The sequence below is a fragment of the Lepus europaeus genome, chromosome 22 (genome assembly GCF_033115175.1).
Source record: "Lepus europaeus isolate LE1 chromosome 22, mLepTim1.pri, whole genome shotgun sequence".
Taxonomy (NCBI): Eukaryota; Metazoa; Chordata; class Mammalia; order Lagomorpha; family Leporidae; genus Lepus; species Lepus europaeus.
This window is the reverse complement of record NC_084848.1, coordinates 38,538,289-38,610,054: the sequence shown is the minus strand read 5'-3', so window position 1 is coordinate 38,610,054 and position 71,766 is coordinate 38,538,289. Positions and strand designations below refer to the sequence as shown.

The window sequence follows — 71,766 nt, the reverse complement described above, 5'->3', positions numbered from 1 at the left end:
AAATGGCTGCAATGGCTGGAGCTGGGCTGATCTGAAGCCAAGAACTAGGAGCTTCTTTTGGGTTTCCCACGTGGGGGCAGGGGCCCAAACACTTGGGCCATCTTCTACTGCTATCCCAGGCCATCGCAGAGAGCTGGATCAGAAGTGGAGTAGCCAGGTCTCAAGCCAGCATCCATTTGGGATGCTGGCACTGCAGATGGCAGCTTTACCTGCTATGCCACAGCGCCAGCCCCAATAAAGTAAATTTTTAAAAAATATTCAAAACCATAATGAAAGAATAAGATACTACAGGAAAGGAATGTATTTTTAAAATAACTCAATAAAAAATTTATAAATGAAAACAATTACCAATGGAATGAAAACCAGTATACTTACGGGTTAACTGGGAGAATGGATCTGATGTAAAAGAACTACTGAAATGGAAGACAACCGTGAAGAAATTACAGGAAAGAAGGCAAAGAGAAGGGGAGAAGGAAGAGGGAGAAAGAACAGAAGACTGTTGAAATAAATCAGAGAGGCTAAGAGATTTGTAACTCGAGAAGAGAAGCGTCAGAGTGTATCAGTCTAGAGGAGTCTAAGAAGGAAAGAGAGGCTGAGAGAGAGAGAATACTTAAAGGAGTACGAGTAGGAATGTCCCAAAACTGAAGAGAGAACTGAGACTGAAAATGTCTAAACAAGAACACACCCACACTTACGCACATCATGGCCACATTGAAGATAAAAGGAAAAGAGGAACTCTTAAAATCAGGCAGAGAGGAAAGTCAGTTTACCTAAAAATTTCTCATTGGTGATAGATGACAAAGGGTAACATGGATTCAACATAGAAAGTGTTAACTTATTCAAAGTGTTAACCAGAGCAATTAAGTAAGAGAAAGAATTAAAAGAAAGGAAGAAATCAAAGTATCTGTTTCCAGATTACATCAATTTACATATGAGCATATAGAAAAACCTAAAGGCTGCATTAAAGAAACCTGTTAGAGCTGATAAAAGAAATTCAGGAAAGTTGGAAGATACAAAGTTAACATACAAAAATGAGTAGCATTTTTATACACCAATTACAAACGTGCTAAAACAAAGAAATGAAAAAAAAATCCCATTCACATAGATACAAAATAAATGAAGTTAAATAAATATCAAGGAATAAATTTAACCAAGGAAATTAATAATTTCTACAATGAAAACTACAAAATTCTGCTTGAAGAAAACACACAAAAAGTGGAAAGATATTCTGTATTCATATTACCCAAAGTGATTTACAGATTCTATGGAATACCCATCAAAATACCAGTGGTATTATTCACAAAAATAGATTAAAAACACTCCTCGAATTCATATGGAACCAAAAAGACCTCAAACAACCAAAGGAATCTTTAGCAATGCAATAAGAAAGAAACTGGAAACATCAAAATACCAGACCTCAAAACACACTACAAAGCTACAGTAACCAAAACAGCTTGGTGCTAGCAAAAAAAATAAAAGGAAAAAAAGGCACAGCATAGCAGGATAGAGAACCCAGAAATAAATTCATACATCTACTGCCACCTGATCTTGGACAAAAGTACCAGAAACACATCAGAGAAAGGACGGTCCTTTTAATAAATGATGGTAAGAAAACTGGGATATCAATACACAGAAGAATGAAAGTGGACACACCCCATCTCTCACCATATTAAAATATCAACTTAATGTGGATCAACATGCATCAAACGTAAGACTTGAAACTACTAGAAGAAAACATGGGGAAATACTACAACATCAGTATAAGCAGTGAGCTTTTTTTTTTTTTTATAAGACCCCAAAAGCACAGGCAACAAAGGCAAAATGAAACAAATGAGGTTATATCAAGCAAAGAACTGTCTTCCTTGCCAAGGAAACAGTCAACAGGGTGAAGAAACAACCAATCCAATGGGAGAACAAAGGCTTCATCTGACCAGAGATTCCTACTCAGATTATATATAAGGGACTCAAAACACTACACAGCCAAGCCAGCACCGTGGCTCACTTGGCTAATCCTCCGCCTGCGGCACCGGCATCCCATATGGGCACCAGTTGCTCCTCTTCCAGTCCAGCTCTCTGCTGTGGCCCGGGAGGGCAGTGGAGGATGGCCCAAGTGCTTGGGCCCTGCACCCTCATGGGAGACCAGGAGGAAGCACCTGGCTCTTGGCTTCGGATCAGCACAGCGCCAACCTTAGCGGCCATTTGGGGAGTGAACCAACAGAAGGAAGACCTTTCTGTCTCTCTCTCTCACTGTCTGTAACTCTACCTGTCAAATAAAAAAAAAAAAAACTACACAGCCAACAAAGAGATCAACAATCCAACTTTTTAATGGGCAAATGATCTGAACAGACATTTCTTAACAGAAGAAGCAAGGAAGGTGAAGGGAGAAAGTGCTGTGTGTTCCCACTCCTATGTGACGCCTAAAAACACTGACCTCATGGAAGAGGGCACAACAGTCAGTGGTCACTAGGGACTAGGAAGGCCAAAATGCAAGGGGGCAAAAGGAATAAATTCTAGTGTTCTAAGCACAGCCAGGTGACCTTTGTTCACAATGCACTGCATGTCTTATAAAGATCTAGAAGAGAGGACTTCCAAGGCTCCCAACACAGATCGATGTTTAAGGAGATGGCAATGTTAATTACCTTGTCTTCATCCATACACATTCTATACATGTATCAAATTACCATGCTCTACCTCATAAATATATGCAATTATGTATCAATTAACAATTACTAAGGGGCAGGCATTTGGTGTGACAGTCAACTCACTGCCTCTCCCATCAGAGTTCTGGGTTCAAGTGCCTTGTTTCCAGCCTAGCTTACTGTTAATGCACAGCCTAGGAGCCAGCAGGTGACAGCTCCAGTTGTTGTGGGTATGTGGGAAGTGAACCAGTAATGGAAAATCTGTATGTCTGTCTGCAATCTTAATCTCTCTCTTTCCACCTTTCAAAGAAATAATTTTAATTTAAAAAGGAAATTATAAACTTTCTTGAAACAAATTTAAAAAGGCAGAAGTCTCAGTGAAGATACAGAAAAAAATGGAAATATTTAACTGAAAATATAACAACTGAACATTTTTTAAAGTTCACTGGTGGGGCCAGTACTGTGGCATAGCCGGTAAAGCCACCACCTCCAGTGCCAATATCCCATATAGGCACCAGTTCAAGTCTCGGCTGCTCCACTTCCAATCCAGTTCTCTGCTATGGTCTGAGAAAACAGTGGAAGATGGCCCAAGCACTTGAGCCCCTGTACCCATGTGGGAGATGGGGAAGAAGCTCCTAGCTCCTGGCTTCAAATTGGCGAGGCTCCGGCTGTTGGCGGCCATCTGAGGAGTGAACCATCAGATGGAAGATCTCTCTCTCTCTGCCTCTGCCTCTCCTTCCCTCTCTGTGTAACTCTGACTTTCAAATAAATAAATCTTAAAAAAAAAAAAAAGAAAGATAAAGAAAAAGTTCACAGGTGGAGCCAGTGCTGTGGTGTAGCAGATAAAGCTGCTGCCTGCAGAACCGGCATCCCATATGGGCGCTGGTTCAAGTCCTGGCTGCTCCACTTCCAATCCAGCTCTCTGCTATGGCCTGAGATAGTAGTAGGAGATGGCCCAAGTCCTTGGGCTTCAGCACCCACGTGGGAGACCTGGAAGAGGCTCCTGGCTCCTGGCTTCGGATTGGTGCAGCTCCAGCCGTTGCAGCCAATTGGGTAGTGAACCAGTGGATGGAAGACTCTCTCTCTCTCTCTCTCTCTCTCTCTCTGCCACTGCCTCTCTGTAAATCTGCCTTTCAAATAAATAAATAAATCTTTAAAAAAAAAAAAAAAAGGTTCACTGGCCAGGTTTAGTGGCAGAATGAAGATGTCAAATGAGACATCAATGACCTCGAAAATACACTAATACAATTGTCCAGTCTAAACAACAGAGAAGATTGGGGAGGAAAATGCACAGACTCGGAACAAGGGGAAAATAATAACAAAAAAGTCTAACCTTTGTGCCATCAAATCATAGAATGATTTTATGAAAGGAGAGCGACAGAATAATAAAACCTGAGTAAATACAATAGGCTGTCTTTTCTTTTGGAGTTAACATGTTTGACCTTTTTTTGATAGGTAGAATGACAGAGGGGAGTAGGGGGAGAGAGAGAGAGAGAGAGAGAGAGATCTTCATCTGCTGGTTCACTCTCTGGATTCCCTCAATAGCCAGATCTGGGCCAGGTCGAAGCCAGGCGCCTGGAACTCCATCTGCGTCTCCCACGTGGGTGGCAGGGGCCCAAGGACTTGAGTCATCCTCTTCCACCTCCTCAGGTGCATCAGCAGGGCACTGGAAAGTGAGCAGAGCAGCCAGAACTCAACCTGGCACCCACAGGGGATGCCGGTGCCATAGGCAGTGGCTTAACCGGCTGTGCCAAAGTGTCAGCCTAAAAACATGGTTGCCTTTTAAAAGCAAAGTGTATGCATGTTAGTTTTCCAGGGCTACTAAAAAAAATACCACAGACTGGGTGGTATTTTAAAATTTATTTATTTATTTTATTACAAAGATGGGATCGGCATTGTGGTACAGTGGGTAAAGCCACCGCTTGCGACACCAGCATTCCAGTTGGAGTTCCGGCTGCTCCACTTCTGATCCAGTTCCCTGGCCTAGGAAAAGCAGCAGAAGATGGCCCAAGTGCTTGGGCCCCTGACACCCACGTGGGAGACCCTTATGAAGCTCCTGGCTCATCCTGGCCCAGCCCTGGCCATTGCAGCCCTCTGGGGAGTGAACCAGAAGAGCGTTCTCTGTCTCTCCCTCTCTCTCTGTAACTATGGCTTTCAAAATAAATAAATAAATCTTAGAAAGAGAGAGAGAGAGAGAGAGAGAGAGAGAGAGATCTCCCACTCACTGGTTCACTCCCCAAACGTCCACAAAAGCAGGGGCTGGGTCAGGCTGAAGCCAGGAGTCTGGAACTCGGTCTGGGTCTCCTACATGTCTGGCAGGGACCCCAGTACTTGGGCCATCACCGTCCGTCCCATAAAGAGTGCATTAGCAGGAAGCTAGAATGCACTAGAGTCGGGACTCAAACCCAGGCCCTGCAATATCGGGAGATGGACATCCCAAGCAGAAGCATCACCGCCATGCCAACTGCCCACTCCAGACTGAGTTGTTTAAACAGAAGAAATTTGTTTTCTCACAGTTCTGGAAGCCAAAAGTCCAGGAAAGGTGTCAGCAGAATTAGTTCCTTCTGAGGCTTCTCTCCATAGCTTACAGATACCATCTTTCCCCTGTGCTCCTACCTCTGTGCCTCTCTGTCCAAACACCCTCTTCTTATTAGACACTCGGTCATATTGGATTAGGGACACCCTAAGGACCTCATTTTAACTAATCTTTCAATAACTCTTTAACTTTTTAACAAATTTTTTTGAAGATTTATTTAGTTATTTGAGGGGCAGAGTAAGGGTATTCCACCCACTGGTCCACTTCCCAAATGGCCGTAACAGCCGGGGCTGAGCCAATCCGAAGCCAGGAGCCAGGAGCTTCTTCAGGGTCTCCCATGTGGGTACAGACTTGGGCCATCTTCTCTGCTTTTAGCAGAGAGCTGGACTGGAAGAGGAGCAACCGGGACTAGAACCATAGAATGCTGGCACTGGATGCGGAAGCTTAACCTACTACATCACAGTGCAGGCCCTTTAACTTAATCTTAAGTGATTTAATTGTTTTTAAGATTTATTTATTTATTTGAAAGGCAGAGTTACAGAGAGGCAGAGAGAGAAAGTCTTCCATCCACTGGTTCACTCCCCAAATGGCCACAATGGCCGGAGGTAGGCCAATCAAAAGCCAGGAGCCAGGAGCTTCTTCCCGGTCTCTCATGTGTGTGCAGGGGCCCAAGGACTTGGGTCATCTCCCACTGCTTTCCCAGGCCATAGCAGAGAGCCGGATCAGAAGTGGAGCAGGCCAGCGCCGTGGCTTAACAGGCTAATCCTCCGCCTTGCGGCGCCGGCACACCGGGTTCTAGTCCCAGTTGGGGCGCTGGATTCTATCCCTGTTGCCCCTCTTCCAGGCCAGCTCTCTGCTATGGCCCGGGAAGGCAGTGGAGGATGGCCCAAGTGCTTGGGCCCTGCACCCCATGGGAGACCAGGAGAAGCACCTGGCTCCTGGCTTCGGATCAGCACGATGCGCAGGCCGCAGCGGCCATTGGAGGGTGAACCAATGGCAAAAAGGAAGACCTTTCTCTCTGTCTCTCTCTCTCACTATCCACTCTGCCTGTCAAAAAAAAAAAAAAAAAAAGAAGTGGAGCAGCCAAGACTCTAACCAGAGCCCATATGGGATGCCGGCACTGCAGGCGGTGGCTTTTCCCACTACGCCACAGCGCTGGCCCCAGTGAATTAATTCTTTAAAGACCCTATCTCCTAACACAGTCACATTGTGAGGAACTGGGGGTTAGTACTTCAAGATATGTATTTTGACAACATTCCATTCCAACAATATACGAATGTGGATATATTACATAAGATAAGTTAAAAAAAAAACACGGAGGGGTGAATAAAGGATTTATATGGTGGTGAGATTTCTATATTACACTGAAGCGCTAAACTACTGATTCTAGATAGACTATGAAAAGTTAGGTATTTATATTGTAATTATGACTGCAAATGCTAAAAGACATGTAAGATATACAATAAATAAACCAAAATAGAATATTAAAAATAAACAAGTAATGTAAAATAAGGTAGAGACAAGGGGAAACAGAGTAGGCAAAAAAAAAAAAAAAAAAAAAATTCATGACCAGTAGATCTTGTACCAGCAAAGCAAGTTTGGTTAACATTAGAATATCCATCAATGACTCAGTGCCAGATTGAAACGGCTCTGAATGCGACGATTATTTGGAGATAGAGCACTGAAGGAGGTGACTGAAGTTAAATGAGATCGAAATGTCGGACTCTCAGCCAATAGGGCTGGTGGCCTATAAGAAGAGGGAGAGATGCCACAGCCTGCTCTCTGTGCCTGCTGTGACCACACGGAGTGAAGTCTGCTTCCATGAGCAGCCTCGCCAGGCACCTCCCCCACCCACACCTCAGTCCTGGACCTCCAGCCTCCAGAACGGCAAAGAAATAAATTTCTGTTTTCTCACCCACCCGGAGAGTGGTATTTTATAATGGCAGCCACTGGTAAGACGGTAAGTCAATGGGGGCTTCTGATCTCCTGAGAAACTTAAGGCAGAGAGGCTGGGGGTCTGGGAACCAGGCATCCCTCAAGACAAAGATGAGGATCTCTTCTAAAACACAGGTGTACGGAAGAACCCATACAACAGTAGGGAACACTGCCAGGCCCCTTCAGACCCCTGGACTCCCCAGAGGACAGCAGCAAGGCTTATGTGCATGGGCCCTTTCACAGAGGGGGTCAGAGAAAGGAAATTGGAGTATTCTCGTGTAAAGGAACTAGCTGGACGCAGAAAAAATAACTACAAACAGCAAGAGCTGGAGGCCCACAGCTGGACAGATTCCTGAACAATCAATCACACTGCATCACAGGGAAAGGAGTCAAGAGCCCCACCCTCACAGGCTGCTTTAGTGCCTAATTCTCACAGGTGCAGAACCACCAAGGATCACGTCTCAGTTGTCAAGAAGTTAAGGGAGGATTGGTTCCAGCCCAACCTGTAATGGAGTAAGACAGCGGTTCTAACGGCCGCAGAGAACTTTATTGTTGTCTTTTTTTTTTTTTTTTTTTTGACAGGCAGAGTTAGACAATGAGAGAGAGAGACAGAGAAAGGTCTTCCTTCCGTTGGTCCACCCCCCCCCCAAATGGCCGCTACGGCCAGCGCGCTGTGCCCACCTGAAGCCAGGAGCCAGGTGCTTCCTCCTGGTCTCCCATGCAGGTGCAGGGCCCAAGCACTTGGGCCATCCTCCACTGCACTCCCAGGCCACAGCAGAGAGCTGGACTGGAAGAGGAGCAACCGGGACTAGAACCTAGCACCCAAATGGGATGCCGGCGCCGCAGGCGGAGGATTAGCCAAGTGAGCCACGGCGCCGGCCCTATTGTTCTCTTTATCAGCGCTTACATACTAGAAATTAAGACTGGGAAATGCTCGAAGCAGACGAAGGCACAGCCCTCACTCCTCAGCCACAGAGTGACGATGCCGTTGCTGTTCATGTGCTCTCTGCAGACTTTCATGACCGCTCCAGAACAAAGGTATAAAGATGAATACGAATTTTGTTGGTATGAATGTCATTTGGACTTTGCAGGATCCCTAAATGCCTTAGGGACCATCACCATCCCAGGTTCACAGGGTCCAAAGTCTCCACTTGGAGAACTCCTAGAATAAAAGGATGAGCAGCAAAAGGGAAGCTTCCCAGTAGACTGACCTTGGCAAACATGTGAGTGATTTTTTGACAGATCTCAGCCACCATTCTTCTCCCATATAAGGACAAAATTGAGGAAATATCCCTAAAACGTGATCTTTCCTTCAAGGATAACACAGGCTATAGTAAGGCCACAAAAGAAATATATTTAAGAAATGTGAATGAAATAAGTGATGGATTCTGACTTGGAGAGCTGAGAAACACTTCAAAAAAACAGCGTGTGATCTGGACCACAGTGGAAGACAAGAACCTTTATAAAAAAAAGAAATGTCAGAGGTCGACGTTGTGGCCTGCAGTGCCAGCATCCCATATGGGCACTGGTTTGAGTCCTGGCTACTCCACTTCCAATCCAGCTCCCTATTGATACACCAGGGAGAGAAGCAGAAGATGGCCCAAGTCTTTGGGCCCCTGCACCCATGTGGGAGACCCAGAAGTTCCTGGCTCCTGGCTCAGCCTAGACCAGCCCCAGACATTGCAGCCATATGAAGAGTGAACAAGCAGATGGGAGATCTCTCCATATTTCTCTCCCTTTCTCTCTCTGCTTTTCAAATAAATAAAATAAATCAATTTAAAAAAAAGAATTTCAGATACCTCCCTTTCCATTCATCTTATATGGGCTAATTTTATCAGATAAAAATGGAAATGTTTGTTCCCGGGATCCAACTCAGTTTATAAAGACTAAAATAGTTGATCTTGATAGCAAGTAGTTGATGGCCTTGGTTCCATCTCTTTTTCTATGGACCAGCTTTTACTTAATGAGTACCAACCAAAATTAAGGTGCTCAGAGTTTCAAGAAAGGGGCAGGAAATCAAAATCAATATTTTTCATTAAGCAAACTCTTTAGGAAAGAGTTTTCTAGCATAAACTCTAAATCAATAATCTTAAAGTAAGAATTCAATGAACAGTTTATTACCACACAGAAACAACATCTCCAGTCTGTCGTGTTTCCCCCAATAAAAAAGAAAAGAAAAGAAACAACATCGTGAAACAACAAAGAACCTTCCAATTTCCAGACAGTTTTAAGTAAATAAAATCATTAAAAGTAAAATAAAATCATTAACACAAGCAAACAGACTGTGAAACTTCCAATGATACCCAATCCCCACAGGAGGCCTCACACAGCCACAAGGTATCTGTAAGTCCTTTCTCATCACTGTACCAGGTACCTGAGAGGAATGGCTTGGGAAGAAAGGACATTCATCTCAGCACACAGTTTGGGAGGCTCACAGTCCGAGACGCAGCAGCCCCGTTGGTTGGCCCTCTGATGATGGTAGTAGCTAGCAAATGACAGAATGCAGGCAGAGAAAGAATCCCCTGGTGAGCCAGGAAGCAGAGAGAGAGAGCAACCAAGCCCAACTCACACTCAACCAAGCCCCTCAGAAAACTCCCTTCTAAGGACATCCCAGTAGGCCCACATCCCAGACACTGCAACTGAGCATCCACCCCTCCCAGTAGTGCAACCCCAGGAGGAGGGCCGTCAGCAGATGGACCTCTGGGGGACACCCAAGCTAACCTCCAAACTGCAGCAGTGCCTTTCTTAGGTAGGAAGTCAGATATGAGCTTATGTGTGCGTAACAGGCCATATGGCCAGCATATGCATCTGCATCTCAAAGTCATCCTGATAATGTTTCGGGGCAGCCCTGCCCTGCCCCCTTCTATCTGATAAGGGAAAACTCAGATAGGAGCTTCCTAATATTTACATCCATAAAATCCTTTGTTTCAGGAGGAGATGTGTGAAGACAAAGACCCATCCCCTTAACCCCCCCACCCCCCCACCCCCGCCTCAACAGCACTGCGCGCTCAGCCCTCTGCCTCTCTGCTGAGCCCCCGGCCTGCCTGCCCGCCCAGGTGTAATCTCTCCACTCAACCATGTAACCTCGCTCCCCCCACACCCAAGTCCGAGCAACTGCACTGTCTCCCAGGTCCAGTCTAGAGAGGTGCCCATCCGTTCTGTGGATGTCCCCTCCCTAATAAACTTTGCTACTTTTGCTTTCCACTACTCTGTCTCACGCCTGAATTCTTTCTTGAGCGAAGACAAGAACCCTGCATTTCTCCAGTAACACCTTGATGAAATCCATTCGCCCCCAGGAGAAAAGTGTTCCTCTTTGAGATTGTTCTCAGACCCCTCTGTTTTCTCACACGTGCCCTGCATCCACATGGCAGAGCCGCATCCTGGCTTCCTATGTCTTTTAACTTTTCCAAAAAGGTGACTATTTTAATGTTTATGAATGTGTAAACATGCTGTAATCTGCTTATTCCAAGCTCCTACAACAAAGTCTGTCTCAGACAGACTCCCCAGTAGCAGCTCAGTTCACCACCCTCCTTCCTACAGGCAATAGCCCCCAGGCAGGAAAGGGAAAAACAACTTCTCCCCTGACCACAGCACTAACGCAGATGCTGGCAGACCACAGTTGATGGCCGAAGTGGTTGGGTCCCTGACACCCATTGGCTTCAGCCTGGCCCAGCTCCCAGCCGCTGAGGGCATTTGGGAGGTCTCTCTGGCTCCATCAAATAAAAATAGATAAAACAAAGACGTCACGCTATAACTGAACCATGTAGAATTCTACTCAGATAGTATGATATTACTCATTCTGGGTTGCTTTCAGAATATTTCAAAAAGATAACATCATCTGGGCCAAACAGTCCGGAATACTGCCTCCATACCCATCTTCATGTTTTTTTCTATAATTTAAATCTTGGTTTGAAAACAAGAGGAGGAGTTTGGAAAGCAACAAGCACAAGCAGATTCTCAGATCTTTCCTTCTACGTTGCTTATAATTACCCAAACGCAGTCAGCTTCTCAAACTCGAAACAAGTGCACAGCCCATCTATGCCAAACCTGCATTTCTCAGCACTGGTTGCTTTTCTACAACAATTATAAAATCTAGGGACAGTGTCTGGTGAGCAGTTGAGATACCCACGTCCCACGTGGCCTGAGTTCAAGTCTTAGCTCTACTTTTGATTCCTGCTAAAGCATACCCTGGGAGGCGGCAGGTGATGGCTCAACTAATGGGGTCCCTGTCACCCCTGCAGGAGATAAAGATTGAAGATTGAGTGTCGGAGGCCACCCGACAAACCACACGGAGACGCGCAGCACTCAGTCAATTCATCACCACGTTTATTGCGTTCCAGGTCAAGGTAGGGGGCCCGGGGATGAGGGACTGGAGGCCATCTCCCTGGGGAAACTCTTCAACCTCCAGCAGCCAGCACCAAGAAAAACAAGGATATATACCCCAGGCCCCATACAGATAACATTCATTGTGTGCAATCATGCATAGCACAGGAACAAAACAAGTTTACAAGGTAGCAAAGATCAGGGTACAAGCTCTGCTGATAGAGCAAGGAACATCATACACCTTCATCAGAAGTCACATCCTGCCTGCAGGAATGTGTCTTGTGGCTTCAGAACAATAAGCACAGGAGACAGGATTAGATAAGGGACAGCCTCAGCCTGCTGCATCTCATGTCGGGCCAGGGCCACTAGCCCCGACAATTGAGGTCTGGCTCCTGACTTCAACCTAACCCAGTCCTGGCTATTGCAGGCATTTAACTAGTCAAGCAATAGATGGAAGGTCTTTGTCTCTTTATCTCTGTGTCTCTTGCCTTGTGAATAAGTAAAAATACACACACATTAATAATACCTAAATATTATAATCTCTTATTACAGAATTGCTACTTTCCTTAAGTGTGATAACAGTATGGGGGTCACTTGGGGTGCGTACAGACTGACGTGCTGATGGCTAGTATAACCAAGTGCTTTCAAAACACCTCCCCCAGAAAACTGGGCCATGGGGTATGGAAACAGGTGGAACAAGACAGGCAAAATACCGATACTTGTCAAACCTGGGTAAGCCAGGTACACACGAATTACTATATTATGCTTTCTTTTTTGGCGTGCATATGAAATTTTCCTAATAAAATGGACTACCACCCTTGACCTTATCATTTAACTCCATTTTTCCATTAACTTTCTCAAGTTCCCTCATTTTATACCATGAAGCCAAGAATACAGATGGATATCCCAGCGTTGTCATTTTATAAGTTTTTTTTCCTTCACAAATCTAAGGAAGAATTCAAGAACAGTACGAGAACTCCCAGATACACCAAATGTCAACATTTGGCCCCATTTGCATGCTTGCTTGCTCTCTCATACAATACACATATATACATATGTTAGGTAGGTAGTCAGTTATGAGCTTATGTGTGTGTAACAGGCCTAAAGAGAAGACATCTATGTCCAGCATACGCATCTGCATCTCAAAGTCATCCCCATAATGTTTCAGGGGCAGCCTGGCCCTAGCATCCTGCCCTGCCTCCTTCTGCCTTCCACAATCTCCCAGGTGCAGCCTAGTATCTGCATCTCAAACACCCTGCTCCCTTCCTCTGGTCTGATAATATTTGCATCCATAAAGTCCTTTGTTTCAGACCTTCAAGAGAAGTTTTTCTATTTACATCCAAAAAGCCCTTTGTTCCAAGAGGAGCAGAGGTGGGGAAGCAAGACCCATCTCCTTAAAAACCCCCAGCCTCAACTGGACTGTGCACTCAGCTCTCTGCATCTTTGCTGAGCCGCCCACCTGGCCTGGTCAGGTGTAGTCTCTCCACTCAACATGTAACCTGTAACCTCCCTCCTCCCCCCCACCCCCAGTCTCTCAGGCTCTGTCTGGAGAGGTGCCCATCCGTCCTTACGGATGTTCCTTCCTAATAAACCTTGCTGTTTTACCTCCCACTACTCTGTCTCACTCCTGAATTCTTTCTTGCGCGAAGACAAGAACCCTGCAATTTCTCCGGTAACACATATAAATGCCCAATAAAGACATACGCACATTTTTCCTACAGCATTTGAGATTTCATACAGAATCATGCTCCTTCCCCCTCCCTACCTTAGTGTACCCTAAGAAGAAAGATATTCCCTTTCAAATATCAGTAAAAATATCAAATTTATGAATTTGACATGGGTACAGTTGTTATCCAATCCATATTCAAATATCACAACTTATCACAATATTCTCCTTTGTAGAATTTTTCCCCCTGACCTAGGATCTCATCTAAACTCACCCATGGAATTTAGTTCTCTCTTTAGTCTCCTTCCAGCTGGTACTGCACCTCAGCCATCTTTCCTGACACGGACTTTTTTTTTTAATTTTTATTTTAATTTTTAATTAGTTTTTAACAGATTCAATGCGATATGTAGACACAATTCTAAGAACATAATGATATTTCTGACATTTGTTTTCACAGAATGTTTGTCAATTCAGAATTTTCCAAAATTTTCTCATGATTAGAATCATGATTATGGAGGCTGGCACTGTGGCACAATGGGTTCAAGCCCCAACCCGCAGTGCTGGCATCCCAAATGGGCGCCAGTTCAAGTCTCGGCTGCTCCACTTCCCATCCAGCTCCCTGCGAATGTGCCTGAGAAAGCAGTGGAAGATGGCCCAAGTCCTTGGGCCCCTGCACCCATGTGGGAGACCCAGAAGAGGCTCCTGGCTTCGGATCGGCTCAGCTCCAGCCATTGTGGCCATTTAGGGAGTGAACCAGCAGATGGAAGACCTCTCTCTCTCTCCGTCTCTCCCTCTCTGTAACTCTTTCAACTAAATAAAATAAATATATATATAAAAAAAAGAATCCCCTTTGGAAGTGGATTAAAAAGCCTGGGACAGAGTGTGCCCAGCCTTTTTTTTCCCTCTTTGCCTTCTTGCCATTGTGGGCCCAAAGGGCCCCTGCATCTCCAGGGCACGTGGCCTTTGGGCCACCTGCCCCATGCCTCCTGGCCTGGATGCTCCTCTATGTGGCTGGCTCCTGATACTTGGTATGAATCTAGATTTCCCTCTCTCCTTTTAGACAGGGCCGTCACTCTCCTATACATCTTTCTCACTGAATAAAAAGCTTAAAACATAAATAAATAAATAAATATAACTAAAAGAATCACGATTATGTGTTATTAGCATAAGTGGCATCGTGACCTTCTCTCTCCTGTCTGTTTCATTATTGATGATGCTATCTTTATTTGGTTAAAGGAGTGTAGTCCAGGTTTATCTCCTTTTTGCAATTAGTAATGTGTAGCAAAATTCTTTAATATTATAAATATGCTGTTCCCCTTCAAATGTTCACACAAGAGCTCTGCATTCATGAATGAGTCCTGCTTGAAACAATTGCTACTATGACAGTTACAGAGAAGTAATTTCTTCTTTGTCTATATATTTAGTTGGCATCATTTATAAACTTTTTAATAATTACTATACTAGAAAGAATTTTGCTTAAGAATTACAGTCCATTTTCACTCAGAGTTGAGCAGCTTTCCTTTATGGTGTCTGCACCCTAAATCCTGAGCATCTCAAGGAACTGGTCGGCCGTGGTTCCCAACCTTTACTGCTGAGGGTCCTTCCCAGTGCCCCTTCTTCCTATTCCTCAAGTACTGAGCTCAGAGTGTGAACTGCTGACGGAGCAGAAGAAAGGAGAGAAAGAAAACTGTAGGTTGGCAACAAGGATGAAGAGAGTACTTCAAGAAGCTTATGGGAAAACAGAGTCGAAAAATAAGTTTATTTAGTTGCAAAAGAATCTTGAATCCATGCATGGTTTTCATAATACACATTTTCAATGAACACTTTGAAGATTCCCTCATATGCATGGAATTCAAATTTGTTGCACCAAAACAAACTTCTCTTTTCACTGCATTTTTCCATGAACTTTCGAAATACTGTTGTAGAGGGGAAGGAATTGGCTACTGATAGAGACAGCCCGTGAGGAAGCAGCCATCAGCTTGTGGACAGACCAGACCAAGGGGACTCGGGATCAGCTGGTAGACCAGAAGCAGCCTATCAGAGACCAAATGTCTCCCCCGTCACGCCAAAAACGCTCATCGACAACAGCCCCCAGGCCCAGTATTCACCTATGGACTGCCGAAGACTCCTGGGGCATAATACACTTAGATACCTCCACCTTGCCCAAACATGCCTGGCTGCTCCTGGGACCATTTTTCTTACAGACACACTAAAAGTGACCTCAAAAGTAAAGACCCATAAATAGAAACAGTTAGAACCCCAGAAAGGCCATCAATGGTAATACACAACGACCACCACTTTGTATAACAAACTGGGATCTCAGAATTCCTTATCATTTGGTGATAATCCACTGAAATCCAAACTAAGGCTCTGAAGTGCCCTCCTCCAGAGCCTGTCGCTAGGCAGCATGCTACCTGGGCAGAAGAAGAGTTGTCCACCCTCTTTCTTTGTGAACGTCCTAAGATTCCAAGTGAATATTTTAAGTCTCTCTGCAGTTTACATACCTAGACATACCACATTCATTTTAAAAGTTCTTTCTAGATTCCTCCCAGAAATGACAGGAGTAGAGTACTCAGATTTTGCCTAGCTTTAGAACCAATTTTTTTCCCTGATGGGGAATTTCTTCGGAGAAAAAGAAAAATGAGAAAGCAGCCAGCGACAGCCATGAGGCACTATGGTGACCTCCGTCACAATGAGGCCATGGACTCACCTCACTGTTACACTACTGTTCTGTTGGGGAAGTGACTGTCAGTCTGCTCTGACCTGCCTCTCACCTGTTAGGTGCTCACCTGCAGCCGTCAGGAGAAGGGCAGGGGACCCAGTAGCTTCAGCATCCCTTGTACTTGCTAGAAATGAAAATTCTCAGCCGGCGCCGCGGCTCAATAGGCTAATCCTCCGCCTGCAGCACCGGCACACTGGGTTCTAGTCCCGGTCAGGGTGCCAGATTCTGTCCCAGTTGCCCCTCTTCCAGGCTAGCTCTCTGCTGTGGCCCGGGAAGGCAGTGGAGGATGGCCCAAGTGCTTGGGCCCTGCACCCCATGGGAGACCAGGAGAAGCACCTGGCTCCTGGCTTCGGATCAGCATGGTGCGCCAGCCGCAGCAGCCATTGGGGGGGGGGGGGGGGGAGTGAACCAACAGAAAAGGAAGACCTTTCTCTCTGTCTCTCTCTCTCTCTCACTGTCCACTCTGACTGTCAAAAAAAAAAAGAAAGAAAGAAAGAAAGAAAAGAAATGAAAATTCTCAGACTGCATCCCAAACTTGTTGATCAGAAACTCCAGGAATAAGGCTGTTATGTGATTTAACAAGCCCTCTGGGTGACTCTTTTTTTTTTTTTTTTTCAAGATGTATTTATTTATTTGAAATTCAGAGTTACAGAGAGGGAGAGACAGAGAGAGAGGTCTTCCATCCACTGGTTCACTCCCCAAATGGCCACAATACTCAAGGCTGGGCCAGGCTGAAGCCAGGAGCTTCTTCCAGGTCTCTCATGTGGATGTCAGGGGCCCAAACACTGCACCATCACCTGCTGCTTTTCCAAGGCCATTAGCAGGGAGCTGGACCAGAAGTGGAGCAGCTGGGTCACATATGGGATTCTGGCACTGCAGGTGGCAGCTTTACCAGCCTCTTTCTGGGTGATTCTGGGGCATATTAAACTCTGAGACCACCTTAAAATAAACACTGACACCAGAGTAAGTTTTAAAAGCTCTTGGGGATACAATAATACACAACCATCGCTGGAAAATCAAGCAAAGAATCCACGGCTGGGAGGAGCTGTGATCAGAAGCATCTCTATGCTGACTATGGATGTGGGGCTGTACGATGTACACCAGGTCAAGATGTGGGACGGTTTTCAAGAAACTGGCTGAGAACACTTCCCTTCCTTGCGTTTCCATGGTAGCGACACACGGGAGCCTCTCCCATGACTTCTGAGTAAGAACAAAGGTGAACTAATTATCCTCCACGCTCCGTAAACCTTTCTGGCCCCGCTCAGAATGAACAATCACAACACTTAGACTTCAGCTCAAGAGTCAAGCTTGCCAAATATCCTGTTAACAACAAAATCAACGGCATAAAGTTTGGCTCTTCAATGGAGCTGATCAGACTATGTAAGGGATAGAAGAAACACTGAACTAAATAAGCTGAGACAGGGGTCAGTGCCATGGCTCACTTGGTTAATCCTCCACCTGCGGCACCGGGATCCCATATGGGCACCGGGTTCTAGTCCCGGTTGCTCCTCTTTCAGTCCAGCTCTCTGCTGTGGCCCGGGAGGGCAGTGGAGGATGGCCCAAGTGCTTGGGCCCTGCACCCCATGGGAGACCAGGAGAAGCACCTGGCTCCTGGCTTGGGATTGGTGCAGTGCCAGTTGTGGCGGCCATTTGGGGGGTGAACCAACAGAAGGAAGACCTTTCTCTCTGTCTCTCTCTCTCTCACTGTCTATAACTCTACCTGTCAAAAAAAATAAAAATAACCTGAGAAAAAGAATTTTCTTCTGGGATACCAGTGTCTCATCTTTACCCACTGCATTCAGGTGACGCATAAAGTCCCTGTAGACACCCTGAGCCACGTTACCAAATGCAAGCACAAGGCCAGATCTGATGGTCTGCCTTGCTGTTGAACCTTAGCGTTGTTAATAGAAGCCGAGGTAAAAAGAAAAGGAAGAACTGGACTCTGCATGAACCAGCAGAAAAGGGGAAGTCGGCCCAGAGTAGCAGATTTTACTGAAAACACCTGATCTGCATTTTATTTGCATGTTGGCACCAGTCAGAGAGAGGCAGCACCCTTGACCATGGATCAGCCGCCTGCCCATCCATCACCTTGTGAGCTATGAAAGCCTTGCTCTAACCTGCAGACAGAAAGTGTGGACAGAAAGAGTCTCATCCTACTGCTAGTGAATTCGGAGATGGGAAACGCACGTCTGATCCAGGACTCAAACCCAGGCTCTCTGCTGGCTACCGAAGTTGTGTTCTTGGCTGGCTGGGACAACAGTTGGTTTAAAAGAAATATGATAAATGATTGCAGATCTCCTGGCCTTCATCTTCCCACACGTGTCCCTTCTCGCCTCTCTAAAACGCCTTGCGAAGGCGCCACTGGAACCAGCACATTGGCTCATTAATGAAGCCCCAATACGCGGACGCTGGGTGTGGCGCAGGTGGCTCGGGCGTGTGGCTCTGAACTCCCTTTGACAACATCTGAGTTACCCAGATTCCAACAGTGCCGATTCCAACCTGCGAAAGCCGGGAGCCAGGATGCCACAGGCAGGCCCGCCAGGCCACCCCATCCCAGAACGCCCCCGGTCGGTCGGGAGTTCGCACCTGACGTCTGCTTGCGGTCGCCTTTCTGTCCACGGCGTCAGCTGCCCGCGGGGAGCACAGGCCGCCCCATCCCAGAACGCGGGGCGCAATCCCGACCCAGGACTCCAGGCGAAACCTTGAACTCTGCGCCCAACGCTCGCGGCTCCCTGGGGACCGGCGCCGGGCCTGGGGACAGTGCCCCCCTCCCCGAAACGGCTGCCATCCACCCCCACCCGTAGCACCGAGTGTCTCCTGCACCTGCGGCCCCATCCCTCCCGGGGCAGGCTCCACAGGCCACCTGTCGGGCAGCGGCGCGCGTGACAGCAGAGGGACAAGGGCCCGCGGGGCGAGGGAGACCCCGCCGCCGCTCCCGCGAGCCCCGCACAAAGGCGGGCGTCGGGGAGAGGAAGACGGTCCCCCGCGGGCCCCACCGCCTCACCCCGGGCCTCCGCGGCCCGAGCGCACTTACTGTAGCTCCGCACGGCCCGGCGCCGGCGGCAGCCGCGGAGGGGTTTCCGGCACCGAGCCCGGTCGGGCGCGCGCTCCTCGGCAGGCCTGGCGCGCTGGGGGCCGCGCCGCGCACAGCCGCTCCCGCCGCGCGCCCCGCGCCCCGGCCCCGCACCCCGCGCCCCGGCCCCGCAGCCGGCGCCGCCAGAGCCGGGCCCCGCCCGGGAAGCCCGCCGACCTGTGGCGTCCGCGACCGCACCTACCCTCCCCGCCCCCAAAGACAATGAAAGCCGCAACTTGGCCACGCCAGGGCCGCCTCTCCAAGGCCACCTGTGTTTCCTTCCACCCCCCACTACAGAACGTGAGTTCTCGTCCCCTCGCCCCTTCTCACCTCGTCCCCTGCGGGGCTGGGATCCAAGGGGCAATGCCTAAGACAAGAGTGGGGGCTGGCAGGCGGGGATCAGCGAGATGCCACCAGCCAGATGCACAGCAAGACTCCTTCAAGGCGGAAGACTCCGGAGAAACCCTCTGGACACCAGCCTCGCAGGCTGTAAGGTGCTCTCTGACCCTCTGTCCTGTCCCCACTGTGCGCAGCCGTTCTCCGTAGACACTTGTTGTGTGGGTGGATGGTCGGCTCACTGTTTGTGGCCAGGTGAGCAACTGGTGGTCAGGTGACCGTGGGCCAGCCACAGCCCTGCCAACGGGAGTGGACGCAGGAGAGGGGAGCAGCCGGGGTGAAAGACCCAGACTGAGTGGTGACTCAGGGGTCGCCAAGGCTCAGGAGGGTTCTGAATTGGCGTTGGCTCTCAAAGTCGTGTACAAGTTCTTGAAGGTCACGTTCTTTGTTATTTTTCTACTCATTTATGTATTTGAGAGAGGGAGAGAGAGAGGGAGAGAGAGAGAGAGAGAGATTCCCCATCGGTTGGTTCAGTCTTCAAATGCCCACATTTCCCAGCCGAAGCTGGGAGCCAGTGTTGAGTGGCAGGGACCCAAGTAGCTGAGCCACCCCATGTTGTTTCACAGGGTGTGTGTTAGTAGGAAGCTAGAATTAGGACCAGAGCCAGGACCGGGACGAAGGTGCTCCAATATGGGATGCAGGCTTTCAAGAAGTGTCTTAGCCCCCAGGCCAAATGCCCCCAGAGCAGTGAGGGACTCCCCAGGGGGATGAAGGAACAGTGCGAGGCAAGGACAGTGAACAGCAGAGCAAGACACAGACCAGAGATGGTGAAGCACGGTTAGCCTCATCGCTGCTGCGATCGAGGGACCAAACCTGGAGCTTGCGCTGAGACCGAGGACAGAAAGGGCGTTCGAATTGCCAGGATGTTAGTGTCCCTGGCTCGCCGTGGGAGCAAACATTAATCTTCTCTAAAGGAAAGCATCCCAAGTGAGGCTCACAGAATGTGGGCTCCAAATAAAAATCTCCAGATACAACAAAGTTATAAACCACCATGAGTGAGGCTTAGCAAAAACAACAGTTAGTAGCCTGAGTTGTTCCATTTCAGACATTTAAATTACCACATACACAGAGGTAGGATAATTAGGCTTGAAATAGCTAATTGAAAAAAAGGAAAATATTGGGGGCCAGCGCTGTGGTGTAGTGGGTTAAGCTGCCGCCTGTGGTGCCAGCATCCCATATGGCTGATACAGGCTTCCAGTATTGCAACCAGCAGCTTACTCCCTTAAGCCACACACCACCGGCCCCATGCATATATACTTTTATATTTACTTGTCCTTTGATCATTGTTTCCTTTTTTAAAAAAACGGATTTATGTATTTTTGAAAGGCAGAGTTACAGAGAGAGAAGAAGAGATAGGAAGAGAGACAGAGGTCTTCCATCCACTGGTTCACTCCCCAAATGGCCACAATGGTCAGAGGTAGGCCAGGCCAAAGATAAGAGCCAGGAGCTTCATCCAGATCTTCAATGTGGGTGCATGGGCCCAAGCACTTGGGCCATCCTCCCCTGCTCTCCCAGGTGCACTAGCAGAGAGCTGGATTGGAAGTGGAGCAGCCGGGACTTGAACCAGCATCCATAGGGGATGCTGGCACTGCAGGTGGCAGCTTTACCCGCTACGTCACAGTGCCAGCCCCAAAGCATGATTATGTTAAAAGGTTTATTTAAGATGTAGAGAGATAGAACTCCCATTCTCTTGTTCACTTCCCAAATGCCTGGAACAAACCAGGCCTGGGCCAGGCCAAAGCCAGAAATTCAGTCCAGGTGTCCCACGTGAACTCCTTTGAGCCCTCTCCTGCTGCTGCCTCCCAGGGCACACATTAACAGGAAGCTGGAACTGGCGGTAGATCTAGAACTTAAACCCAGGCAGTCCCATAGAAGATTCAGGTCTCCCAAGCTTCATCTTTTTTTTTTTTTTTTTAGAGTAACTTTTTTATTTTTTTAAATTTGACAGATAGAGTTAGACAGTGAGCGAGAGAGACAGAGAGAAAGGTCTTCCTTCCATTGGTTCACTCCCCAAATGGCTGCTACGGCCGGCACTGCGCCAGTCCAAAGCCAGGAGCCAGGTGCTGGACTGGAAGAGGAGCAACCGGGACTAGAACCCGGCGCCCATATGGGATGCTGGTGCCGCAGGCAGAGGATTAACCAAGTGAGCCATGGCACCAGCCCCCAAGCTTCATCTTAATCACTGGGCCAAATGCCCGCCCCCAAAACAAATTATAGCTTTTTATTGGTTGGGGAATTTTTAAATTATAAACAAGATAGTTTTCTGGACGTTTAGTTCCTTAAGAACGGAAAGAATATTTATTTTTAAATACAGTACAAAAGGTTCTGAGAAGATTGAGAAAATTTTATGGGCAACAAGTTGAAGTTTACAGAGAGAATACACTCATGTAGTTAACTAAGTATAATAAAGTGGTGTATAAAGTTAGCAGGAAAGTTGGCCGGCGCCGCGGCTCAATAGGCTAATCCTCCACCTGCGGCGCCGGCACACTGGGTTCTAGTCCCGGTCGGGGTGCCGGATTCTGTCCCAGTTGCCCCTCTTCCAGGCCAGCTCTCTGCTGTGGCCCAGGAGTGCAGTGGAGGATGGCCCAAGTGCTTGGGCCCTGCACCCCATGGGAGACCAGGATAAGCACCTGGCTCCTGGCTTCGGATCAGCGCGGTGCGCAGGCCACAGCACACCGGCCATAGTGGTCATTGGAGGGTGAACCAACGGTAAAAAGGAAGAGCTTTCTCTCTGTCTCTCTCCACTGTCTACTCTGCCTGTAAAAAAAAAAAAAAAAAAATTAGCAGGAGAGCAGAGGCAATAAATAGTCTTGCAAGAAACAACAAGATAAACCATTTAAAATATTGAAAAAAAGCAAAAGTGGTAACAGTTTGTGGGACTTCAGAAAACTCAACTCATTTAGAATCCCTTACATAATAACAATAAACAAACCTTGTGAGCATAGCTTTCTCTAAAAGAAGTCAACTGAAGTGTAAACCCCATACTGAATGTAAACCCCATAATTAAGAATGTTAGTGATAGGAAACTTTAACTTAGTTGTAGATAATGCAGTTATATGAAAGTTTTATTTCTCTTTGTTCTGTTACCTAGGTTCTTTTTTAAAAAAAGAAAAAGACTTTCAAATCTCATGTTAAAGTATTTGAAATAAAATTGGTGCATATAAAATATTTCCTTCATAGCATAATCTGTAATTAGCCTGATGTTCAAACTTTGTAGCTCCCAACAAAATGCAAATTAATAACATGATTCGGTTTTGTAGTACTTAGCATTTGAGGAAGATTAGCCTCCTAAAAATCAGGGAATTTCTTTTACACATTTTCAGAACTGCACCAACACTGTTCTTTCTTTTTTTAAAGATGTACTTATTTATTTATTTGAAAGACAGAGCTCCAGAGAAAGAGAGAGAGATAGAGAGAGAGAGATATCTTCCATCTGCTGGTTCACTCCCCCAATAGCTACAAAGGCAAGAGCTGCGCCAGTCTGAAGCCAGAAGCCAGGAGCTTCTTCTGGGTCTGCCACGTGGGAGGCAGGGGCCCAAGCACTGAGGCCATTTTCGCCTGCATCTTAGCAGGGAGCTGGATCGAAAGTAGAGCAGCCGGGATAGGAACCGGTGACTGTACCAACACTTTTCAAGTCATGATGCTAATATGACACTGAAGTGTGATCAAACATGGGTGTCCTAAATGATAGGTGAGTTAATACACTCTCCAAGTAGAATAAGCAGGGTCTTTGTAACCTGGGGGACACTCGAGGCACAAATCCAGTGAAGGTCAGTAATATCTAACCAATCACCTCATTCCTTTCTGAGTTAGAAACTGTAGGAGATTCAACACTCGAAGGGGAAACCCAGGGCTTGACCACTCACTTGACCCGAGTGCACTCCCATGTCCATGGTGCTGGGCAGGCAGGACTCCTGCAGGACCCTGTAGTCTCCCTCATACAACGAGTCAGAGGATGGTCTGGCTCTCAGAGAACTTAGAAATCAAGGAGAGAAATCCCTGAAAGGAGTGACCATGGAGAGGGAAATCCCAAAATCTAGACATAAAATCCCCTCGGATGTGTGTCTACAAACAAGCACTCCTGTGATTCTACGGCAAGGAATCAGCTGAAGATCTGCAAGGACTGAGCAGGTATTTCAGCAGCTGCCCGCTCGGGGTGTCCTGAGTTCAAAGGTCAGATCCTACAGGGATAGTGATACGGTGATCGCCTCGTGCTCTCCATTAATCAAGAGTCACACCTTGGAAATAGGGAACATTTATCCAGACTAAGGAATTTGCCTCAGATCCAAGGGAAAGGCCAAAAGAGAAGCACCTTACCAAAGCCCACAATCCAGTCTCTACAAATACAAGATGCACCATCAGTAATTTAACTGCTCCCTAGGACAAAACTCAACATCTTACTCAACCATGAGGTTGTAGAGGCAAGAGTTTCCAGTATTTATCACCATACAATAAACATCACTCCACAGGGAAAGAACCAGGAAAATGTAATCCACAGTCAACAGAAGTAGAAACACTGATGAGCCCAACATGGGAACTAGCAGAAGCTTCAACATGCCTCCAAAAATGTTAAACCCATATCAGGTCTGTGGTATAAATCCATAGCATCTACCCTATAGTATAAAACTGCAGAATCTACAGAAAAAGGGGTTATAATAAGTGAAGAAAGGGGGCATTTCAGTGGAAATATGAGACCAAAAAAAGAAAAGAACCAAGGGGATATCTTAAAACTAAAAAATGCTACAACTAAAATTAGTTATTAGATGGTATTAACAGCAGATGGAATATAAGAGAAGAAAGGGTTCATACATATGAAGATCCTCTGAAGCGCACAGAGAAAGCCACAGTAACCTATGGGATGGCGTTACGTAGGTTACAGACAGGCAATTGGTGTTCCCAGGAGAGAAGCAGAGGAGACTGGTGCAGAAAATCACCAGGATACACTGGGAACCTCATATCAGACTCCTAAAAGGCAAAAATAAAGAACTGAAAGGCAGTCAGTGAAAAGGGACACATTATGATATACAAGGAAACCGTAAGAATGGAAACTAAATTTTCATCAGAAACAATGCAGGCTGGAGACAACGGAACAATCTTAGACGTTCTGAAGAAAAACAACCATCCACCTGGAATTCTAAATCCAGCAAACACAGTATTCAAAAACTAAAGTGAAATAAAGACATTTTCAAACTAACAGAATCTGAAAGAACTGGCCTCTGACAGAGCTGAGCTTAAGAAATTAATATTCAAAGAACTCCAGGCGGAGGGAAAATTATTCCAAATAAAAGCCCAGATTTGCATAAGGAATGAAGAGCAATGGATAAGGCCCACCTGTGGGCAGCTGGAAGACTGTTCTCTTCTTGTTTTTTCTTTGTTTAGAGCAAGGATAGAATGCATACCAAGGATTATAGTATTGACATATATGAAATCTACGACTGTGCCACGAGGTGAGAGGACGTGTAAGCAGAATTGCACTGAGTGAAGAGCCTGTATCTGCAGGGGCAGGCGTTTGGCACCCTGGTTAAGATGTCACATGGAACACCCACAGCCCATATTGCGCAGTGTGGGTTTGAGAACTGGCTCTGCTCCCAATTCCAGCATCTTGCTGATGTGTACCCTGGAAAGCAGCAGGTGATAGTTCTGCCACCCACATGGGAGACCTGGACTAAGTTTTTGATTCTTGGCTTCAGCTTGGCCCAGACCCAGGTATTGTGGGCATTTTGAGGACTGAACCAGCATATGGAAAATTCATCTCTCTCCCTCTGCCTTTGAAATAAATAACTAAATAATTTTTTAAAAGCTCAGAATATGCATCTCTCACTTGTTACATTACTAAGTGACAGAGGAACATTTTAATTCCAGAGCAAACCAGGCCTCCTGGCCCTAGAGCTGATGTGCTTTATCATGACACAGTGCTACTGTTCGCACACTTGAGTATGTCACCGTGTTCCAATACTGACAATGATGTAGAGCATCGTCATCCCATCAACCAAATCCATGATTGAACTGAGAACGCGTGGGACTGCAAAGCCCAGCTCTGCTCACAGCCTTTTGGGGAGGCTGAGATGGATGCTTGCACAGAATTTGCTGTGCTCTGTGACATGTGATGACCCTGTGACACTGGCCACAGTTGACTGCACCGGGGATTTAAGCCCTAGTTAGGGGCAGCTGTGCTTTGGGCTGGACACAAGGGAGACCAGCAGCCAGAATGGCCTACTTGAATACTCTGCCTGATCATGAGCTGCTTTTGGATCAGACTACCAGAACCAATGAGACCCTGTTTCAGGGACAGCAGAAGTGGCCGAGGGAGGAGTGGGCAGGGAGAAGTGGGAGGGCACATGAAGATGACCATACACAGCCACTGCCCAGCAATGGACGCTCACTCTGACAGTGAGGACACAACCCAGCTTCTGAGCTGCAGGTCTGCACCACCTAACACAGTCATCCGTGCAGCTCTCCAGGCAGCTGTGCCCAGGAGGAAGCTCCGGCCTTGACTCTGATTCCTTACACTCAGCCCCCAGCGTTTACAATTATGGGGTGTGACTTTGTTCCTTCCAACCCAAGGGCACCTGTCGAAAGGTACCTTAAAAAAAAAAAATCCAGGGGGCCGGCGCTGTGGCATAGCAGGTTAAGCCACCACCAGCAATACCAGCATCCCATATGAGTGCCCATTGGAGTCCCAGTAACTCCACTTTCAATCCAGCTCCCTGCTAATGCACCTGGGAAAGCAGTGGAAGATGACCCAAGTACTTGGGCCCCTGAACCCAAATGGGAAACCTGGATGAACCCGGCTCCTAGTTTCAGCCTGACCCAGCTCTCACTGTTTCGCTATTTGTTTTTTTGTTTGTTTGTTTGTTTGTTTGTTTGACAGAGTTAGACAGTGAGAGAGAGAGACAGAGAGAAAGGTCTTCCTTCCATTGGTTCACTCCTCAAATGGCTGCTACGGCCGGAGCTACACCGATCCAAAGCCAGGAGCCAGGTACTTCCTCCTGGTCTCCCATGTGGGTGCAGGGCCCAAGCACTTAGGCCATCCTCCATCGCACTCCCAGGCCACAGCAGAGAGCTGGACTGGAAGAGCAGCAACCAGGACTAGAACCCGGTGCCCATATGGGATGCTGGCGCTGCAGGCAGAGGATTAACCAAGTGAGCCACGGCACTGGCCCCTGTTTTGCTATTTGGAGAACGAACCAGTGAATGGAAGATCATTCTCTCTGTGTCTTTCTCTGTCTCTCCCCCACCCTTTCTTGCTCTTTGTAAGTCTGCCTTTCAAATAAATAATTTTTTTTTAAATCCATGCCTGTAATATACTGTACATTAAAACAAGTCAGGTATAATAAATCCCATGTATAAAAGGATTATACCACCTGAAGTGTGGGCTTTGACATTTATTTTAATACATGGAATGAGAAAAAATATGCAAAAAAATTACTACATAGTTGCTCAAAAGATAAATGAAAATGTGAACAGCTAAGCTCCCACAGAGTTCTCTCAATGCCATTTGAAAAGGAAGCATTATTCAAACTGTAACTAATTCCACCATCCAGGACGAGCTCAGAAGGCATCAGCAGCTATGCTGAGTTTCTTGGCTCTGTTCGTCAAAACAAAAGTAATTTTCAGCTCCCACACTCTGAAGACACCTCAAAGATTTGTCATTTCTCCGTATGTGTGTGAATCTTTTTGTCAACTGAGCCATGTGAGCCTGTTCACACGTCAGTCTAAGGACCTGTGTAAACACATAAGCTTTCAACTATTGTGACTTAGAAAAATCAATTCAAAAGTCCCCACATTAATCAATAATAATCACTTTGGTTTCCCTGGCATCCAAGTACTTTCTCAAAGCCTACACTTTCCAGCTATGATTATTTTGAGTTCAATAATGTTATCTTTAAATTTTCAAAGCACTCTGTGGACCTTAAAATTGCTGGACAAGTCATTTAAAACATTTTTACTACTTGGAAAAGTTACTGATGCACTTCCCTGTTATCCCTATAAAGACAGTGTCTGCGCAAGGGCTGGTGCATCTCCTCTCCTTTGGCCTGGAATTAGTACCTCTGTGTCTGTGACCAGGAGCGGCACGCACTTTTCACTGCGGGTTAGAGTGACGGGAATGTTTCACCTCCTTGAATACTGTGCCTCTACTCATGGTTTGGGCATCTTGCAGGTTCTCAGAGACCGGGTCAGGAGGCCAGATTGGGCCTTGGAAGTGCCTACAATAGGAACCGTTAATAGCACCACGAAAGAAAACAAAGGATTTCTCAGAGAACGGCACATTCCCAGGGTAGTGTTCTGCTGAAGAAACTGTTACTATATTTTTCTTTTCTTTTCTTTTTTTAAGATTTTATTTATTTATTTGGCAGGTAGAGTTACAGACAGTGAGAGAGAGAGACAGAGAGAAAGGTCTTCCTTCCGTTGGTTCTCTCCTCAAATGGCCGTAACAGCCGGAGTTGTGTCAATATGAAGCCAGGAGCCAGGTGCCTCCTCCAGGTCTCCCATGGGGTGCAGGGGCCCAAGGACCTGGCCCATCCTCCACTGCTTTCCCAGGCCACAGCAGAGAGCTGGAAGGAAGAGGAGCAGCCGGGACCAGAACCGGCGCCCATATGGGATGCGGGCGCCGCAGGTAGAGGATTAACCTACTGCGCCATGGCGCCGGCCCCTATGATATTTTTATTTTCAAAGCAGCAAATATGACTCTAAGTAAGCATCCATATAAGCTGCATTTTATTCATGAGTTTTGGATATTCCAAGTCAACCTCGTATGTAATTTTTTTAAAAGATTTATTTATTTATTTGAAAGAGTTACAGAGAGAGAGAGAGGCAGACAGAGAGAGAGAGAGGGCTTCCATCCACTGGTTCACTCCCTAATTGGCCACAGCAGCTGGAGCCGGGCCAATCCAAAGCCAGGAGGCAGGAGCTTCTTCCAGGTCTTCCATGTGGGTGCAGGGACCCATGGACTTGGGCCATCTTCCATTGCTTTCCCAGGCCATAGCAGAGAGCTGGATCCGAAGAGGAGCAGCAGGACTCAAACCAGCACCCATATGGGATGCTGGCACTGCAAGAGGCAGCTTTACCTGCTACACCACAGCGCCGGCCCCAGTGTGTAATGTTAAAACTGTAATTCCAATTCTCAATTTTAGACAATACTTTCATATATTGGGAATTCTGAAAGTGATATGATTTTCAATATAGCTTCTGTTTAAATTCACTGCCATAACCCCTCTTCTACCACAAATCTTTATTTTAGTATTTTACCCAACTTAATATTGAAATGGTGCACTAATGACTTAGCGTAGTCATTTTATTATAATCAAGCTGGCAACACAAATGCTTAATTTAATTGGCAGCTAGTATTTGGACATCATGTTGGAATACTGGAAACCCCCTGTTAAACACAAATATGTTCTATTTGGACTCTCTTCAGTCAGCTTCCATTTCACATTTTAAATCTACCAAATGATTCATAGACCACCTTCAGAATTTACTCACAAAACATTCTCTGTAACTTGAGCACTGCTCTCTGTCAGACGTACCATAAGACAGTGCACATTGGCTTAATACAATTTTGTTAATCTTATCTATTTTTCAGATAACATTCAGATTGTAATTAATTTATAACAATGACAAGCTCTGGTTTTGTGGGCTAAGCCACTGCTTGCAACAGCCACGTCCCATTAGCAGTGATGGCTTGAGTCCCAGCTGCTCAGCTTCTGATCCAGTTCCCTGTTAATGCACCTGGGAAAATAGCAGATGATGGCCCAAGGACTTGGGTCCCTGCCACCTGTGTGGGAGACCAGAATGCAGTTCCTGGCTCCCAGCTTCTGCCTTGCCTAGCCAGGGCTATTGCAGCCATTTATGGAATGAACCAGTAGATGGAAGACAGCTCTTGCTTCCCCCCAACCCCACCACCTGCCTTTCTAGAATAAGTAAATAGTAAAAAATTTTTAAATGACAAAAATTGATAGTAGATTGTGGAGTCATTCACCAATACTGGTAGTGGAAATGTCAATTGGTACTCTTTTTGGTGCTAAATTTTACAGTCAACACAATTCTACATATATACACAAATATCCAACAGAAATCAGGCAGAATATGAACGCAAAGGTCAATGCAACGTTGTTGGAAAGAGTGACGAATGAACCCGCACACAGAAGAGGCAGCGTAGCTGACCTGAGACTATTCTCAGACAGGTTCGATTGCAGAGCTGATCCTTGCCTAGTGTGTCGGAACGCAGCTCATCACCTGTCCCCTATGCTTCATATACAAGTGTATATGAAGCCATCATAAAAAGGAGGTATCACCCAAGCCAGAGCAACACTATAGTGGGACTCGACTGGTGTTAAAATCAACTTTATTGTTTAAGCCATTGTGAAGTGGGTTTTACTGCTTGCAATCAAAAGTACTCCCCTGGATATCCTTTCCTACCGGCTTATCTAAGAAGACACTGAGAGTATGGGCTGAAGCCCTGTGTGCACACCCCAGAGGCCTCACTTACTAACTCTGAGAATGTGGGCAAGGCTCACACCACCCAGAGGTAGTTTTTATTCATCCTAGTGAAATGACACCATGTATTCTATGTGCAGTGGTATGGAAAAACAGAGCACAACTCACTGTGTTAGTCGTACAATCACCAGACAAGTTCCAGCAAATAACCTGGTATATAAATGGCAATAATGCATCTATACCTCCAATTTTCCACAAACATAAGTTCTGCCCAATGTTCACATCAGGAAAACTATCTCATTTATTACCAGAAATGCTTGAGGTCGGAGGAGTGCATTGCTTTTAGCAGTTAAGGATAGCAAGAGTACTAAGCTTTATTTGGGTCAAAGAGTATTTTAATTATAAAAGACTATTTGCAGTGATACCACACACTTAATCACAGACACTGGCTGATTTGGATTGCATCTCCAACTCAGACTGGAATCCCTGAATTATGCGAACAATGCTGGAAAGCAGCATATGGTAAGAGAGCTTGAGCCAAACATATGGAATGGAGATCTGATGGTAGCAGCAGTCGTAACATCGTGGCTCAAGCAATCACAATTTAAATGTCTGGAAGGAAAAACTAATAGAAAGATACATTTTGAAGCTTCAGGGGTTTTTTTCTGTGAATACCAATCATTCTTTTTTTAATCTTTTTTTATTTATTTGACAGATAGAGTTAGACAGTGAGAGAGAGAGACAGAGAGAAAGGTCTTCCTTCCATTGGTTCACTCCCCAAACAGCCGCTATGGCCAGAGATACGCCAATCCGAAGCCAGGAGCCAGGTGCTTCTTCCTGGTCTCCCATGTGGGTGCAGAGCCCAAGCACTTGGGCCATCCTCCACTGCCTTCCCGGGCCACAGCAGAGAGCTGGACTGGAAGAGGAGCAGCCAGGACTAGAACCCGGCGCCCATATGGGATGCCGATGCCACAGGTGGAGGATTAACCAAGTGAGCTATGGCGCCAGCCCTGAATACCAATCATTCTGTACTAAGGGTACATTCTGGAAGTTACCCTACTCCTCTTAAAGGATATATGAAAGATAACCAGTATTGAAGTATCACACTTAAGCAACTTACTGACCTTTTTTTAAAAAGATTCATTTATTTATTTTGAAAGTCAGAGTTACAGAGAAAGAGGGAAAGAGAGAGGGAGAGAAGGAGAGAGGAGGAGAGATCTTCCATTCACTTCCCAAATGGCCTCTACAGCCAGGGCTGGGCCAGGCCAAAGCCAGGAGCCAGGAGCTTCATCAGGGTCTCCCACCTGGGTTCAGGGACCCAGGCCCTTGGGCCATCTTCTGCTGCTTTTCCAGGTGTATTAGCAGGGAACTGGATTAGAATTGGAGCAGCCAGGACTTGAACTGGTGTCCATATGGGATGCCGGCACTGCAGGTGGCAGCTTAACCTGTTATGCCACAACACTGGCCCCATATTGACCATCTTGTAACATCCATGTACATGTGGACACAGACATTCATGCAGCTACACATACATATACATTTATACATACGTATATATTGGGTAAAGGGAGCTTTAAAAGAAGCACCAAAGGATAGTTAACTGCAAAAGTAGAAAATGAGTTAAGAACTCCCTAACAATTATATGTTATTGAGTTTAATACATTAAAAAGTAAAGCAACTAAGACAAATATTTCAAGAACTTAAGCAAGTGTTGTGGTGCAGCAGGTGAGGTCACTGCACTGGAGGGCTGGGTTGAGTCCCAGGTACTCAGCTTCCAGTCAGCGTTCCTGCAAATGCATCCGAGGAGTCAGCACATGATGGCTCAGATGTTTGGGTTCTTGACACCCATGCGGGGAGAGTGGGATGGAATTCCGGGCTTCTGGCATCAGCCAGGCCCAACTGTGGCTGTTGCAGGCATTTGGGGAAAGAACCAGTGGATAGATCTTTCTCTTTTTGTCGCTCTCTTTTGCTCCACCTTTCAAGTAGAAGAAAATGAATGAATAAATATTTTAGGAAGATTTTGTATACAAAAAAATAAAATATTTAAAATAACAAAATATGAAATCATAAATATGCATCATAAACAACTCGATTTCAGATTACAGTTACAAAATAGTCATTTACACATAATAAACATTAATATTTCAAGAAAAACATCTTGAGTAGCACTGAATACAATATCACCAGTTATAGGTAATAGTAATAATCCTCAAATAACATGATTAGTTCCATCACATGGTACGTACAAATGTTATCTCCATGTATAAGGAAAATATTAAAATAGATGTGAAGGTGGGGTGGGTGGTTGGGCAATGACTAGGTCATCCCTTGGGACACCCACACCCCACATCAGAGGGCCTGGTTCAAGTCCTGGTTCTTCTGCTTCCAATCCAGCTCCCTGCTAATGCACACCCAGGGAGGAACAGATGATGACTCAAGTATTTAGGTCTCTGCCACCCACGTGGAAGGCCAGGATGGAGATCCAGGCTCCTGGTGTTAGCCCGGCCCAGCCTTGGCTGCTGCAGGCACTTGAGAAGTATACCAGTAGGTGGATAATGCTCTGCTTTTCTGTATCTGTCTCAGTCTCTGTGCCTTCCAAAATGAAAAAAAAAAAATTTTTTTTTTAAAGAATTTATTTTTAGGCCGGTGCCGTGGCTTAACAGACTAAACCTCCACCTTGAGGTGCCGGCACACCGGGTTCTAGTCCCGGCTGGGGCGCCGGATTCTATCCCGGTTGCCCCTCTTCCAGGCCAGCTCTCTGCTCTGGCCCGGGAAGGCAGTGGAGGATGGCCCAAGTGCTTGGGCCCTGCACCCCATGGGAGACCAGGAGAAGCACCTGGCTCCTGGCTTCGGATCAGCGTGGTGTGTCGGCCACAGCGCGCCAGCCACAGCGGCCATTGGAGGGTGAACCAATGGCAAAGGAAGACCTTTCTCTCTGTCTCTCTCTCTCTCACTATCCACTCTGCCTGTAAAAAAAAAAAGAGAGAGAGATTTATTTTTTAATTTTTATTTGAAAGATAGAGCTACAGAAAGAAAAAGGAGAAAGAGAGAGAAATTGGGGCCGGCATTGTGGCATAGTGGGTAAGGCCGCCCCCTGCAGTGCCAGCATCCTATATGGGCGCCAGTTTGAGTCCTGGCTGCTCCACTTCCAATCCAGCTCTCTGCTGTGGCATTGGAGAGCACTAGAGGATGGCCCAAGTCCTTGGGCCCCTGCACCCACCTGGGAAGACCCAGAGGAAGCTCCTGGCTCCTAGCTTCAGATCAGCACAGCTCCGGCCATTGCAGCCAATTGGCAAGTGAACCAGCGGATGGAAGACCTCTCTCTCTCTCTCTCTCTCTCCCTCTCTCTCTCTCTCTGACTCTTTCTCTTTCTGTGTTACTCTGACTTTCAAATAAATAAATAAATCTTACAAAAAGAGAGAGAGAGAGAGAAATCATCCATTCACTGGTTCACTCCCCAAATGACCACAGTGGCCAGAGCTGGACCATACCTAAGCCAGGAGGTTCATCTGGGTCTCCCACATGGGTGGCATGGGCCAAGGGATTTGGGCCATCTTCTGGTGCTTTTCCCAGGCCATTAGGAGGAAACTAAATCAGAAGTGGAGCAGCCGGGACTCCAACTGGTGTCTATATGGGATGCTGGCACCATAGGCAGTAGCTTTACCTGCTATGCCACAGTGCCAGCTCCAAAGAAATCTTGAGCTTGACAGATATATGAGGTGCCTGCAATAAATTCATATTAAAGGTGAATTATTAAGATATCATGCACAGATTTCAAATATTTTTGCCTAAAAATAAACATCTTTTAAAAATATCTGTTTATTTATTTGAGAGACAGAAACAGCTCTCATCTGCTGGCTCATTCGACATACGCCAGAACAGCAGAATAGGCTAGGCTAAATCTAGGAGCTGGCAACTCAATCCAAGTCTTCCACGTGGGTGGTGGGAACCCAATTACAGGAGCCAATTTTTATTTAAAAAAATTTTTGTTAATTGTTTGAAAGGTAGAATGATAGAGAAACAGGTCTTCCATCCACTGGTTCATGTCCCAGATGGCTACAATGGCTGAGACTGGGCCAGGCCAAAGCCAGGAGCCACTGATGTCTCCCACGTGGGTGGTAGGGGCCCAAACACTCCAGCTGTCATCCACTGCTTTCCCAGGTGCATTGGCCGGGAGGTGGATCAGAAGCAGAGCAGCCTTACTCAAACCTGCACTCCAGTAAGGATGCCAGCATAGCAGGCAGCTTAACCCAGGACATCACAATGCCAGCCTCCTAACTTACCTTGTAGTTCTACTTTTCCAATAACGTTTTGATGTCCTCTTATATATGAATTTTTTCTCTAAAATGACTTCACAGTTGAAAACTTGCTGTCTCCACTGGGATAGTAAGATCTCAATCTTACTGACATGGCAATCTATTGAGACAGTGATCTCACGCATCCTAAATCCTGCTTACTAACTTATGATGAGGTTGTTTCACTAGGTGCACACTCCCTGGAGCTGGCATGGACCCACTGGGCCAGACCGGAAAAGCATCTAGGCCAGTGCTAAGAGACAGAAATGAGGATGTCAAGTTCATTCCAATGAAACCTGAAGATGTTGTCCAAAGCACGAGTACCACACATCTGTCTGGCTACCAGAGTAGTGCAAAGCCCAACACCCAGATAGCTGTCCCCTAGAGAGCTGCGAACCTAAAGGTCACTGATCATCAGAGAAGGAAATGCAAGTAAAAGCCATGAAATCCATGAGAAGAAATACACCCTTCCAACGAGAAACCCAGGGGAATGGCAGGAACAGGGAAAGATTTTAGAAGGAAAAGAAACAGACTCCTGGAAGAGAGTGCCAGGCAGGGACTGTCCGCGCGGAGGGAGGGACTGCTCTCTCTGAAAAGATGACGCTGCATAACCCCTCGTGGGAATCCACACCCATTCTCTCGCGGCTCTGTTCATGGGAAGTGTCCCCACTGTTGGTGCCATCCACACAGGAAGTCCCCCGGGAGCCAAGGGCACAGGATCACTGGGACCCAGGACAGCCGCCGGGCTCACACGGGGCCTCAGCCAGCCTGCTGCATGGGGCAGGCTTCCCTAAAATTCCCTCTGTACCTTGTTCACTGCAGCTTCCATTCTCCTCCTCCTCTTTAATGACAGGCATGCTCAGACGTAAAGACTTCTCCTCCTTACGTGTGCTCCGCTCATGGCCTGAAAATGATTTTAAATAGTCGGAAAATGATTTTATATGAAAACAGAATATTACCCTTTGGGCAAAATTTTACTTTAAAAATGTCATTGTTACAACAGCATAAAAATTGAAAATTTAAACTAAAACCAAATTGTAATGGTAAACAGAAATATGCATTCTAGAATACACACCCTTTAAAAATGTTATTTTTGGGCCAGCGCCCCGGCTCACTAGGCTAATCCTCCGCCTTGCAGCGCCAGCACACCAGGTTCTAGTCCTGGTCGGGGCACCGGATTCTGTCCCAGTTGCCCTTCTTCCAGGCCAGCTCTCTGCTGTGGCCAGGCAGTGGAGGATGGCCCAAGTGCTTGGGCCCTGCACCCCATGGGAGACCAGGAGAAGCACCTGGCTCCTGCCATCGGATCAGCGCGGTGCGCCAACCGCGGTGGCCATTGGAGGGTGAACCAACGGCAAAAGGAAGACCTTTCTCTCTGTCTCTCTCTCTCTCACTGTCCACTCTGCCTGTCAAAAAAAAAAAATGTTATTTTTCACAATATTCCCAAATTTTTTCAGTAACTAAGGAAAGCAAAGAAAAGGCAAAGGAACACAATTATTATTTTTTGTTGTTGTTGCAGAGTGGACAGAGAGAGGACAGAGAGAAAGGTCTTCCTTTGCCATTGGTTCACCCTCCAATGGCCGCCGCGGTTGGCGCGCTGCGGCCAGCGCACCGCGCTGATCCGATGGCAGGAGCCAGGTGCTTCTGGTCTCCCATGGAGTGCAGGGCCCAAGCACTTGGGCCATCCTCCACTGCACTCCCAGGCCATAGCAGAGAGCTGGCCTGGAAGAGGGGCAACCGGGACAGAATCCGGCGCCCCGACTGGGACTAGAACCCGGTGTGCCGGCGCCGCAAGGCGGAGGATTAGCCTATTGAGCCGCAGCGCTGGCCGGAACACAATTATTCTAATACAGACATGAGATAATGTATTCAACCTTTACCACACACAATAGGGGGTATATCTGTGATGTTAGGAAATAATCATGAGAAAAATGTGACTTCCATTATATAAAATTAATTCATCACCAATGAGATTTTAAAGTTGAACACCCTTTTTTTCCTTTATTACGGACAACACTTAGTCACCACATCTCTTGGCGATTTCTCTAGTCATAATTTGCCAGTGACTTTGCATTTCCAAAACACAAGGTTTTCTACATCCACCTCTGTTACCTGGAGAGCTTTCCTAATCAAAGTTATCAAATACCACTGACTCTTCAGGTGCCATTTAGCACACAACATCCCAAAAGCAATCTCCCTACACACTCACTCTAGTCCTCAAGCTGTGTTTCTCTTCTCCACAACCCATTATGCACCTGATGTGTGTATTAATTTGTGTCTTTCTGGTCTTCCTCTGTCTGCTAGAATCTTAAGTGCCACAAGATGGATGGTTTGTTCCTGTGTTGGATTCCAGCACCATGGCATATGAAATAACATGGCATATAGTGGGGCCTTAACAAATATTTATTAAATGACTAGATATGAATTCAACTATTTAATAACCCAATGTTTCATAGAATTATGCTAATTGTACCTGTCACACAGGGAGGCAAGAAATTTAAGTGTTTCTTAATTTAAATTTAAGCTTTCTGTCTGAACGCAGGTATGCTAGAATCTTCACGGTGTATGGATTTTTGTGGAATCAATTAAATGCTCAAAAACAGAGTTGAATACATGGTAACAGTATGCTTCCATTTCAGACTTAATAAACTAGTTTCAATTTTTTTCTCATTAATTTATTAAAACAGAATTTTGTGGGGAGTGCTGTGGCACAGCAGGTTAAATCACCATTTGGGACGCCCACATCCCTCATCAGAACGTCGGGTGTTGGGCCCCGCCTCCACTTCCATCCAGCTTCCCACTAATGTACCTGGGAGGCAGCAGGTGGTGGCTCAAGTACTTCGGTCCCTGCCACCCACAAGAGAGACAGGGACTGAGTTCCTGACTCTTTGCTTTGGCCTCGCCCAGGCCGGGCTGTTGTCAGCATCTGAAGAGTGAACCAGATGGAAGATTCTCTCTCACTCACACACTCTCTCTCTCTCACTCTCGCTCTCTTGCTCTCTCAAATAAATAAACTTTAAAATAATAAATTTTTAATTTTTAAATTTTAATTTAAATTTTTAAAAATAGGATTTTACCTTAATTACAACTTCTAAGTCTTAAGTAACATGATTTTTAAAGTGATCTTTAAGGCCAGCGCCGTGGCTTAACAGGCTAATCCTCTGCCTTGCGGCGCCAGCACACGGGTTCTAGTCCCGGTTGGAGCGCCGGATTCTATCCCAGTTGCTCCTCTTCCAGGCCGGCTCTCTGCTATGGCCCAGGAAGGCAGTGGAGGATGGTCCAAGTGCTTGGGCCCTGCACCCGCATGGGAGACCAGGAGAAGCACCTGGCTCCTGGCTTCGGATCAGCGCGATGCACCGGCCGCAGCGGCCATTGGAGGGTGAACCAGCAGCAAAAAGGAAGACCTTTCTCTTTGTCTCTCTCTCTCACTATCCACTCTGCCTGTCCAAAAAAAAAAAAAAAAAAGTGATCTTTAAGAGGATAATCTTTCGGAAATCTCTTTCTACAGCTAACCATCTATCTTTTATAGATATTGCACCTATACATTTATATCAACTTCACAAAATTATAGGTAGTATTATGTATCCCAAATTACTATAGTTTTCACAATATTTTAGCCACATCCATCTATATCAATATTAGTGGCTTTCAAAAATCCATATATACAACCTTACAGAATATATCCCACAATGGATCAGGAGGAAATCAAATTACACATAGCATATAGTGCTCTAAAAAATTAGAGAGTAAAAAATACATTTTGGGGCTGGTGCTGTGGCATAGTGGGTAAAGTCACCACACACAGTGCCAGCATCTCATATGGGCACCAGGTCAAGCGCTGGCTGCTACACTTCTGATCCAGCTCCCTGCTAGTGGCACAGGAAAGCAGTGGAAGATGGCGCAAGTGCTTGGGCCCCTGCACCTCCATGGAAGACTTGGAAGAAGCTCTTGGCTCCTGGCTTTAGATCGGCCTAGCTCTGGGCATCGCAGCATTTGGGGAGGATGGAAGACCTCTCTCTCTGTCTCTCCCTCTATCTGTCTGTAACTCTGCTTCTAAAATAAATAAATAATAAAATTTTTTAAACAATACATTATATTTTTCCATTTTCCTAATTATAAAAATGATAAAAGCACATAGCAGAAAATAAGAAAAAGATAAAGAATGCAATGTATTTAGAAAGACTTCAGCCAGAATATGAATACTTTTATATGAGCATTGAAATCATTAGCCTCAGTCATCCCCAAAACCAATGTCCACATTGTGGAGATGCAGGTGGCTGAGTGTGAGGTGCAGTGGGCACTACTTCCCCTTAAGGGGAGGACATCAGGCCCAAGAAAAGACAGACTCAAGACCATCAAGTGAGAGGGCACTGGCAGAGACATTCGTGACTGGGGACCCCAGGCTTTGTCCACTACACTGGCTGGCTGTTGGATGGCACAAGGTTTGACTGCCGTCTGGACTGTGAGGACGACCTGGGAAAAGGCTGCTTGAGTTGTCCATCACGGTCCCTGGGCCCGACTTGATAACTCTTAGTTCCACTTCCAAGATTCACCTTCTGCCCCAGCCGGTATAATTCACAAAGGCTCCGTCCATCACCGAGGAGGGGACATGGCTGCTTGACAATGCTGCAGCTCTGGTGCCCTGGCCTGCCTGTGGTAGATGATGCTCTTCACTGCCTGCACCGTCACTCACACCGTGCTCTTTAGGGAGCCTTGTGGGAACAGAACCAGGCTCTTCAGAGTCTGTGCCCATTGGAAAGAAGGCCAAAGACACACCCCACCCTGCAGGGCACATAACACCTCAGTAATGAGGAGGCCCCACACACGCAATTTTTTCTTTTCCACGGGTTTGGCATCAAAAACAAGAAAGGGGGTGGAAGTTTGGCACAATAGTTAAGACATCGCTTGGGAGGCCCACATTCGGCAGCAGAGTGCCTGGTTCAAGTCTCAGCTACTCTACTTCCAAGTCAGCTTCCTGCTGATGGCTAACTCTAGGAGGCAGCAGATGATGGCTCAAGTACTTCAGCTCCTGCCGCCCACATGGAAGACTCAGACTGAGTTCGCGGCTCCTAATTTTGGCCTGGCCCAGCCTAACTTCTGTGGTCAGTTGGGGAGTGAAGCACTCTACGGAAGATCTGTCTGTGTATTTCTCTGCCTTTCAACTAAAAAAAATCTTTAAAGTAAGAGAAGAATGAATAAAGTCATGAGCACACTTGGCACAGTAACTAAGACATCACTTGGGATCTTGTCCCACACCAGACTGTCTGGGTTCCAGTCCCAGTTCTGCTTCCAAATCCAGCTTCCTGCTAATGCACATCCGGGATCCTGGAAGGCAGCAGGTGATGGCTCAAGTGTAACCCATATGGGAAACCAGATTGAATTCCAGGCTCCTGGTCCCAATTTTGGTTGTCACTTGCATTTGGGGACTAAAACACAGGATGGGAGATCTCTCTGCTTTTGTCTCTTTCTCTCTGCCCTTTTTTTTTTTTTTTTTTTTTTTTGGACAGGCAGAGTGGATAGTGAGAGAGAGAGAGACAGAGAGAAAGGTCTTCCTTTTTCCATTGGTTCACCCCCCAAATGGCCGCTGTGGCTGGCGCGCTGTGCTGATCCGAAGCCAGGAGCCAGGCGCTTCTCCTGGTCTCCTATGCGGGTGCAGGGCCCAAGCACTTGGGCCATCCTCCACTGCCTTCCCGGGCCACAGCAGAGAGCTGGCCTGGAAGAAGAGCAACCGGGACAGAACTGGTACCCCAAGTGGGACTAGAACCCAGGGTACCGGCACCGCAGGTGAAGGATTAGCCTAGTGAGCCAAGGTGCCGGCAGGCTGATCCACTTCTGAACCAGCTCTCTACTAAGGCCTGGAAAAGCAGTATAAGATGGCCCAAGTGCTTGGGCCCCTGCAATCCATGTTGGGAGACCTGGATGAAGTTCCAAGCTCCTGACTTTGGCCTGGCCTAGCCCAGCCCTGGTCATTATAGCTATCTGGGGAGTCAAACAGTGGATGGAAGACCTCTCCCTGTAACCTTTCAAATTAATTAATTAATTAAAAAATCATCTTTGATCAAAAATAAAGCTTTACAGGAAAGACCCAGAGTAATTTTTTAAAATGTTATTTATTTGAAAGATAGAATGACAGAGAGATCTTCCATCTGCTACTTCACTCCCCAAATATCCCCAACAGCCAGGTTAGGACCAGGATGAAGCAGGAGCCAGTAACACCATGCTGGTCTCCCACAGGGGTGAAGGGACCCAAGGACTTGAGCCATCTTCTACTGCCTTCCCAGGCACATGAGCAGTGGCCCGGATGAGACGCTGAGTTCTCCAACAGATGATGCTGCAAGGAGCAGCTTAACCTGCTGCACCACAAGGCTCACACCCAGAGTGCTTTTAAAACTCAATTTGCCTCCTGAATTACAAACACCATAGGTAAAACCCGACCAGTTTAACCCTCTGCACATGAGGGTATCTAAAGAAACAGTTGAGCCATTTGAAAATCTGACCCCTCTTTCAATGCTGACATAGGAAGAGATTAATTAGGCATAGGGGAAAACAAATAATACTTACAAAGAGTCTACTGCGTGCCATATACCACACTCAGCACTATTTACATTCATCCCAGTTCAATTCTCACACCAACTAGAAGCAATAATAATAATCCTAATAGTAGCGAAATGGAAACTAAGACTGAAAGAGATTGAAAAACATAACCAAGAGGGGTTCGGCACCATGGCTCACTTGGCTAATCCTCTGCCTGCGGTGCCAGCATCCCATATGGGTGCCGGGTTCTAGTCCTGGCTGCTCCTCTTCCAGTCCAGCTCTCTGCTGTGGCCCGGGAAGGCAGTGGAGGATGGCCCAGGTCCTTGGGCCCTGTACCCGCATGGGAGACCAGGAGGAAGCACCTGGCTCCTGGCTTCCGATAGGCGTGCGCTGGTGGCCATTTGGGGAGTGAACCAATGGAAGGAAGACCTTTCTCTCTGTCTCTCTCTCACTGTCTAACTCTGTCAAAATAAAAAAAAGAAAGAAAAACATAACCAAGAGACCTCATTCCCCCTCAATATATTCTCTCTTCAAATACAGCCGTGCAGACAAAGACTATGATCTTGTACTAGGGTTCCGTTTGTACCTTGGAACAATGTTTCGCCACTCACCTAAATCTTAGCACTGCTCATCTGTGCAAAACAGATTTCTCCCAATAGTGAACAAATGTAAATTCGAAACTGTTTTCAGGGGCTGGCATTGTGGCACAGCAGGTTAGGCAGCCATATCAGCACACTGGTTCAAATCCCAGCTGTTCCACTTCCCACCTAGCTCCCTGCTAATGTGCATAGGAAGGCAGTAAAATATGGCTCAAGGACTTGGGACCCTGCCACCCACGTGGGATACCCAGAAGTTGTTCCAGGCTCCTGATTTGGGGAGTCATTTGGGGAGTGAACCATAGGATGGAAGATCACTCTTCCAAATAAATATTAAAATTAACCAAAAAACTGTATTAAAACCATTAGTCTTGCTGATAACGTGGGGGCTTCATGAACAGAGCTGAGACACCGAGGCCAGGAAGCAGTCTTTTATTATGTCCGCACAAGGCTCAGTTGGGATTTTTACCCCAGAACGTGATCACAAAGAGGGGTATTTTCTTTTACGTGTTTTTAGCTAGTCTCCCTCTATGCATACATCTGATTGGATATTCTAACGCTACATGACGGCTAGAGGAATTGGTACGATAGCACACAATTTACATAAACTGGGAGGTGGGTAAATAAAAAATCCCTCAAGGGCTGACGGCACTGCAGAAGGGTAAACTTTTCCCAAGATATTAATCGGCTCGTTTTTAAAAAAAAAAAGACTTCGGCTGCGCGCCGTGGGCGGAGGGCGGGTGCAGAGAGTGAGGAGGAAGAGGCGGCGGTGCGGTCCCACAACACCAGGCGGGAGGGCGGGTAGGCGGTGTGTATCCGGGCTGTGAGGTGCTGCGAGCCTCGGCGGACCTTGCTGCCCCTGTCTCTTTCACGCGCGAGGAAGCGATGCGGAGGGGTGGAAAATGGCAGAGCTGCAGATGTTACTAGAGGAGGAGATCCCGTCTGGCAAGAGGGCGCTGATAGAGAGTTACCAGAACCTGACCCGGGTGGCGGACTACTGTGAAAACAACTACATACAGGCTACAGACAAGAGAAAAGCTTTAGAAGAGACCAAAGCCTACACAACCCAATCTCTAGCTAGTGTTGCTTACCAGATAAATGCACTGGCCAACAATGTACTCCAATTGCTGGACATCCAGCTTCGGAGAATGGAGTCTTCCATCAATCATATCTCACAGACTGTGGATATTCATAAAGAGAAAGTGGCTCGAAGAGAGATTGGTATTTTGACAACCAATAAGAATACATCAAGAACTCACAAAATAATAGCACCTGCAAATATGGAGCGCCCTGTAAGGTATATTCGGAAACCTATTGACTACACAGTTTTGGATGATGTGGGCCATGGTGTCAAGCATGGAAATAACCAGCCTGCAAGAACTGGCACATTGTCGAGAACAAATCCTCCTACTCAGAAACCACCAAGTCCTCCCATGTCAGGCCGGGGAACGTTGGGATGGAATACTCCGTATAAAACCCTGGAACCTGTTAAACCCCCAACAGTTCCTAATGACTACATGACAAGTCCTGCTAGGCTTGGAAGTCAACATAGTCCAGGCCGGACAGCTTCTTTAAATCAGAGACCAAGAACACACAGTGGAAGTAGTGGAGGAAGCGGAAGTCGAGAAAACAGTGGAAGTAGTAGTATTGGCATTCCCATTGCTGTGCCTACACCACCAACAGTTGGACCAGCAGCCCTGGGCTCAGCTCCTGGTTCCCAGTATGGCACAATGACCAGGCAGATCTCTCGACACAACTCTACCACCTCTTCGACATCTTCTGGTGGATACAGACAAACTCCCTCTGTGACCGCTCAATTTTCTGCTCAGCCTCATGTTAATGGAGGTCCACTTTATTCTCAAAATTCAATTGCTGATAGTCCAACGCCCCTGCCACCACCTCCACCGGATGACGTTCCCATGTTTGATGACTCTCCGCCTCCACCACCACCACCTCTAGTGGACCATGAAGACGAGGAGGCTGCAGTAGTCCAGTACAACGATCCATATGCAGATGGGGATCCTGCCTGGGTCCCCAAGAATTATATTGAGAAAGTTGTTGCAATATATGATTATACAAAAGACAAGGATGATGAGCTGTCCTTCATGGAGGGTGCAATCATTTATGTTATAAAGAAGAATGATGATGGCTGGTATGAAGGAGTCTGCAATCGAGTGACTGGTCTCTTCCCTGGGAACTATGTTGAATCAATCATGCACTATACTGATTAGATTTTTGCTTTTAAAGTAGGATCTTATTACTCAGTCATACTGTGGGACTATTACGATTAACAGAATTGTCTTAATATGTTTTAAAATGTGCCCATATTTTCAGGACATGCTGTTTTATTGGTATAATTGAATGTCTACCTATAAGCATAAATCATTGAGGCAGTTTGTGTATTGCTAAAGAGCAACTTATACAAGAGGCTGTCCCTATTTTTGCTTATGTACTTACTTACACAATGTTAACTCTATGACCAGCCTAAATATTCTGGGGAAGCGGGGTGTAATATTTAATGAATTATATGATTCAGATTGTATCATTACATGTTTCAGTGAGCATGGTTACTAATGCTATGTCAAACTAATATTAAAATCAGAAAACTTAAATGCTGGTGCTGGTCATACTTTTTTGTTTAGATTCTCTCATTTAAAAAAAAATACTGTTTAAAGCATGCATAAAAATTTATGTGTTGAAATATACTGAAAAATTCCAAGATGCTTCTAATTTGTGTGCTATTTCCCTGGAGTATTCACACTTAGGTCTCCTGAAATGAATTGAGTCTCTAAGTTCTCCATGCAAAACAAACAAAAGGCTAATCTGTAATGTTAGAATTTGTACCTAAGTTTTTTAATGAATGAAATTTGAATTATAAATTTTTTCCATTCATAAATATATAAGTGAACCAAAGGTTTTTGTCCTTTCCTTCACTGGTTTGCTTTAAAACAAAAAAAGAGAGAGAGAGAGAGGGAGAGAGAGAGAGAAATACTGATTTATTATAGAATTATGGTTCTATTTTCTCAATATATTAACTTGGAAAAAATTTTTAGCCTTAATCTGTCCCAACAGCAATGTGATGGATTTTTTGCTGATTTAAAATCTGAGATGGTTATTTACAAGTCAATTTACTGAATTCCTTTTTGAAAGTAACTAACTTTTGAAGCTACAAAAATGTGTCAAAGTGTACACATTCATCCTTTAAGTAAAATTTTTAAGGATTGCCATACCTGTCCTTTACTTTTACAGTGGACTATTGTACACTGGTTTGATGAAAGGAAATTATAAGTATCTTTTACATATTGTAAAAGTAAGTGCGATTGATTTGTGAATAGGCACTATTTAATCCATTACCTGGCACTAGCAACATAAGATTTTAAAATACAATAATTTGGAAAGAAGGTGAGTCATGTATTATTCAGCGAACAGAGATCTACATAACCAACAGATTTGTATTGTCTTTTGACATAATTGAAATGCAACACATGCACTTTGTGTGTCTCCTCTTAATTTAAGGGAGGGTTGGAGGGATGTCTTCTCTTCTTGTGTATAATTCTGTATTGCTTAGGATATTGAAGTAGAGCACTCAAGTGTGGGTTTCTGTGTATTGAGGATTTGTTTGAGTTTCAAATTACAGTTATGTATTGGGCGTTACAGACTTCTAACAGCATAGTGAACGGTAAGACTAGTACAAAACATTTATTTCTGACAATTAAAGACCATTATTGCTACCAAATCAATGTGACTGTTTCATATACATTTTGCCTTTGTTAATATCAAACCAAGTGTCATTAGTGATCAGCTAGCTACCTTCTATGCCTTTTTTAAGTGGAATGTTCTCTTAATTTGTATATAACCTGTTGTCTAAATTTTATGTACAGTCTTTTATAATAAACCATTCTCCTATGAGTTTTTGGATACTGTTAAAATACAAATAATGTGGATCTAAGTGCACACTTCACAATTTTCTGATCTTTACTCCTATGGTGAAATAATAGAAACCATTTGAACTTTAAAAAAAAAAAAGAATTCAACCGGAAACACCGCCATAGGCGCTCACGCAGGCGCAGAAGCACCATGCGCTCTCCGGCACTAGCCCGGATGAAGGCGGGGCGAAAGGAGTCGACCAATACGCTCGGGAGCGCCGTCGCGTCACGCCGCAGGGGGCGGGGCTTCCGGCGTCGGTTTCCCGGACGACTGCTTGGCGCGGGTTGGCGAGTGTCGCAGCTTCCTTGGCGCCGTGGCCATGGGGACGCCTCCGGGCCTGCAGACGGACTGCGAGGTGCTGCTCGGCCGCTTCCAGGAGACGAACAGCGTGGGCTTCGAGGGCTTCGCGGAGCTCTGGAGGAACATGAAGTTTGCGACCATCTTCTCGTAGGTGTTCGTGGCCCGCGGGCGGTGTGGAAAGGGGCTCCCTGGGCCTCCGTCTCCCAGTTCCGAGCGCGGCTTGAGAGCGCCCCCAGCCCCGTGGCACCCCGAGCCCGTAGGGTCCTGTGGTCGCGAGGGACGCGGAGGCCAGGGTCGGAGCTGAGGCCGGGATCCGAGCTGAGGCCGGGGGTCCGAGCTGAGGCCGGGGTCCGAGCTGAGGTCAGGGCCCGAGCTGAGGGCAGGGTCCGAGCTGAGGCCGGGGTCCGAGCTGAGGCCGGGGTCCGAGCTGAGGCCGGGGGTCCGAGCTGTGGGCAGGGTCCGAGCTGAGGCCGGGGGTCCGAGCTGAGGCCGGGGGTCCGAGCTGAGGCCGGGGTCCGAGCTGAGGTCGGGGCCCGAGCTGAGGGCAGGGTCCGAGCTGAGGCCGGGGTCCGAGCTGAGGCCGGGGGTCCGAGCTGAGGCCGGGGTCAGAGCTGAGGCCGGGGTCGAGGCCGGGGTTCCGAGCTGAGGCCGGGGTCCGAGCTGAGGCCGGGGGTCCGAGCTGAGGCCGGGGTCAGAGCTGAGGCCGGGGTCCGAGCTGAGGCCGGGGGTCCGAGCTGAGGCCGGGGTCAGAGCTGAGGCCGGGGGTCCGAGCTGAGGCCGGGGGTCCGAGCTGAGGGCAGGGTCCGAGCTGAGGCCGGGGTCCGAGCTGAGGCCGGGGGTCGGAGCTGAGGCCGGGGTCCGAGCTGAGGCCAGGGTCCCTGGTGCGGGTCAGGGAGGCCTCTCCCCAGGTGCTGCAGGTGCGCCCTCGCCTTGCGTCGTGGTTACTTCCCAGTCTTCCAGGCGCTTCCAGGCTGCTGTTCCCTTTAGCGTAGCGTGTACTATGCTAAAGGGTCTGAGTGAACGGCAGACTTCGTGATTAAAATCGTTCTGCTGCGTAAGATACAAAAATTCTCTTTTTTCTTTCCTCGAAATAAATCAAAATAGGGCACGTGTATTGTACAAACTGGGCAACAAGTTGTTTGGTTTTTAATGAGTAATGTCATGCATTTATAGCTTAATTTATTCAATCCATAGCACACCTCTTAAAAGGAGGTGTGTGTATCCTCGTTTTATAGATGAGAAAATTGAGGTGTAGGTAGTTTACAGCAATTTCTCCAAGGTTGCACATCTGGTAGGTGGTGGAGCAGGGAGTGGAAGCTACCAGCCCGAGCCTTGATCTTTCTCTGAGCCCCCTCTACGGAAAAGAGGTGTGTCAGGAAATTTTTCCTAGGGCTGCCCCGATTTTTAGCTAATAGGGAAAACCTGACTCTATATTTGTGTAATGCATGAGTAAGAATCAGTTTTATCTGTTAAATAATACACTTGGAGAAATCTTAGCCGGGCTGGTGCCGCGGCTCCCTTGGCTAATCCTCCGCCTGTGGCGCCGGCACACCAGGTTCTAGTCCCAGTTGGGGTGCCGGTTCTGTTCTGGTTGCTCCTCTTCCAGTCCAGCTCTCTGCGGTGCCCCGGGAGGGCAGTGGAGGATGGCCCAAGTGCTTGGGCCCTGTACCTGCATGGGAGACCAGGAAAAGCACCTGGCTCCTGGCTTCAGGCCAGCGCACCATTTGGGGGGTGAACCAATGGAAAAAGAAAGACCCTTCTCTCTGATTCTCTCTCACTAACTCTGCCTGTCAAAAAAAAGACATCTTAGCCAAGGTTAAAACGTAGATTTTTTTTTAATGCACTAATTTCAAGTCTTGCATAGAAACTGCCTAAAGCATGCAAAAAAAATGCACCTTCCCTTTTTTTAGCATTCAACAATAATTATTATTTCAGTTATCCACAAAACAGTATTATAATACTTTATAAAAATATTAAGTTTTAAGCTACCGTTATCCATTTTAAAAAGTGTGCTAGATAGAAGGCTGTTTTGCCAACTTTTCTGGGGCCTTCACTTTTTAAAAATGCAGTTTTAAGAAGGATTATTTTGAGTTCTTTATGTTCTTGCTGATCTTCAAAGTTTTTGGTTAACTTGACACAGCAACAGTTTTAGATTATTGTGTCCACGGAAAATACATTTCCTGGTTATGACATTGGTTGCTTGATTGCCAAGAGAGCCTACTGCTCTGTTGGATGCTTTGAGAAAGCTTTGGAGAGTGTGATGGCACCTGCTCCTCCTCCTTGGGGAGAGGAGCTTTGCAGCAGATTACATTGTAATGTTTCTCAGACTTTTTGCTCAGGCTCCGGGGACAGGGAGGATTTGGTTCAAATCCCAGAGAGTGCAGGGGAAGCTTTCATGACATAGTGAATTCATAGTTCTTGCTGCTGTAACATAACCGTGGTTCTTTTGTTAGGTATTTTCAATACCCACCTAACCAGCCATTCATATTTTGAAACCCTTTCCTCTTTACTCTCCATTCTGGCTAGTAAAGCTCATGTTTCTGGAAGCCACATGATATTTACCTGGTGGTCATACGTGTCTCAGGGCTTGAATCATGAATGGATCAGGTGTGGAATCCTCATCCAGTTATTGGACACTGTTGTTTAAATAAATCTCAGGGGGCTTCAGGGACTGTATGTATGGATGGATTTCAAAGTCGATTTTGCATCCAAATATATTTATAATCCATTTTTCCATGGAATTTTGAAAATACCCTCAGAAATACCCGTTCTGGCTTTTGTTCATCTCTTTCTTAGTGAGTCATATTTTCTTTTTGTTTTCTAGTGGCAAAATGAGAAACTTAGAAAAGAACACATTTACGAAAGAAGCGTTAGCTTTGGCGTGGCGATACTTTTTACCTCCCTACACCTTCCACATCAGGGTTGGTGGTTTATATCTGCTGTATGGATTCTATAATACCCAACTGTGTCAACCAAAACAAAAGGTAATGTTTGGTGAATTGTTTTCCCACAGATACCGTATTTTCAGTTTAAATTGCTCAAAATAAAAATGCTAACTTTTATAGTACATTTGTGAAAAAGATTGACATTTCTTATCATGTTTATTTTTTAACCTCTTACTGGTTGCAGATCAGAGTTGCCCTAAGGGATTGGGATGAAGTTTTAAAATTTCAGCAAGATTTGATAAATGCACAACATTTTGATGCAGCTTACATTTTTCGGAAGCTACGTCAAGAGAAAGCATTTCACTTTACAGCAATGCCCAAATTGGTATGTTGCCTAAAATTGTTTTTTCAAAATGAACAGTTTGGTTTCATTTTCAGTTAAACAGGTCAGTCTCCAGAAAACAGAAAGAATATTACAGTGTTCACAACTTAACAGTCTTAAAATAGAAGGGGAAATGTTTTATGATTATATTTTTCACTGCAAACAAAATTCAGCATCTGCCTTCAAAACAGTGTGTATTGGGATGTCATAAACTAAGCATATAGCTATGAGAGGAAATTACGTTTGGTATCATCTGTGTTTGCTCCTGCTTTTATGCAAACGTCAGAGGGATCACTGAGATAGGATCAATGAGTTTCAATATGATAGTGAAAAGTTGAAACTATTAATAAAACTGTTATTAAAACTATAAATAAAATCTGTTATTTCTTCAATCTTGTGACGGTTGAGACGCTGGTTAGTACTAGTTATGGTTTTGCCATTGGCTGGCTAATCCTGTAACTAATCTGAATCTCAACTGAATTTATAAGTATGTGGCGTGGCATCTAAAGGGGTAGCTTAGAAGTCTCATAGTCTTTGGAAAACCCATAGAGTTGCTTGTATTTTATCTATATTTACTGACTGGCAATTTTTTGCTAGCTTATATTTAATACTTAAAAAAATCCCTTAAAGACATCCATTTTAAAAGACAATTGTTATCTTATAGCTGTCATATAGAATGAAGAAAAAAATTCAGCGAACTGAAGTTACAGAAGAATTTAAGGACACATCTGATCGTGTTATGAAACTTATCACTTCTGATGTATTAGAGGTCAGTTTGCTTTTGTGCTCTTGAAATTTTTACAGAATTATTGCCAACTGTATGTTGAGCTTATCTATATGCTGACAATTTTTCTAGTAATTTTAACCAATTGTAGAATGCTCTTTCTCTGAAGTATTAGAACATTTAACTGTATCAAGATTTGTAAGGCTTGAAACAGGGTGAGAAAGAGACAGTTGTTATAAAACTGGGTTTGGACTCAGAATGGGTTCATTCAGACGCTGAAGCTGATATTTGTGATTGATGTGATAGGTCATAGAATAAGTGTTTCAGTTTTTTATATAATGTGCATGTATTTCCTAAGTTTCTTTTTATAACACTTATTTAAATTTTACTCAGTATTAAAAAATAGGCTATTTTTGTAAAGTAAACTTTTAACATCATAAGAGTTACGGTCTTAAAGTGGTTTTATGTGTAATATGTTTTGGTCCTTACTTGAGTTTTGTTTACTTCTGAGAAGAATCTTTCTTGTACTGGTAAGCGTTGGTAAGACACATACGTGAGTGGAAAAGCCTTGTCCTGAGGTACAGACAGAGCCCCGCTGTAGGGGTGCAGCCTATAACCCTGCCCAGTGACATCGGGAAGGTAGATGAGGGGGTACCCAGGTTGTGGTTTTTTTTTCTCTTTGAGGCTCATTAATATGAGGATTATAATTTTTATCCTGTTCGACGAATTGAAAGAGGTGATGTGTAAATCATGAGTGTGACCTATGGCACACAGTTAGCCCTTACAAATGTTATTTCTCTTTTTTCCCACCAACCTTGTGCAGTTTTTTCTATGTCATCCGTGAATGAGGAATCAGATTTTTGATATTTGTTTACAGTCCTTTAGATGCCTCCTATGTTTGGGCATCAGCAGGTCAAGTTGTATCTATGATGCTTGTAATTCAAGTAGCAAATTGATCTTTTTTTTTTTTTTTTTGGACAGGCAGAGTGGACAGTGAGAGAGACAGAAAGGTCTTCCTTTTGCCGTTGGTTCACCCTCCAGTGGCCTCCGCGGCTGGCGCACCACACTGATCTGAAGCCAGGAGCCAGGTGCTTCTCCTGGTCTCCCATGAGGTGCAGGGCCCAAACACTTGGGCCATCCTCCACTGCACTCCCGGGCCATAGCAGAGAGCTGGCCTGGAAGAGGGGCAACCGGGACAGAATCTGGCGCCCCGACTGGGACTAGAACCCGGTGTGCCGGCACCGCAAGGCGGAGGATTAGCCTATTGAGCCGCAGCGCCGGCTGCAAATTGATCTTTGAAGGCATTCTGGGCTCTTTCTGTACAGTGAATTTATTTTTGAGCAAGGATTCTTAGTCTGAGTTCCCAGTATGTCCTTTGGATAGTTCTTGTATCTCCTCGGTCCCACTAAATCCCATGAAAAGTTTGTATCATGTATATGAGTATTTGTTAGGGCATGAGAACATAACTATCCTGAGATTTTAAGAAGTGTTCATGCTGCTAAAAGGTTGAGAATTGCTCTCTTAGAAATTGCTGTTTACTAAATGTTTGAAGGAACAGTATGTGCAAAGGGTTTTGTGCACATCATTTTACTCCTACAATATTCTTGAAAAAATTGTTTTTAACAATTAAAAAAAATTTTTTTTTAATTTGAAAAACAGAGAAAGAAAGAACTCCCATCTGTTGGTTCATTGTGCAAATGCCCACAAAGGCCAGCTCAGGCTGGGACCAAAGCTCTGAGCCCTGCATGCAACCAAGGTCTCCTACAGGGGTCGCAAGGCCTCCTTTGCTTGAGGCTTCACTGCTGCCTCCCAGCATCTGCCTTGGTAGGAAGCTGGGGTCAGGAGCATGAGCTGGGAATTAAAGCCTGGTACTCCAGTGTTGGATGCAAGTATCTTAACCACAAGACCAAATGCTCATTCCCAAGAATTTTTAATTACTACTTTTTTAAAAAAATAGATGTTCTTATCACTGATTTAAAATTGAGTAAGAGTGGGCATGGATGGCAAACAGGCTAAGCCACCACTTGGGACACCCACATCCCATTCAGAGTGCCTGGGTTCTAGTCCTGCCTCCATTTCCAATCCAGGTCTTTTCTAATGTGCAGCCTAGAAGGCAGAAGATGAAGGTGTAAGTACTTGGTTCCCTGCACCCACATGGGACACTCAAATGGAGTTCCTGGCTCCCGGCCTTGGCCTGGCCTAGCCACAGTTTTTGCAGTCATTTGGGGAGTGGACTATCAGAAGATGGAGTATCTTAGGCCGGCGCCGTGGCTTAACAGGCTAATCCTCCACCTTGCGGCGCCGGCACACGGGTTCTAGTCCCAGTTGGGGCACCGGATTCTATCCCGGTTGCCCCTCTTCCAGGCCATCTCTCTGCTATGGCCCGGGAGTGCAGTGGAGGATGGCCCAAATGTTTGGGCCCTGCACCTCATGGGAGACCAGGAGAAGCACCTGGCTCCAAGCTTCGGATCAGCGCGATGCGCCGGCCGCAGCAGCCATTGGAGGGTGAACCAACAGCAAAGGAAGACCTTTCTCTCTGTCTCTCTCTCTCACTATCCACTCTGCCTGTCAAAAAATAAATAAATAAATAAATAAATAAATAAATAAAGATGGAGTATCTCTCTATCTTTCTCTATTGCTTTGCCTTTCAAATAAATAAATATTTTTAAAAGTGGAGATGAAGAGATTAAAAAATAATGAAGGTAAGGTTCATATTCACTTCTGTAGTGCCTGTTTATTGGGCAGAACATATGTGGTCTTAGCTGAGATGGGGGTTAGAAATTTATCATTCAGTGAAGATCTGAAATAGAACGAAAACTAAAGGGGTCGGTATTGTGACATAGTAGGAAAAGCCACCTTCTGCTATGCAGGCATCCCATACAGCCTGGTTCATGTCCCAGCCACTCCACTTCCCACCTAGCTTTTGCTAATGGCCCTGGAAAAGCAGCAGAATATGTCCTGAGTGCTTGGGGCTCTGCTACCCACATGGGAGACCCGAATGAAGCTCCTGGCCTTTGCAGCCTTCTGGGGAGTGAACCAGTGAATGGAAGATCTCTCTGTCTTGCCTGCTCTCTGTAACTCTTTTCAAATAAATAAAGTCTTAAAAAAAAAAGAAAGAAAACTAAGGTCTTTGTCCTCTAGCAGGTTAGTGAGGAGATGGAATGAAAGTAGTAAAATTGCTTTACGTAATAGAAATAATTTTCAGAGAGAGAGAAGTCACCAAGAAGTTTTAGAGATTAAAGAGACACGGTGTAAGGTATATGTTTAGCTAGTTGGAGGGATCAGGGTTCTGCTGTGGAGGTTGGAGGGTGCGAGATCAGTACCCCAGTGGAGAGATTAGCCTTGGACAGAAGGTGTATTTCTTTCTTGAAACCTGAGGGAAGCAGGTGAGAAAGGGTTCTTAGAATTCTTTGTGAGGATGAGAAACAGAAGACAGTGGGCCCAGTAGTGTGCACTTCAAGAGAGGACCTTGGGCTTCAAGGTACTGAGGGTTGAGAAAGCTTGGAACAGCCAGTGAGGAGGAGGGGAGGGAGACTGCAGGGTACAGTAAGGATTTCCCAAGAAGTTAATCAGGGTGTGGATCATGCAGCCAGGGCAAAGGGTGTTGTAGAACAAGAGATAGATCTTGTATTTTCTAAAAATATTTATTTTTTTATTTATGTGAGAGGCAGAGAGAGAGTGTACCCATCAGCTGATTCTCTCAAGTGCCCTCAGTGGCCAGGGCTGAGCCAGGGCCAGAACCAGGAGCCAGAAATGCAATCCAGGTCTTCCACATGATTGACAGGATCCCAAATACTTGAGCCATCAGAGTTGCCTCCCAGGGGTATGTTGGTTGATGCTGGAGCAGGGAGTTGAACCCAGGCACTGGAATGGCCCATGAGCATCTGAACTGCTGGCTGAACACCTGCTCCCAAGATCTTACTCTCCCCCATGTTCTTGTGATGAAAAAGATGAACTTCATCGTAATTTCTGATTGTTGACTAATTTGGTAAGAGAATGTTTATTAATAGTCTTTCAACATACCTTCCAATACTTTATCATTAATGGGCGGTTTCAGGAAACAGTGCTGGGGTAGTGTACCAAAGACGCTTTCATAGGGTGATTGGAGGGGAGAGTCAGAAGGATCGGGCTATGAATGCCAAATGCTCGTGAGCTTCTAGCCTGGAGGGCCTGTGTGAGTCATCCTGGCTTGCAAGAGTAGGGAGCTTTTTCTCTGCAAGTGGCCATTTGCATTTTTATAACATTCATGAGCCATACAAAATTATCAACTCAAAAATCAGCCTGCTATAAATCTCAATTTCCAATCCTACCTATGGTTGCTTTGGCAGGGCCAGATCAAATGCGTTCCCTTTTATGGCCTGTGGGCTGGATGTTCCCCACCCAACTAGTGTCTTAGGCTCAGCACAGATCTGCAGAACCGTGTTCTAAGAATAAGCTATTGAACCAAAACATCTGAATTCTGATTTAGTCCTGATGTTTAAATATGACCTTGAGAAAATCCCTTTATTTCTATATGTCTCTCTCTCTTTTTTTTTTTTTTTTTTGAGTGTTTGTTTATTTGAAAGAGGCGGACAGAACTTTTCCATATGCTGTTTAACTTTCCAAATACCCTCTCAACAACTGGGACTGACCAGGCCAAAGCCAGCAGCCAGAAACAGAATCCAGGTCTCCTCCATTTATGCAATTATAATAATGGTCTTTATGTGTTGAGCACTCTCTGTGTGCCAGAAATTATGCTAGATTTTTTTAATATGTTACCTTAAGAGTAACATATTCCATACTAATTCTATAGAGGTGCTATTTTCCCTATTTTAAATGCAAGGAAATGGACTTTCAGAAAAGTTAAGTAGTTTGCATCAGATAAGGTGCAGACACTAGACTTAAGTGTCCACCTCTGTCAGATCCAAAGTCCATGCACTTTCATGTCTCTTTCTTTTAATTCTGTAACATGCTACAACATTTCACCTGCGTGGGCAGGGGGTTTTGTAACATTGCTTCATTTTATAGAGATGTAGAACATGATTCTCATCTAGCAAGGGACAGAACTCAGGCTCAGAACCAGGCCCAGCTGGTGATCTTTCCCATGTTGTACGGCCTGTAGTGAAATAGCAGCTCAGCACTTGTTAGGAGTTAGGGCCTCTCCCTGTTTGGACGCTGTTCTCTCCTAGCAGGTCCTGCACGTTTGAGCACTGACCACTACTGAGCAATTTCTGATAGTTTCAGAAGTGTCAGTGCCATCAAAATCTACTAGAAACGAACTGAGTAGTCTAACTTGGGGATGACTCACAGGGTGCAGTGGCCCTCTGTGATGGAGGTGACAGCCTTTCTGTGCTTGCCTTAGAGCCTGATCCCCGTGCAGATCTCTGGCTTCTTAGCTCTGCAGCATGCTGTCTTTCTCCCCACACGGCTGATTGCCCTTTTGCCTGGACGTGTCTGCTGGAGGAAGGTCTGTTCACTAGGTGATGCCACAAATGGTGTCATAAACCACCTTCTATTTCTTTTCATCCTGAATCTTATTACTCATGTAATGATGGAACTTATGGTGACAGGCATATAGGCTTTGGGGTGTCCATGGAGGGTTGGATGAGAGTTATTTTATTAGAATCTCCAGCACAGCATAGAGAGCTATGTAAATATTTTTGATGTGACAATTTGATGTAAAAATGTTCAGTAATGATATTTAATGGTATGTTATAGTGCAATGATTTTTGTTATATCCTGGAGTGCAATCTGTGTTAAGCTAACCTGGTGCTTCTCCATAGCAGTGTATCTAAGTTAATGTCTGTTGAGTTGAATTCAGTGAATTACCTTTGGAAAGCAGTCACTTTATTACTACAGTTGTACTTAAAAAAAAAAAAAAAAAAAAAAAAAGTACTGCCCTGTGCTTTCGGGGCATGTGGCTTTTGGGCCACCTGCTCCATGCTTCCTGGCATACATGCTCCACCACGTGGCTGGCTCCTGGTACTCAGTATGAATCCAGATTTCCCTCTCTCTTTTAGATAGGGCCCTCACTCCTCTATGCATTTCTCTCACCAAATAAAAGCTTAAAACTCAAAAAATATATATACAGTTGTGTGCCTTTTCTTGCACGATTATATTGTTTTCAGTACACTGTAGAGCAGCATTCCCTGTCAGCTCACAGCCACTTAGGAAGGTGATTGGATTCTGCATTGACTTTACCTTTTTCTCCTTAAAAGTTTAAATAAAGGACTCATCTTTTCACATTAGGAAATGCTGAATGTTCATGATCATTATCAGAAGATGAAACGTAAAATTTTAGCTGATAACTCCCAGCAAGAAAAAGCCGTCAGCTTGATAAAGGATGATTTTTTTGACAAAATTAAGAACATAGTTTTGGAACATCAGCAGTGGCAGGAAGACAGGAAGGTAAGCAGCTGCGTTGCTTGATGCCTCCCCTTGTACTGTGCACTAGTGTGAGGCCGTGGGTGGTCACGTTGCAGACAGCATTGTTTAGCGGCCACTTTAGAAAGCATGTTCAGGGGTGCTAAGAGTTGGAGACTTTGCCCCTCACCAGCTGTATGACAGCATAGAGCCTTCTAAGTGAGTACACATGGATTTTGTAAAATAGTTATATGAGAGACAGAGTGCTCCTGCCCACTGGTTCACACCCCCAAATGCCTGCAAAGGCAGGACTGGCCAGGCTCTTCAGTGTGAGATGCAGGCGTCTTAACCACTAGGTGAAATACTCTTCCCTCTATTTTTAAAGAGAAATAATATTATACCACAGATTTTTTAAAACCTGTGCAACTTAGCATCCTCCTGAGGTTGCACTCTGGCAGTCTTTGGGCTAGGATGTGTTTGGCGCAGTGTTGATCTACCATTTAAAAATTTCAAATTAATTACCAATACTTAAATATTTCTAAAATCGCAGACAAGCAGCTTCTCTTACAGATCAGGAGGGCTGGTGACACTGGTCCTACTCTCCTACCTGTGGTCTCTCTCATACTGACGGGATATGTGTTTCTGTGTTCCCAGAGTCCCTGCCTGCTGTGGTTTGTTCATTTCCAAGTCTCCTCAACACGACTTTTCAGTTTAGTTTTCTGATTCAGGTGTACTCAGGAGAGCCTGCCCGTCCTCCATGTTAGCCTTTTCAGCCGGAAACGGCCTTGCCAAATTTCCGCACCATCTTATGTTAGTAAATGCTAGTTGGAAAAAATAAAAGCAAAAGATAAGCAGTTTTTGAGTACTTACTCTGTCTGATAATGTGTTAATGTTTTCCCAAGTGCTCTGAAGCCAGTATATATTATCTTTCAGAAAGATGTGTTGCCACTTTTTGGCTCTCCTGTATATATAAAGGACACTGGCTCAAAACTTAATTTTAGGAACGATAAACAAGAAAAGCAATAGGTGATGACAGGTCTTGGGGACAAGGAAATGATTTGATAATTAAATAGTTTATTTAAATAAGAGTGCATTTTAGAACATCATAATTCTTTAAGTGTACTAATAGGTTACACAAATGATCTAGGCCTTTAATGTAAAAACCTGCATTTTCTTTAATAGATAAACTGTCTTCATTGGGCATGACTAAAACCTCTGAAAACCTGAAAGAAAGGAAAATAAACCAATTTCTTTAGTGCCACATGTAGTGCATGCTGTCTTTCATTAGTTAGGAGGTTTCAGATACTTCATTTCTGAGTTAGCTGTGATCTGAATGTCAGGGGTGAACCTTGCTATAAAAATGGGTAGCATGCTTTTCAATAATTAAAAGTAACTGATTCTCACTGTTCTGAAATTGATTCGCAGTTAATGGAATAATTGTATGTGCATATATGTATGTATATTTAAATAACATTTTTGCTCTTTCAGAATCCACCCCTAAAACCTAAAGATGGAGAAGAAACAAGGGAGGAGCGTTCACAAGAGACAGAGGTCAGAAGACTTCACTGTGTGCTTGCTTACAGGGCACTGATCTGTGTAGCTGTGATTCTGCATGCTAAGCTGAATGACCCTGTGCAGTATTACAGTAAATATCAGGGAAAATTCTGAAGCTTGGGTAGTGTAAATCTTCAGGAGCTACAGGGGTGATGTCATAGCAGGTGCTGTGTCTGCCAGAGAATATTGTCTGTGTCCAATAAGTGTTTCTTTTCCCTGCCTTCCGCTGCAGATCTTACTTCTGATAATAACTACTTTAGTATTCATAATTTCATCTAAGGTTTGCATGACTTACCTTTTTTCCTTTTGTTTATTTTACTTCCAGAGATGTGAAAGGGCAGAATCATTAGCAAAAATAAAATCTAAGGCCTTTTCGTTCGTTGTTCAGGTAAGTTATTTCTCCAGTAAGGTACTTTGGAAATTCTCTGGATGCTTTTAGTAACATTTTAATTTTTCTTCAAAGTCATACATGTATGTAGTCCTAAAAATCAAATACAATAGAGTGCATATATCCCAGCCATCCCCCTCTTTGCTACGTCCCTCACCTTTGTTCCAAACATTGTAATGCATCCATTTGCAGCTTTTCTGTTTTTGCTGTTGTTTCTGGTATTTGTCTGAAATTGTGATGCCATTTTTGCTCATTAGCTTGGCACTTCTAGTGAATTTCCTGAAATCCTCTGGTTCTGAGGAATTTTTTTGTTTCTTTTTCTTTCTATTTTTTTAATGAAACATATTTTCTTGTGTAGTTGAGTTTTGGGTTTTTTTTTTTTTTTTTTTTTAATATTTATTTGTTAATTTGAAAGGCAGAGTTACAGAGAGGCAGAGACACAGAGATCTTCCATCTGCTGGTTTACTCCCCAGATGGCCACAACTGCCAGAGCTGAGCCAATCTGAAGCCAGCAGGTCTCCCACGCAGGTGCAGGGGTCCAAGTGCTTGGGCCATCTTCCACTGCTTTCCCAGGCCGTAGCAAAGAGCTAGATCAGAAGAGGAGCAACTGGAACTTGAACCGGCACCTATATGGGATGCCGGCGCCACAGGCGCAGGCTTAACCCACTATGCCACAGGGCTGGCCCCTAATATAGTCTTGATTTTATGAAATCTTTTAATCATTTAAAGGATTAAATTATAACCTATAAATTATGTGTCTCATTGCATTGTTGTGAGTTTTGCCTTTATTGAGGTACAGTTCACATGTAATAAGTGGTTGTTTTTCAAGAATTGTTAACACTGCACCACTTACATGGCATTAACTGCAGCTCTTTGCTTTGGATAATGCATTGCCTGATCCAACTAAACCCTCCTTTCTAGCTGGCCTCAGACACAGCATCTTGAGGACTGTCCTTCTACCTCTCACCTATTAGGTTGTTTTCATCGCCTTAAAGGGCCATTTATGACAGCTCCCATCTTACATGTTCCAGGCTTAAGTTTCAATGGAAAGAGAATTTTTCCTTTTTAATATGAGGGGTGTTCAAAAAGTTCATGGAAAATATATATGAGTAACTTGCCTGGAATTCAAAAAATTTATACAAAATTAAACTTCTCTCTCATTCTCTCTTTTATTTTCAAATTAATTCATTTGAAAGACAGAGTTACAAAGAGAGGTCTTCCATCCACTTGTTCACTCCCCAAATGGCAGTGACAGACAGGACTGGGCCAGGCCAAAACCAGGAGCCTGGAACGCCATCCGGGTCTCCCACATGAGTGCAGGGGCCATGCTCTTGGGCCATCTTCCATTGCTTTCCCAGCACATTAGCAGGAAGCTGAATTGGAAGTGGAGCAGCCAAGACTTGACCCAGCACCTTTAGGCATGCTGGCTTCGCAGGCTGCACCACAACAGCAGCACCTAAGCTCATCTCTCCATTCCACTTTCCACAGATTTCTGAAGTTCTCTCTTGTTTAGACAGTTCTAAAATAGAGTTCCATTTGCAGTGATACAGATTTCCCAAAATACTGTAAATCTTTTCCTGTTTTGCTTCTCTCTGCATTATGTACCCATTGGATTCATCTTGTAATTCCCTGTGGTCAATTGAATTTCTAACTCTGAAGGCATCGAAGTCAAGAAGGCATCGTCAGGTGAAACTCGACTCTTCTGACTCCGATTCTGCATCAAATCCAGGACAGACCCAAGCAGCTAAGAAGAAAAGAAGCAGACAGACATTGAAATCAGCAGGAAAGAAGGCGCCCTCCAGGAACAAAGGTAAGCTGTTACAGTCTTCCTAAGACTCAGCCTGGGAGAATGGGTCTTAGCATCAGTTCCCCTCATCCTGATTGCTTTCTTAAGGATTACAGACTTGATTGAGAATATGGAATATGGTGAGATTTAATATCAAAATTAAGTTCTCTTAGACTCTGGAATCTTGTTGCTGAAAGTGACCTTTCGAGTCATTTCACATTCCTTTCGTGAGTGATGACATTTAGGCCCATACAAATTAAATAACTTGTCCAGAGTGACGCAGCTCAATCATTGCAGAACTTATCTAAAATTATCCAGTATAATTACCAGTTTTTGTGTACGAATCAAACTTATGTATAGAGTAATGTGTGGTAAATAATGCATTGTATCAATCATATTTTTCCTTATCTGGATTAATTAAGGTATCTCTGCTTTTTTGAAACATTGTACCTATAAAACTACCTTTGCTATTTGGTTCTTTTTTTTTTTTTAAGATTTATTTATTTTTACTTGAAAGAGTTACACAGAGGAGAGGCAGAGAGAGAGAGAGGTCTTCCATCCACTGGTTCACTCCCCAGTTGGCCACAACGGCCGGAGTTGAGCCGATCCGAAGCCAGGAGCTTCTTCCAGGTCTCCCACGCGGGTGCAGGGGCCCAAAGACTTGGGCCAACTTTCTACTGCTGTCCCAGGCAATAGCAGAGAGCTAGATCAGAAATGGAGCAGCCAGTCTCGAACCAGCACCCATATGGGATGCCAGCACTGCAGGTGGCAACTTTACCTGCTATGCCACAGCACTGGCTCCTGCTATTTGGTTCTTAAAGGAATGACTGTATATTTCAATAGTTGTACTTTTAGAAATTCTGTAAGAAGTATATATTGTGCATAGAATTAGAATTTGGCTAACAAGGCTAGGGGAAAAACTGTATTAGAAACATTAGTAATCATTTAATGCCTAATACAAAACAAATTCCCAGCTACTGCAGGAGTATGTGGAGATCAGCTACAGTCTTGGAACACGTGTTTCCCTATATTGAGTGGGGGAGGGGAATGGAATGCCTTTAACATATGCCAGATATGACTAAGTGCTGTAGCAGAGCCTTCAAGTGCGTTGCAAATTCAGAGGAGGAGATGCGATAGTCGTTAAGGGTGCTCAAGAGAGACACTAAATGAACAATTTTTACATTTTGCAAAGCTAGCAGTAATTTTGAAGAAACTTGTTAGACTAAACTCACTTATAAGTATTTCCAAAATCATTCCAAGTCTTATATGTCAAAAACAGCCCCATTAAGCAAAACAACCTGACTGAGTACACTCATTCCAGGATGCAAGCATGGTGCAGTTATTTGGAATGTGGTAATATAGTTTACCATATAAGCAGCATCAAGCAGGAAATGGGAATTCATTTAAATAATCACCAGAGGTGACATTTGATAAGATCCAGCTTACGTGCTTGATTTTAAAAAGGACAAAATCCTCAGAATCGGGATCATCGAGCTGTTTCTGTAGCAGGACACATAGTGGGCTTTGTGGGCCATACGGTGTCTTGACAACTGCTCTACTATTGTAGTGAGATCATGGTTATAAACAATACAAAAACACATGAGTATAGCTGTGCTCCAGTTGGTGAGGCCATTGTTTGTCAAGCCCGGCCCTACATAAAAGTAATAGATAATTTCTTTAATTTTGAAACTGTGTGTACATGTGTGTGTTTAAAATTGCTCTTGAGGGGAGCTGATAGTTGTGGCAAAGCAGGTAAATATGTTGGCTGCGACTACAGAATCCCACATGGGCACTGGTTCGAGTCACAGCTGTTCTATTTTCAAGGCCTAGGAAAGCGACAGAGGATGGCCCAAGTACTTGGGCCCCTGCCACCCACGTAGGAGACCCAGATGCAGCTCCTGGCTTCGACTTGGTCCAACCTTGGACATTGCAGCCATCTGGGGAGTGAACCAACAGATAGAAGATCTCTCTTACTCTCTACAACTCTGCCTTTCAAATACATTTTTTAAAAAGAATCTTAAAAAAAATTGCTCCTGAAAAGCTAATCAGCATAATCAGAAGAATGAAGTGAGATGTGATATGATGGAGGGGCTATGAAATTATTGTGAGAGGTGAGGACTCATTTCATGCCTAAAAAATGCTTAAAGAGAATTTGCTGAAAAACTATCACAATTTGGTAAGGTAAGATGTATCACTATAGGCTTTACACAGATTCAAAGATTAATAAGGAAAAATAAAGAATAAGTATGCCAGTACTGGATAGCTAAATAAAATGGGTAAATTTCTTAACTGACATAAGTTTAAGATGTACAAAATGAAATAAACTAATGTCTGCTATGTAAAATGAACTCCCTAAAGGCTTTACCAAATGTTTAAGAAGGGAAATTAGCAATCCTATATAGATTCCTCCAGAAAATATAAGAATACTTTCTAGCTTATTGACATTATCAAAAAAGAAAACTAAAGATCAATATCCCCATGAATATACCTGCAAAAGTCTTTAGAAAATATTTCAGTATCAAATGGAAAGTATATTATGAGCAACCAGAATTTGTCACAGGTGTATAGGTTGGTTTAAAATAAGAAACTGAAGCAATGTGATTCATCATCTTGACGGAGTAAAGAACAACAACATAATCATCTCAAGAGCTGTAAACAGAATACTTGAAAAAATCCAGTATGATTTAAAAAAAAAAAAAAACAGCAAATTAGACAGGAACTTTTCTCATCCTCATCAAGGACGTGTGTGATAAACCACAGCTACCATCACACTCAATGGTGGAACAGTGCTTTTCCCGTAAAACTAAGAATGTAGTCTCATTACTTCTAAAGGTTACATTGGAGCTATTAGCCACCAGTAGAGTAAGGCAAGCAAAGGAGAAATTAATGTTTGGATTGGAAAGGAAGAAACAATACTCTGTTTTCCAATGAAATTACTCATAGAAAATCCCCCAAATTCTACAAAAGAGCTAGCAGAACTAATAATTGAATTTAGCAAGGTCAGCAGGTACAGGGTTGGGGCCAGCGCTGTGGTGTAGCAGGTGAAGGCATCACTTGCAATCTAACATCCCTTATGGGTGCTGGTTCATGTCCTGGCTGCTCCACTTCTGATCCAGCTCTCTGCTGTGGCCTGGGAAAGCAGAAGATGGCCCAAGTGCTTGGGCCCCTGCACCCATATGGGAGACCTGGAAGAAGATCCGGGCTCCTGGCTTCAGATCGGTAAGAATGGCCATTTCTCCTCCTTTCTCTGAAGGGAGGAGAAAACTTCCACTTTTACTATGACCTTGTCTAAATAAGATCGAAGTCGGCAAACTCAAAAGGCTTCCATAGCCTTGGCAACTCATGACTAGAGCCTAGGGAGATTACTGACGCCATAAATAAAAGTGTCGAATTGTTAAGTCAACAACAGGAGTCACTGTGTACTTACTCCTCATGTAAGATCTCTGTCCTTACTGTGTTGTTCAGTGTGAATTAATACTATAACTAGTACTGAAACAGTATTTTACACTTTATGTTCTGTGTGGGTGCAAACTGATGAAATCTTTACTTAATATATACTAAATTGATCTTCTGTATATAAAGATAATTGAAATTGAGTCTTGATGTGAATGGAATGGGAGAGGGGGCGGGAGATGGGAGGGTTGCGGGTGGGAGGGAAGTTATGGGGGGGAGAAAGTCATTGTAATCCATAAACTGTATTTTGGAGATTTATATTTACTAAGTAAAAGTTTAAAAAAAAAAATGGCCATTTGGGGAGTGAACCAGCAGATGGAAGACCTCTCTCTCTCTCTCTCTCTGCCTCTCTGTAACTCTGCTTTTCAAATAAATAAATAAATCTTTAAAGAAAAAAAAGTACAGGATTAACATTTCTTTGTAGTAACAATGAACAACTGGAAATTGGGAAATCTTTAAAAAAAAAAGGTACAGTAACACCAAAACTGCAAATCATTTTGGTCTGTAGGTAAAATGTGCAGAATCTGGCTGGCGCCGCAGCTCACTAGGCTAATCCTCCGCCTTGCGGCGCCGGCACACCGGGTTCTAGTCCCGGTCGGGGCACCGATCCTGTCCCGGTTGCCCCTCTACCAGGCCAGCTCTCTGCTGTGGCCAGGGAGTGCAGTGGAGGATGGCCCAAGTGCTTGGTCCCTGCACCCCATGGGAGACCAGGAGAAGCACCTGGCTCCTGCCATCGGATCAGCGCGGTGCGCCGGCCGCAGCGCACCTACCGCAGCGGCCATTGGAGGGTGAACCAACGGCAAAAGGAAGGCCTTTCTCTCTGTCTCTCTCTCACTGTCCACTCTGCCTGTCAAAAAAAAAAAAAAATTTTTTTTTAAATGTGCAGAATCTGTATGCCAAAAACTATAAAATAATGAAAGAAATCAAAGATCTAAAAATGCAGAGACATAGTCTTCTTGATTGGAAGACCCAATATTAAGCTGTCGATTATTCCCAAATTATTCTATAGAGTCAGTGCATTTGTAGTTTTAAAAAAGAAAAGCAATGGTTATTTGTGTAAATTAACAAGCTGATTAAGTATATATGGAAATAGAGGGATCGGCCCTGTGGCATAGCTGGTAAACACTGCTGCCTGTGGTGCCAGCATCCCATATGGATGCCAGTTCAAGCCCTTCCTGCTCTGCTTCCAATCCAGCTCCCTGCTGATGTGTCTGGAAGAGCAGCAGCAGATGGCCCAAATCCTTGGGCCCTTGCTCCCACGTGGGAGACCCAGATGGGGCTCCTGAATCCTGACTTTGCTCTGGCCCAGTCCCGGCCATTTAGGGAATGAACCAGTGGATGGAAGATGTCTCTCTCTACCTCTGCCTCTCCTTGTCTGTGACTCTTTAAATGAATGGATGAATCTTTAAAAACAAAAAACTTCTGAAAAATAATTTTGAAGCTACTGTCTGAAAAGATAGGCGCGTAAGTCAGTGGAACAGGATAGAGATTTAGAAGTAATTCTATCCATGTAGTTAATTTTCTTTTCAACAATGGTGCAGGGGTGAGTGCTTGGCACAGTGGTTCAGATTTGGCTACGGAAGCCCACATCCCATTCTGGAGTGCCTGCTTTTTGGTCCCCCCTCCACGTCTGATCCAGCTCCCTGCTAACACATACCCTGAGAGGCAGCAGATGATGGCTCAGCTTGTGTCCCTTCCACCCACATCGAGTTACAGGCTCCTGCTTTCAGCCCTGACCACTGTGGGTATTTGGGGAGTGGACCAGCAGATAAAGGATATCTGTCTGACTCTGACTTTGTCTCTGCCTTTGAAATATATGAAGGGGAGAAAAAAACAGTGGTGCAACAGGGAGAGTGTGGATGTCTTAAAGGCAGTATACGGAGTACCTATTTATGTGTCAGATGGCTCTTTGAAGAATTGAGTCTAGACAGGCAGAATGGGGCAAATTCTCCCCCAAAAGAAATCTTTATGGCATTCGTGTTTCTTGACTCATCTCTCCTGTCTGTCCACCTGTTTATCATTCCTACAACCACCTGGCCCAACCTTCCTTGCTCCTAAACCTGAACTACCATGCCAGCCTTGCTCCTTGGCATTCCTATATTCCCTCTCTTCCCACCTACCTAACCTGTTAACAACCAGGCTGGTTTTCTTCACGGAAAACTCTGGTTGTGCTACTGTCTGCTCAGCTAAGACGAGCAGACCTGAGGCTTGAATGAGTCTGTTGGAATCCAAGGCTGTCTTTACCTGCTGCACTGTGCTACTCCCAGGTAATGAAAGGTGGTTTGGAGCCCAACTTAGACAACTGCTTAAGTAGCTCATTCTCTCTCACATCCTAGCTGCATGCTGGTAATCATCTGTTCTAGGAATCAGTGAGGACCTATTACTGCTAATAGCATCCCACACAGTGGCGCATAATGAAACTACCTGAGACCCACTTAGGAATTCATTTTGAAGGTGATTGAGGCTAATGATTTCAATGCCAAAATTTACTTTTTTAAGGTCTTATTCTGGTCAGTCTCTCCCTAAAATGCATTGCATTCTTTATGTGTTTCTTATTTTCTGTAGTATGCTTTCAATCATTTTTATGATTAGGAAAATGGTAGAATATATTTTATAGTCTTGAATTTTCTTGAACACTCTGTTCTGCACATAATTTAATTTCCTCCTGATCCACTGTTGGATATATTTAATAAGATTGTGCTTATGGTTTTTTTTTGTTTGTTTGTTTTGTTTTGTTTTGTTTTGTTTTTAATAAAGATCCATGTTTTCATTTGAAAGGCAGAGTTACAGAGAGAGAGAGATACAGATCTTCTGTCTTCTGGTTCACTCCGTAAATGGCCACAATAGCTAGGATTGGGCCAGGCCAAAGCCAGGAGCCAAGAGCTTCCTCTGATTCTCCTATGTGGGTACAGGGGTCCAAGCACTTGGACCATCTTCCATTGCTTTCCTAGGCGCACCAGCAGGGAGCTGGATTGGAAATAGAACAGCCAGGACTCAATCCAGCATCCATATGGGATGCCAGCACTTCAGGCAGAGACTTAACCTGCTGTGGCACAGTGCCAGCCCCACACATGGATGGTGTAGATGGGCATGGCTGAAAGATTGTGAGAACAATATTAATACTTTTGGAGATGGTACTAATTACATTTTTGTCAGCAATAAAAATAAATGCAAAGGTTCCAAGTCTTAGAAAGCTACGTGGTTAGCTCTGGAAAGAAGTTTCCTCAAAGATCACAATAAAAAAAATCATTCTACTTAAGATGTAGGGGTTGCAAGTAAGATAAAATCCTACTTTAGTGACTTAATGGGAAATTGGTATTTGTTTATTAAGTTTGAATTGTGTTTGAAATGGAATTATATTCTTACTAATCATCTCTATTTTTGGCATTTTATTCATTCATAAAATCTGTTACCCCATGACAATTCCAACAAACATAAGTCAGAAAGTGTGAACTTAAGAAAAACTTAAGTCTCCTGTGTTGACAGGAACATATCAGCACATCTATTCTATGAGGATTGTGTTTTAAAATAGTTGAATCAATATCTGGTTATTAGGTAAATATCTGTTGAGGCCCCACTGTATGTCAGGCTATTTTATATGCTGTGATCCATCATGGAAACAAACCGGAATCTATCCTTGTAACACTTACATACCAGCAGACAGAGGTAGACCAGAAAGACACAAATTAACACACAGATCGGTGGCAAATGTGTTATGGAGAAGAAAGACACATCCTAAAGACGAGAGTGAGTGTGCAGGGGGTTGACTCGGGATGTCGTGCCAAATGCACCCATAAAAGTCAGTGGTGTTGATACTTTGACTGCTATTTCTCTAGGCAACAGAAGTGGATATAGAAAACCCTGTGTTTTGGAAATGCAAAGTCAATGGCAAATTATGACTATAGAAAAATTTATCCCATACTGATGTGGTGACAAAGTTGCCTGCAGCGCTGGCACCCGGGGTTCTAGTCCCAGTTGTGGTGCCGGATTCTGTCCCAGTTGCTCCTCTTCCAGGCCAGCTCTCTGCTGTGGCCCGGGAGTGCAGTGGAGGATGGCCCAAGTGCTTGGGCCCTGCACCCGCATGGGAGACCAGGAGGAAGCACCTGGCTCCTGGCTTCGGATCGACACAGTGCGCCGGCCGTAGCGGCCTCTAGGGGAGTGAACCAACAGAAGGAAGACCTTTCTCTCTCTCTCTCACTGTCTAACTCTGCCTGTCAATTAAAAAAAAATAAAAAATTGTCTGTAATCAAAAAAAAACCAGGGTGTTCAACTTTAAAATTGCATTTATGGTTACTTAGTTGGATAAAGTTGAAGTAACACACGTTATTTCCTGATGTCCACAGTTATATCCCCTGTTATATGTGGTGAAGGTTGAATTCGTTGTCTGTATTTGGCTAATTTTGTTCCTTCTCTTTTTCTCTGTTTATTTCAGTAGAATTTGAGACTGTTTTCAGGCAAAGATATAAATATTTGAAATTTTTAAAAGACATGTATTCTAGAATGCATATTTCTGTTTACCATCAATTTTAATTTTTACTTTAAATTTCCAATTTTTATGTTGTGATAATGACTCTATTTGTGTAAATGTTTTCTCAAAGGTTAATATTCTGTTTTCATTTAAAATCATTTTCAGGCCACGAGCGGAGCACACGTAAGGAGGAGAAGTCTTTACGTCTGAGCATGCCTGTCATTAAAGAGGAGGAGGAGAATGGAAGCTGCAGTGAACAAGGTACAGAGGGAATTTTAGGGAAGCCTGCCCCATGCAGCAGGCTGGCTGAGGCCCCGTGTGAGCCCGGCGGCTGTCCTGGGTCCCAGTGATCCTGTGCCCTTGGCTCCCGGGGGACTTCCTGTGTGGATGGCACCATCAGTGGGGACACTTCCCGTGAACAGAGCCGCGAGAGAATGGGTGTGGATTCCCACGAGGGGTTGTGCAGCGTCATCTTTTCAGAGAGAGCAGTCCCTCCCTCCGCGCGGACGGTCCCTGCCTGGCACTCTCTTCCAGGAGTCTGTTTCTTTTCCTTCTAAAATCTTTCCCTGTTCCTGCCATTCCCCTGGGTTTCTCGTTGGAAGGGTGTATTTCTTCTCATGGATTTCATGGCTTTTACTTGCATTTCCTTCTCTGATGATCAGTGACCTTTAGGTTCGCAGCTCTCTAGGGGACAGCTATCTGGGTGTTGGGCTTTGCACTACTCTGGTAGCCAGACAGATGTGTGGTACTCGTGCTTTGGACAACATCTTCAGGTTTCATTGGAATGAACTTGACATCCTCATTTCTGTCTCTTAGCACTGGCCTAGATGCTTTTCCGGTCTGGCCCAGTGGGTCCATGCCAGCTCCAGGGAGTGTGCACCTAGTGAAACAACCTCATCATAAGTTAGTAAGCCGGGGGCCAGCACCATGGCTCACTTGGTTAATCCTCTGCCTCCGGCGCCAGCATCCCATATGGGCGCTGGGTTCTAGTCCCGGTTGCTCCTCTTCCAGTCCAGCTCTCTGCTGTGGTCCAGGAAGGCAGTGGAGCATGGCCCAAGTGCTTGGGACCCTGCACCCTCATGGGAGACCAGAAGGAAGCACCTGGCTCCTGGCTTCGGATCAGCACAATGCCGGCCATAGCAGCCATTTGGGGGGTGAACCAACGGAAGGGAGAAGACCTTTCTCTCTGTCTCTCTCTGTGTCTAACTCTATCTGTCAAATAAATAAGTTAGTAAGCAGGATTTAGGATGGGTGAGATCACTGTCTCCATAGATTGCCACATCTGTAAGATTGAGATCTTACTATTTCAGTGGAGATAGCAAGTATTAAACTACACATCATTTTCAAGGAAAAAATTAAAACATGAGAGGACATTAAAACATTCACGGAAAAGTAGAGTTAAAAGATAAGTTGGCTCAAGTGATTGGGTTCCTGTCACCCACATGGGAAACCTGAATGGAGTTCCCAGGTCCTGGTTTCAGCCTGACCTAATCTCTTTTGTGTTTAGTGAATCAGCACATGGGCACTCTCTCTGTATGTCTCTCTGTCTCTGCCCCTCCAATAAATAAACATTCTTTTTAATTCACATTTTCTATGCAATTATTGAAGATGCTTCATAAATGAGTATGTCAATTTCTAAAATTCTTACTGTAATTTTGCTGTGAGAGCATACCCGTGTGTTATATCAATTAAATTTCTATGTAGTTTGAATGCATACTATCATGTAAGTGTCAGTCATTTTTTTTAATAGATGCGTCATTCTTCTTCATTTGATGTCTTTAGAGTTCACCGTGCCCAAGAGGAGAAGAAGATACTGAGTAACGGCCTGGTGTGCAGGGGAGGGCGTTGTGGCACAGCGCTGCACTGACACCCACGTCTGGTTCACGGACTGCTGCTTCACTTCCGATCCAGCTCCCTGCTGATGTGCCCAGGAAGCAGCAGAGGATGGCTCAAGAACTTGAGTTCCTGTCACCCACCTGGGAGACCCGGATGGAGTTCGCGGCTTTTGGCTTCACTGACCCAGCTCTGGCTGTTGTAGCTATTTGGGAAGTAAATAAGCAAATGTAAGATATCTCTCTCTCTCTCTCCCCCTCCCTCCCTCCCTCTCCCTCTCCCTCTCCCTCTCCCTCTCCCTCTCCCTCTCCCTCTCCCTCTCCCTCTCCCTCTCCCTCTCCCTCTCCCTCTCCCTCTCCCTCTCTCTCTCTCCCTCTCCCTCCCTCTCCCTCCCTCCCTCTCTCTCTCTCTCTCTCTCAATTGTGTGTGTGTGTGTATCTGTCTCCTCTATCCCTCTGACTTTCAAATAATAAACAAACCTCTACTTTAGAAAAACAGCATGATGTGAAGTTTTTAATTTTGAGCTATCTGACAGGAAAAGATATTTATTTTCTACATTGAAGAATAAGACTGCCAGTATTAAAAAGTATTCTTCTGGGAAACTAGGTTATTTCTTTGAAATAGCAAAAACTTAACACTGTTATAAAGTGTGAAAGGTTAGAAAGTAACAATTTACTGTGAAATTTAATATTTAATAAACGGATATTTGATTAAATTATAATAAATGGAGATAAAGTATATGTTTAGAATGCAATAGATACATTATTTATAGATTAGTATTTATCTTTTGGTAATACTGTACTGTCTCAATATAACACTGGCATTTGTATCTGAAACCTCTTTTCTAGAAAAGTTAATGTCTGTTACATGTAAGTGACTATTTTGTGTTGACACTGACAGTGTGTTTGCTGATGTATATTTGCCATTTTGTATAATGTGTGGTAACGTTCTATAAGTTTTTGCCTTATTTGCTCTGTTTATTAAGATGTCAAACTTTATGTAATGGACAGAAAGTTCGTAACACATTTTCTACTTCTGCAGTTACCCTTTATTGTTTTCAAGCTCCACTTACTCTAGTATGTATGTATATATACATGTCTGAACAAATGTATGTTTGTGTCCATATATACTGGGATGTTATAAGATTTGTCAGTAAATTGTGTACGTACAGTACCTACACACTGATGATCTTCAGTCAGTCCTTTCTAAGATGAGCAATGTAACTCTCAGAATGTGCCCTTTGTACTCACAGGAAAAATGACAGTCTCATGAGTGTGCCTCCACTAATTTCTCATTCTAGACATTTGAATGGAGATTGCGTGAGCCCAGTTAGAATTGCTGTCAGTAGCAGTCATCTCCATATCACGTGGTTGGCTCAGCCTCTCTTATCATAAGCCATTTTCCAGCATTATTTATAAAATTCAGGAATTTAATCTCTGGGTTGAAGATTTAATCCAAATCTGCCAATGTCCTGTGATTGAAAATATGTGATAGCACTGTATATAATCTTAAAATACTAACGTTTGGCCCAAATAAAAAAATTTACTAAAATGCATGCCATCACATTATGTATTAAAAGCAGTGTATTCTTTAGCCTCAGATGTTCCTCATGGGTTTCATTGAAGTTTATCAGCGTGTTTGTTGGGCAGTGTGTAAGGCTGGAGCATTTGAAGTAGATGCACTGTTGGCCACTGTATACCAAGTTGTTTGCTAGAACTTGTCATTGTACAACTAACACAGTGAGTCGTGCTCTGTTTTTCCACAACATTGCATATGAAATAGGTGGTGTCATTTCACTTGTGCAACAGGAAACACTTCTTTGTTTTTTTTTTTTTTTTTTGACAGGCAGAGTGGATAGTGAGAAAGAGACAGAGAAAGGTCTTCCTTTTTGCCGTTGGTTCACCCTCCAATGGCCGCTGCGGCTGGCGCATTGAGCTGATCCGAAGCCAGGAGCCAGGTGCTTCTCCTGGTCTCCCATGCGGGTGCAGGGCCCAAAGACTTGGGCCATCCTCCACTGCCTTCCCGGGCCATAGCAGAGAGCTGGCCTGGAAGAGGGGCAACCGGGATAGAATCCAGCGCCCCAACCGGGACTAGAACCCGGTGTGCCTGCGCCACAAGGCGGAAGATTAATTAGCCTGTTGAGCCACGGCGCCGGCCCATCTTTGTTTTCATTTGTATGACTACGATGGGATCCTGTAGTCAGCACACACAGGTCCCATCTTGCCCAATGCCCCTTTTCTCTGAGTACCTTAAAGATGCCCTAACTATGAATGGATGCACAGTATTCAATAGGATGCAGTACTTCCAGTCTGTAAACCCCAAAGAGCTTGCATGTTTGCAGGATACACAGATGTACTATTTGAAAGTCCAAAGGAGAAGCAATGAACCAACTTGTGCGCAAAGACTCTCATTCAGAGATTTCTCAGAACAGTGAGATAATAGGGAAATGCATGGGCAACTTTACCTAAATGGTACAAAGTTGTTTTACTGACTTGTCCAGAGGCATTAAGAATTGTATAATGCGGGACTGGCGCTGTGGCACAGTGGGTTAAAGCCCTGGCCTGAAGCGCCAGCA

At 44.9% G+C, this 71,766-nt stretch overlaps 2 protein-coding genes across 2 annotated transcripts; both read left to right on the top strand.

Annotated features, from left to right (window-relative positions):
- The first annotated feature begins 41,964 nt into the window (after positions 1-41,964).
- On the top strand, positions 41,965-43,604 carry LOC133751391 (abl interactor 1-like). Its single transcript, XM_062181428.1, has one exon. The coding sequence runs from the start codon at positions 42,052-42,054 to the stop codon at positions 43,378-43,380; it is 1,329 nt and encodes a 442-aa protein (XP_062037412.1). The 5' UTR covers positions 41,965-42,051; the 3' UTR covers positions 43,381-43,604.
- A 1,741-nt stretch (positions 43,605-45,345) lies between these two features.
- SNAPC1 (small nuclear RNA activating complex polypeptide 1) lies at positions 45,346-70,778 on the top strand. Its single transcript, XM_062181641.1, has 10 exons — positions 45,346-45,523; positions 48,201-48,360; positions 48,506-48,646; positions 49,308-49,412; positions 55,596-55,754; positions 57,198-57,260; positions 57,589-57,651; positions 59,311-59,461; positions 67,524-67,619; positions 69,141-70,778. The coding sequence occupies exons 1-10, from the start codon at positions 45,396-45,398 to the stop codon at positions 69,173-69,175; spliced, it is 1,101 nt and encodes a 366-aa protein (XP_062037625.1). The 5' UTR covers positions 45,346-45,395; the 3' UTR covers positions 69,176-70,778.
- The last annotated feature ends 988 nt before the right edge of the window (positions 70,779-71,766 follow it).

Excerpts from the sequence above, each read along its gene's own strand:
- SNAPC1 (XM_062181641.1), top strand. The coding sequence starts at position 45,396 with ATGGGGACGCCTCCGGGCCTGCAGACGGACTGCGAGGTGCTGCTCGGC. Across the intron at positions 48,647-49,307 it reads TTACAGCAATGCCCAAATTG|CTGTCATATAGAATGAAGAA; the intron begins GTATGTTGCCTA and ends GTTATCTTATAG. Across the intron at positions 55,755-57,197 it reads AGTGGCAGGAAGACAGGAAG|AATCCACCCCTAAAACCTAA; the intron begins GTAAGCAGCTGC and ends TTGCTCTTTCAG.
- LOC133751391 (XM_062181428.1), top strand. The coding sequence starts at position 42,052 with ATGGCAGAGCTGCAGATGTTACTAGAGGAGGAGATCCCGTCTGGCAAG.